The following is a 71,788-nucleotide window of genomic DNA, read 5'->3' as shown; positions in this document are numbered from 1 at the left end:
GCTTGCTGCCAGCACTGGCTGCAGAGGTACGACAGGCTCCTAAGTCAGGTGAGAAAAGAGAAGAAAAAGGGGAATGAAATTCCAAGTATGCTTACATCCAAGACAGCAAGGAGATGACTCCAGACTTGAGCCCAGCAATGTTTCACTGACACGCCTGGGATCCAGGCTGTGAAAAAGGAGAGCGAGAAAGAGGGTTTCTCCCTCATAGCATGACAGCAGAGCTGCAGAGTGACTCTTTGACCTGTAGAAGACGGTCGCGTGCCCAAAGCCTGGTCTCCACGTTCAGCTGCAAGAAGGCAAGGAGACACCAGCCCTAGGCAGATGCTGTCAGCGTGACTACACCAGCAGGCAGGCTGCAGAGCAGAGACCTGAGACAAGACCCAGCTTGGAAATGCAGGCAGGGTGGCTTGGACTTCCCTGCTCTGGTCTGGTTGCTAACCAGCCCCGTTAACCTGGCTCTGCACTCAGCAGGGCTTGCCAGCTTGTGATAAAACAGCCACCTGGTAGGTTCTGCCTGCACCACGTCCCTCCAAGCTCTCGCCACAACTCACGATAGGCATTAGACTTCAGAAAGGCCGTAGCTGCACAAAATCATTAAGTCAGTTCTGAAGTTCAAGCTCACTGCAGCCGGAGGACAAGTTTGATCCTCTGCACGCTCGCCCTGCTTCATCCAACCTCGTCCAAAATTGGGAAGGGGTAACTTTGGCAAGCTTTGCACCGGATCAGGCTGTCTCCTCCCGGCACACATATGCACCTCTCCGCCTCGCTGCACGCTCTGACTGCTTCAGCAGAAACGCAGTCCTCTGTGCATAACCAGTCTGCATTGGCTTGGCATTGCCAGGTGACTGGGCATTGTCTAGTTATTAAAATCCAATAGTAATGAGTGAGAAAATACCGTGCAAGCCCTGGGAACTCTGCTTTTCAGTTGCTGAAGTATCACTGGTTTGGTTGCAGTATTTTATCACTTTCCTGGGGCTTGCAGTCTTCTCAGGAGTCAGTGGAGAAGAGGAGGTTTGCTAAACCCCCCCAGACAACCCAGATGAGGAATGTGCTTTTGCAAAAGAGAGAGACGAATTCAGATCGGATGTGAAGGGCTGTTGTGCTGGACCACATCCACATCTGGCAGGTGTCAGCATGTCGTAACTGGTGGGACAATCCTAATATCTATCCGTCTGTCCATATGGCTCATCATGCTTGAAATACCAGCTAGAAATAAAGCAAAACCAAAATTCTTATGCTCAACAGCTGGAAGCTCTGGTGATTTCGGAAAAGGAAGGGAGGGGTGAAGCAGTCTGTCTTCACATAGTCACTCCACCTGTTTGTGTGGCTGTCTACATCTCCAGCACCTCCCTCTGGCTTTTGAACCCATCAGCTTAAGGCACAAAGGCTGGGGTGTCAAGTTGAACATCACTTGCTTTCCCCATGCTCCTGGTGTGTTGGATCAAGGCTATTGCACATACATGCCTTCAGGCAGTGACACAGAAGGGATTTACATCCCAGACCCTATATATCACTAGCATCAAAGAGGCCCTGACCCTCAGCATCCAACACCCTGTTGAATACAAACTGATTTGTCTCGGGTCAGTTCAGGGGAAAAGTGAAACCCCATCTGCAGTTCGGATCAATCCAGCCAGGGTCAAAGGGGGACTGGGTGCCAGCTGGGAATATAAGGTGTAAAATCACAGATAAATGGGCAAGAAAAGGTGGGGAAGGAAGGGGAAAGTCTCAGCACTGAAAAAGAAGAGACCAGTAAATAATTTCAGTCCTGCTCCTTGTCCTCAAAATATGGGCTGTCTCACAGAAAATAGTGTTTGATTAGCAAAGAAAAGCTGCAGCCTGGAAAATTCAATCTCCTGAGAGGCCCCAAACCTGGCACTTGCTAAATGCACCCTGAGTTTGTGCAGGGTGACCTGCCACTGATCGGCCAGAGGCTGGCTGTCATAAGTCCCAGTGATGGCTACAAGGTAGTAGGTAGACATGCCAGACAGAAAGGACTGAGACACTTCCAGACAGTAAAGCAGCTATTGTGGTGCTTTGGATCTCTATTAATCTGATTAATCAGAGCAAGATTGACTGCTGGCCATTGCTACCTTGTGTGCATAATGCAAATTCCCAACACGCTTCAATTCACTCAGAATCACTCAGGGTTTAGGATTACTATTAAAAAAATCCTTAGGGTCACATCTATATATGCACCTTCCTTGGATGTTCTTATGAGATTTTTAGCTGTTATTTAAAAAAAAAAAAAAAAGTCAATGCAATTGATGAAACTTCAATATCTGAAAAGCAAAACAGAGCATTCCTAGGGCTCACACTATGTTTCCTTGTTCATTATGTATTTATTAGTGGGTTTTAGGTCTTGGGTAACACACAGATGAGGAAGAGGCAGACGTTATTTGCTTTACTTCTCTCTTTGCAGGCTCTGCTTTGCCAAGACCCATGCAAGGAGCATGACAGTTGTTCCTACAGCCCTGCTTCTCATCCACTTGCAGAGCAGCATCACTGCTCCAGGTTGCTCCAGCTGCCAGTGGTCCTGAGAGGGGGGAAAGGCTGTAACTGTCCCAGGGCTTCCTCCAGAACACCTGAAGAAAGAGCAGCAGGAGTTTCCTACGGCACGTGCAGCAATTCCCATGGCACAACAATTTGCCATGGCACAACAATTTGCCACGTGCGCGTGGCATTTCCTTCTCCCAAGCTCTAAGAGAAATATATGGAGGTGAAGGAGCAGTGGTCATCTTTCAGGGTCTGCAGGGAACCTGAAGAGGTGGCTGTGGATGCACAAACATGCACAGAGCTAAAGTGTGCATGAAACTAAAAAGCATCCCATTTCACATAGCTAACTTGTTCTCCTTGACACAATTAACCTTTTGACCTCCTTGGAAGACAGATTACTGACTCCAGAAGGGAGAACAGAACTCAAATAAGGGAGCAGTTGTTCCTACAAAACCAGGGTTACGAGCACCAAAGGAGATGGTCTCCATGCTTCATTTACTCTGGACGTGTGGTTTTTATTGGAAAACAGTCCTCATTCGGGAGTGGACACTTGTGCCCTCTCAGGTAAGTTCTCTTGTCTAAAAAGGACTGAGTACCCACTTGCAGGTACGATTCCCAACAGTGGCATGGATGCTCCCTATGTTATATTAAAAAAAAAGAAAAATTGATCTGTGTGTGGCTCATCTTACTGCAACAGCAAAGAGAGAAATCGTTGCTGCTCCACCGTCATCTCAGGGGCCATCTGGCAGAAGGGTCTCATGGAGCCCACAAATGTAAAAACAATGTAAAAACACCGCCTAGTTACACCTACAGCAGTATCAACCCAGCCTAGCCCATACCTCTCTCCATCGACAGGCTTGAGCTCAGAAATCCACCCAAGTGATATTTATCACTGGTGATAGAGACCATCCCTGCAGGACATCTGCCCAGCCTGATGGAGACCCCAAGGGCTGAGGCCGAAGGGCAGATGAAGCTCGGGGTGGAACAGCTGGGGAGGTTTTGTTCCCTTGCTCAAATACCGTGCTGCAAACCTCCTTGGCTTGACAACCAACATGCCATCGTGGGTGTCCGTGAAGCAGGGGCACACGGAGCTTTTCGAGTCAGAGCAAGACCCTGCCAAGCCCCGTTTCTCTGCTGCCTGCTCCAGTCTCTTTGATTCACTGGCTCAGACCTTTCTCCACTCCTGTCCTCTCATGACAGATATCACTGTGCTTTCATCTTCAGCCACAGACAGGCGAGAGGAGGAACGTGTTTCAGCGACTAGTGTTTGGAAAAATCCTTCCTTACCTCATCCCGTGCTGGACTGGACATTATAATGGCGTATGTTAAGAGCTTTACCGTGGTTCCTGTGGAAGATGTTCACTGTTAGAGAGCTTTTGCTCTCTAGCAAGACAGTACTCATAGACCACAGTAAGCATAAATCATATCTGCATACGTTCCAATTCCTTACTGAGGATCGATTCGCTCTGCAGCGGTGACCTCTGTTCTGCTCATGCCAACTGATCTGTGAAAAATCTGTGCTGGGGGCAGAGCTGGTTATACTGCATTTTCAGCCTCAAAACCCAGAGGGCAAATAAAGAGGAACCTCTGATTTATCATCTTTTACAAGAGAATGAGCTTTGTGCCCATCTTACAAATTTGGGGCATTGTCTCCTGATCCTTGAACTCACAAGCTTGGCAGTGCTATGGTAAAAGAAAGTACATTTTAAAAATTTGATGGTATAAGCTCTTTCCAGCATCTGTCACTCATCCTTTCCCCAGAGAGCCAGGAAACTGAGACGAATGTCTCTGCTGGAGTCATCTCGCCTGGGTTAGTGAAGCAGGACTTTTCCCCTGTGTGCTGATTGACTTCGATTCGCCCTGGCTCTCTTTCAATGAGCCTTGTCCAAAGGCAGCCGCCAGCCATCCTCTGGGAAGAAGGAGGGGTAATTAGCTGGTGCTTTGGGAACAGTCTTCCAATGAAGGCACAAAGAATGAGCCAAGGGCAAGGAGACATGGTGCCTTCATATATTCATATTTGTATGCCTCTGTGTTTTGGCAAGCAAAGTTCAAACAGTGGCTAACGTCAGTGCTTTGCAGAAGAAAGCCAAGAGCAGTAACAACCTCTAGGAAGCAGCTGTCTGACAACCTGTCTTCAGATGATGTTTCTTCCAGACCTGAGTCCAGCCCTGGACTTCCCAAAACCCAGGCTCCCCATCTGCCTAGCCTTGACTCCTAAATATGTCAAAAACACAGTAGGAGCTAAAAAAATACATGGATTCGTTCAGATCCTACAGCAATGAATTGACTGTGCTTTTTAAGGAGAAAAAAAAAAGGGATTAGTTAATTTGCTATCTGCCATCTCCTGCTTTTGCTTTCTGCCCGTTGTTCCCATGCTCTGTGGGACAGGATAGGAGCCAGAGCTGATCCCCCACCTCCACCCTGCTGGAAACTTTCAAAGCCCAAATGGTGTCTGCCTCTGAAATAAAAGCTTCCCATGCTTAGTTTTTTCTTTTGCATTATGGATGTCTCATTTGCAGCCAAAGGCAGATGTTTACCTCTGCACAACAGGTACCAAGATATATGCCTTCAAGCCATGCGTGCACCCAGATTTGAGAAGAGACAAAGAATTTGACCTTCTGAGCATTAGACTGGGCAAACTCGAGATGAAAGTAGTAACTGACAATTCACGTTCCTCTCGTGAAGGTTAAAAATGAATGAGGAACTGGGACAAAGCTCCACTCTGGAAAGGACATCACACACACGGGTGTTTCTTCAGAGCCACAGCACATGGGGGGAAGCGCCAGAGGGCTGAACTCAATTTAATGAGCCACTGGGCAGAGCCCTGCAAAGTGTCCCAGCCAAGACTGCGTGCATTTGTCCACTGCTGGCAGAGGAATGACGACTGATGGAAAAAACAACGGGTGAGATCGGTGCTGTTAGAGCCACAGTGGGGCTTGTAGAGAAGATACAGAACCAAATATCTCAGCGGTCCTGACGCAAACGGGCACGCTCCTCCACATCTTGCAGTCCGGCTCCGTGTCACTTCGGCACCCCAGCGCTCGAAGCAGCACACCGATGCCTCCAGCACCTAACTTACAGAGCAGGGGTGAACATCCCCAACCGAATCCAAAGCACATCCCACTGGCGTTCTACCTTCTCCACCACAACTGCATTTCTAAGCTTCATTTCTAAACCTCTTAACCTACTGCATTTTGCCATTTAATTCTCTCCATCTGAAAAACAACCTCCCAAACCTCCAGTTTATTATGAACGCTAACGCAGAAAGATCCTTGCCTGACTGCAACACTGGTCCATCTTTTATTCCTTGGCGTCCTGACATTCATTTTCTTGTTCTTCTACTCTAGAAGCCCTCCAGCGATCTACGGAACTTTTTTCCCCAGCACTCTCTGTAACAAATCCCAGGAGACAGGTAAATATTCTCTTACATAATTTTGTTTGGCACCAGTTCTGATACTCAAGGTCTCTCTTCAGCATTTACCAGCAGGTTTTTGATATTACCGTTGTTCTTATATACTTCTCTGCTGCATTTCAACTGCAAAAACAAGAAGCACTTTCTTGCCAGAAGGTCTTGGCAATGCAGAATTGAAAGGAATGAAATAAGGCTGGCTGGACAACTTTTATAAGACACAGATGTATTTCCAGAGAGGAGTTTGACATGGAAGCCATCTGTATAATTTGGCATATCTCCCTAATGAGAGGACCATAGATCAGAACAAGGTTTATGGTTTTTCTTAAAGCCAGGGGAAACCTTGGGAGATTTACCCAACTGGTTCCTTTAACAGATGTCGGACCCGGCCATCAGACTGTGGTGCTGTGCTATTCCAGCACCCCAACCCAGGTGCATCTTCCCAGGACTGTGAGGGACTCTCACGAGCTCTGCCAAAATCTAACCGTGCGGATCCAGATTTCTGCAGCTGGTCACAGCATCGACCACAAGCAGGCCAGCGATGCGTCGGTCTGCTCCCGCTGAACCCCCACAAAAAATCTTTTGCAGACTGATCTGTCCTTAGGAGGACTCCAAATCAGACCCCTGATGCCCAGCTCAAAGTCTTATCCCCAGCATTGTCAACGCTTACAGCAGCATTTCAACCCCCAAACTTTTGTGACAAAATGGACTTGTGAAAAAACAGGCTTTTCTGAGTTTAAACTTTTCTGTTGTTTCCCTTGGACTTTTTCAAAGATCCTTTGATTCTCTTCTAGCTTTTATTTCAATGTGTTGTGCTTATGGCACAAAATATTCTTTCTGGTCTGGGTGAAATGTTTTACTTTGCCCAAAATAATTTCATTTGTATGTGGGTACTTTTCAGTTTGCCAAATGCCTTGAGGGAAATCAGGTTCATCTGAAATTCTCTCACCCCACACCCATACTCAGTCCTTTCCAGCAAAATTAATATCAACAAATAATGACCGCACCAGACTTTGCCTTTGAAGGTTGAAGAGACTCTCTTCCAAATTATTTCTTAAGCAGTGCTTAATTTATGCTTGAAAACCTGAAGTCTTGGAATAATACAGTACAAAAAAGTTGAATGCAACCTAGATGTTTGAGCAAACTGTGGAAATGAAGACATTTCCACCGGGATCCAAGATCCCCCACAACTGAGACCCCATGGTGCCTCCAGCAGTTGTCTGGGACACCCCTGTCCTCTCCAGTAGCCAACTCCACCAGTCACCTCACTGCCAGGGACGTGCACACACGCCGGGCTCCGGGACCACTTACCCAACTCACCACCTTCAACATCCAGAGACACCCCACGCTCAGTGATGGACATTTTATACAGGAGGTAGCAAAAGCTATATCCCATGAAGACTTCATGGCCTTCTTGGGTTGTGCTGCCTAAGTTGTTCTGCCCAAATCATCTCGCCATACCAAACGGGCACCCGTTTTGAACACGCGCCGCAATTAACTGCAAGCAAAGGAGAAAGCCATGTAAATCATTACTGTCTCCCTGATACAAGACTTAACAGAAGTTCAGTGTCTTGGCAAAGCATCCTTCAGATGCCTCCACCTGCCAAGACAGCAAAAAGGAGAAAAACACAAACAAAATCTGCAATGTATTTCAATACATTAACTCTTAAGGGCCCAACTCTCTCCCAGAAAGCCAATCTGCAGCCCTAGGTTTCCTAAGCAGTTTTTTCCATTTTAGCCAGGGGCCAGATTCTGTCTCTTCTCCCCATGCTAGCTACTTTTCTTGATGAAAAGCAGTGCTAAAAATAAAATGGGGGATTATTAGATAAGTTTTTAACACCTAAAAATTACTACATCTCAGAGGAACCCATGGCAGCGTTTTGCTCCCTTCATTGGTCCTGACCTCCCTTCACACTTACACGCTTAATTCATGAGTTTACATGGCGTGGGCTGATCAGAAGCCAATGTCATTTTTATGCATCCCACTTATGCTTTATCTAAAGTATTTTCAGGCAAGAGGAAAATGCTTATTCAAATGCAGCCTCTACAACACTGTTCACAAAACCATCTGGACACCAATTAAATTGCATTGTGAGTCCAAGATATATCATCTTCTTTTAGCTGGGGACAATCAGAACAATGCCAGGATAAGGCATTCTGAAAGCACACAGCTTCTGGTTACAACTTGAGGCTTTCATTAGGAAAAGATTTCACTTGGCCTTTCATTAGTGGTATTTTCAGCTTTTGCTGGAAATCCTCAAAACGTTCTTTCTCCTGCCTAATACTGACGGCTCTTTTTAAAACATGATTGATGGCCCATTGTCAATAGCCATCATGCTCCTGCCGGAGAAGTGGGAGACATGAAATAATTTGGTTTTTAATAATTCAAGTGATGTTGCTAAATTTGAAAAACAGGCACTGGGAGGAATGGGGACAAGACAGAACCTTCTGGGGGAAAAAAATGAAGGTTTTGTCACTGAGTTTTAATTTGATCAGGAGTGCAGTGGCATCGATAGACTTGTACTCCAAACATTACTCAACTACTAGTTTGAGTGTGGCAAACATCACACAGAGAACACATAACCTATTTAATCTGATACCTTTTCCACAGGAGTTTTAGGTGTGTTTAGTCCTTTAGTTCACTTCTGCTGTTCTTGAGTCCACCTGGGACTGCCGTGTAGAGCAGACACAGCCATCTTACCCAGAACATCAGCCCGGGAACACATCAGATGAAGCAAGTGACCTGCCTCTGCCCACCCATGTCTATCAGGAGGTGGTAGGTAAGCGTCAAACTCCCCAATCCAGCCCTAGGACCCCTTGGATCAGAGGAACCCCCTTGTACCATGTGCCAGACCACAGCCAAAGAAGGGGAAAGACAGGAGCAGGAGCTGGCTGGCCTCCAGCCCTAGCTCTTACAGCTTGCTGTGGTCAGTAAGATGGGGATGCAAAGTTGGCTGCAATCCTTTCACAAAGTTCACCCCAGGACTGATTCGCTCCCTGCACAGAGCTGTGCTCCTCCACCTGAGGGGCAATGGAAACAGACGTCATGCTGCAATTCTCTTCCCTGTCCATCAGCAATATTTTACTTTCCAGCTGAGTCCTGTGCTGCAGGGCCAGGTCCAGTATTTGAACAGACTACTGATAGGTGTTTTAAAATCAGTGAAGATATGAAATTAACTTTAACAGATGGAGAAAGACCAAAAAAAAAAAAAAAATTTCTTTCTCAGCTGGATTTAATAGTCTCTTAGCAGCTGCCATTGTCTCTCCTGGAGGAGATTACACACTGTAGTCAAGCCACCAGTTGATCTCCCTGTGCACCATTCCCACCAGTCCACAAGTAACGCTGCTACACAGCTCTCCCTTGCTCATCCTTTCCAACACCACAGGCTCTGCCCCCAACGGAGGGCATGACACCATACCTCGAGCAAGCTACAAAGGACCAGAAAGGCAAACTCTCTCTCAAAATCTCCGCTGATTTTGAGCATCTAGAGAACCCCTTTCTCCATCTGAGACACTTTTTATCACTGGTGGAGAGCTACCCAGTATAGTCCCTGCAGTTCAGTGTGTAATCTTTCTGTGGAAATCAGCTGCATTGAAGACCCCATGCTGATTCACCCTGACACAGTCATTCAACTCATGCTTCTGCATTTAGTCACTCAGTGTTGCCACTGGCCCAAGACTTGGTGCACTCTTGTTCCCCTCTGCAGGGCCAATGCTATCTGGTGTCCTTGACTCCAAGCGACTTCTCAGGGACCGACCAATATCACCACTGGTAGCTATGCCTGGAGTGAAACTGCTCTGCATAGGCATTGTTGTCTAGGCACTTCTACAGCACCATTAATTTTACCCATGAGGAGCTAAAATTGGGCAGATCAACCATGCTGCCACATAGCGCATGTCCCTCCATGGATCAAGGAGGCATGCTGGGCTAGATAGATCCAGTGGAGGAAGCTATAAGACAAATGTCAACCTCAAGAGACACCATCACCAGGTGATGAGGTATGAGTAAGGCTTTAGACACCTACCATTACTATTCCTCCCTGTAGAGCCTAAACAGCCTAGCGATGGGGCTTGTCACATCAGTATTGATGGGACGATACTCAAGCGCTGTGCTCTGAAAGGGCAGGAATGACTTGACTGATGACAGCCCTCATGCCACACCAGGTGTGCTGGAGCATTAGGACATAACCAATATTCCTGTAGCCCAAATACCCTCATATGAACAGGGAGGATGCTATGTCCCATCATTTCTGGTCTCACTCCCCTTCTCCCAGGGCAAGACCGATTCAAATTCTCCGACAAAGGCTGATCACTCTTGCTAGCTACTGACAAACAGAAGACAGCCTGGGCACCAGGTGCCTCATCTCCATCAGCTCTGTGTATTGTTTCTACAGGCATCAGAAAGGCTGTGTGGGAGAATCCACCACGGAAGATTAACAGCTTTGGTTTGGAAGCTCCTTCCCACAGATGCTTCTATAACAACTCTCACTTGTGCAATTTCTCTCTTCCCCAGTCACATGTTGCATCTTTTCCTTCAGATAACATCAGCAGGGTTGCACTTCTTTAACACCGTGAAAGTCCCTACTATTTTGTCAAATTCTGCTGAAATGAGGCTCAGAGTTACAGGGCTGAGACACAGCTCTGCTTGTGCAAGTACACACACGCATGACCATCATGAGCTAACCCTCATTTCATAGGAAACTAAGCTAAAAATCTACTCACTGAAACACTAGAGCTGAGTTCTGTCCTTGGCAGACAGATGCATACAAGCCTGATCACAGTTTCATTAAGATTGTATACACCTAGCTGATGTTCAGGTCTCTAAATGGATACCTTAGGAAAGGAACAAGCCATCTCCTGCTGACCTAACTGATGCAGGGTCATCTTAGCAAGGAGCAATCTGAGCAACGACCGTATAATTGGAAGCAAGCTATCCTCATCCACCACTGGGAGCCAAAGCAGGTGCATGATAGCTTCTCCATCACAGGTCGTGCCTATATATAAGACCCCCAAAAAAAGAAAAAAAAAATCAATATAATAAATTTCCTCTTCATGGTTCTCTGATCCCATTCCACTTTGATGATGGACAGGAAAGTGACTGGCATTTTAAGTGGAAACAGCAGAATTTAGCCAGCTCTCTCCTCTTCAGATACTTCTTGTCTCCCACCAATTCCCTTCTACCCCAGTTTTAGAAGTACCCTTCTTAAGAGGGTACTTCTCAGGAGCTTGAAAGACCCTCAGGCTAGTGTGCAGCCTGCTGAGATACCCACAATGGAAGGTCCTCCAGGCACCCCCCCTCGGTGCAGTCACCTCCTTCAAACCGGACTGGCAGCACGAAGAGCTAACAGGACCTTCCAGGTGGGAAGCAGGACAGAGCTTAGCTTCAAGATGCTGAGAAAAGCCTGTCTATACAGCCCCCCAAAGCACAGTGTCGATACCCCTAATCTCTATCCCCAGCACGCTTGTCAGATCAGCGCTGGCAACACACAGAAATACGACATACCGCTTCCAACCCAAGCTGAACAGGGCAGAGAGAGTTTGCGATTTTGTGTGCCACGTGCCCCCTAACCTCTAACATCCAGAGCAAAAGAAGCAACTAAAAATGGAGCTAGCCCACTAACCTTCAGGTGCATACAGAAGATTACAAGATCAGGACAAATGTACTCAGGCTCCCTGCCCCCAAGCCACTCTCCTGACTGCCAGGGATTTTGGCTTCTGGAGAAGAGCATCTCCATGTTTACTAGCCCACAATTAACTTTTCTTCTCTGACATGGTCTGAGCACTTTTTGAACGCAAACACACATCTGTGTGAAGCAGCAAGAGGTCCCACAGCATAACCATGTACAGTGCAGAGAAGCATCAGAATTTCATGTTTGGAGCCCAGCTCCTTCAGGACTTCTGTCCAGCCACATTGTACCTAGGAACATTTAGGCTTTTCCCTCACAGCAGAGGAGAGATGCTGCTCTAAAACAAGATGTTCTCTGAAACAAAACCTGACAACCCCCCAAAAAACATACATACCTGGTGTATTACCCCTCCTGCTGCAAATAAGCAAGTATTAACTTATTTGAACAGATTCCCTTGTTTTTCAGTCTTCCTTCTACCGTAGCTTACTTGCTAAATCTCCCCTCTCCTCTGCTCAGCCTTCTTTCACTGCGCAAACACATACCTGAACTTCCAAACAAGCTCTCCCTCCCTTTGTGTCTCCCATCTCCCACATTAGATTAAGCTCACCCATTCCACCTCTGGAAGAGCTGCTTCTGCCTTGCAGTGGAGGCTGAATTAGAGAGCTTGACTTTTATTCACTATTGCTCCCAAAGAACCAGAGTCCAGGGAAAAAAAGGCGATTTTGAGAGACCTGGGACCACCAGATGGTACCTGGGAGTGACTGGCAAGAACTTCATTAGCACTTCCAGACTCCAACAGCTGTCCATCAGTAAGAAGATTTCTGCTCTTGGGGGCTTGAGCTGGTTTTAATCTGTGCTCACCACTCTGACGACATACTTCATTTAATAACGCAGCAGGGTAGTGGACAACACCCCAGCAATCGTTTTGGCTGCCAAAGGCAAAACAGCCTCACTGAAGGTGAGCAGCTTTGAAGGGTGCTTTGAGATATAAGAATAAGTAGACCATGATGCTTGCAGAGTACAAACATCTTCAACCTGCCCCAAGGGATGCTGTCAATTGGAAACTGGGAGTGCCCTGCCGGGAAGAAAGCCCAAATCTTTAGAAATTTATTTTCATTGCATTTTGGAGTGAAATTATGAACGTCACTTTCACAACACAGAAAATTGCAAATAAATTTCGTGTTTAAGCTAATTGTTAAATGTCATTTGCTTCGGTCTGAGGAGGAAAAACTTCATTTTCATGGTGGTGTATTTTAATCCTGCTCAATCTTCCACACATTATGGAGCTGTTTCATTTTAACATCTGTGGAGAAGTCAAGGCCAGAATGTGCAGAATGTGCACACTGCATTGTTTAAAGAAAAACGGCAAATTCAAAATGACTCACTGCAACTTTTTTTCCCATTAAAAATATAATCAAACCCACAATGTTCTCATAAAAGCATTTGCTTTCAAAAAAAAAAAAAGGCAATTTCTGATGGCAAAATCTGCTCTCTGGAAAGCTTCCTGTTTTCCTGCAGATGGAATTCACTGTGAGATGCTGTAGTCTGGAAGTGCTGACAGAAAATAACTTGGTATCTGCTCCATTCCTCCCGTACACATAGCATGCTGATCTGTGTTTGACCTCTTTCAGGAACCGTGGGATCATTTAGGAAAGAATTGCACAGATTCCTGTGATCATTTTTTTTATTGATTTTGCAAAGTAAGGCAGGGGGCCTTGCCTATTCTTTCAAGAATAGTAGAATAGGTATGTGATAATACAGTCGATACCACTAAGCAGTTTTAGCAGACACAATAACACGTAGGATGCAGAGTCAATATCTTGCAGGAGAGGTTGGTGGAGTACATACTACTTTTCTCTGGGAAATTCTCTGCTCAGACCTAAGGGGCAGAAATATTACCAAAAAATGTGCATGCTCCACTGTTCAGAGCATGTGTCATTTACCCTTGTGCTTGAACAAAAAATTTGCATTTCCTACTTTCTGGTTATAAATTTGCCCCCAGGTGTGAACACTGGAGGTTCACAATGAATAACAGAGGTGTTCGCTGGACCTTAAGGGACAATACTGTGCATTAATGGATGTGTATTGAGATGCTAGACCTGGAGCCCCAAGGCCTATGCTGATAAATATTGCCCCTGAATCATGTTGGTACAAAGTATTACCAAACTGGTGGGATTTGCTGTATGAATTGCCTGTGTGTGTCCAGACACACAATTTTTGTCCTTCATTGATGGGTATTCACCAAATAGGTCTTTTATCTTTTGACGGAAGGAAAAAGGGGGAAATTCAGCACGATTATCTCTGGGTAGGTAAGTTACACAGATTTAATCAGCTCCCATCAACTGAGCAGAACAACTTCTACCGGGGACACAAATGGTGCGGACTGCAGCATTATGCTTATTAAAGAGCCTGGCTTGGCCTTCATTAGGATTAGTGGTAAGATTGTCAAAGATACCTAAATAATTTAGGAGCACAAGTCATTAAGGATAAGAAATGCCCTTCTAGTAAACCTGAGGCACTTCTGAAAATCCCAGTGAAGATTATTAAGTCTAATGTCCCAGCCAAAGGCAGGGTAGCTCTGCTACGTCCCATGAAGAACACCTTTTTTAAAACTGTGTGTTCCTAAAGGCTATTCAGTGGTGTTGTCAAGTCGCTTGTCCTTGCCTGCCTGAATGAAGTATTATTATTTTTTTAACAAAACATCTGCTTTCATAACAGTGCATTGCTCCATAAACATGGTGACGTGCACATAAAGGCTGGGTATGTCCCCACATGCTGTAATAGGTCAGAAGATGTTTTCTAACATATGACCATGCAGTAGCATTGAAATCAGTGCTCCCTAAACCATCCCATCAACCATGGGGAGCCATGGGATGAGGGACATATTTTTCTCAGGCTGCCCGGGGCACAGACAGAAAAACCAGAGCACTGAAGAAGAGATGCTAGATCCAGGATCGCCATCCTCTCCTCTTTCAGAACTCCTAATTTAAAAGCAACAAGGCACCATCCTTTTGTTGTCAGAGTGATGGGGTTTCAGGCAGAGATGTTCTGGCTGTAGGCAACTGAGTGTCTCATATAGCTAATTGACTTTTGCTGTGTTATTGGGTGCTGCTCAGTCCCCCGCTGGTGCCGATACAGGAAAAGCTCCACGAAGAATCTATCAGCTGCTTAGCTGAGCATAAAAAGAAACGTTAGTGTGGCCTCAGGGATGTGGAGGAAAATAACCTGAGAAAATAATTGTTGCAAAGGAAGCAATTCTGCCTGCTGCTAAAACAGCCCTAATAGTAGAGAGGAGTCTTGCTGCATTCAGGGACACATGAATTTCTTCTGGGGGAACCGATATATCCAGGTGTCTGGCAGCAGTGGTAATAGATGGAAGAACTGATCTGTGCCTAGCAGAATTATTTCCTTCCTGCTTGCTTTGCCAAGGCATAAATCTCTTCCCTATTCCCTGGGGTGTGTTCTCCTCATCGAAGCAGGGAGCCCTCCAGTTCATCACCAACATTCATTTACTCTTCATTTCCATCCATCTAACACCTCAGGAAGCAGAGTCAGCCTGCGGGTCCCTGCTCCAGCAGCAGTCCCACATCACGGCGAGCTCTCCGTGTCTGCAGTCCTCTCTTCACATCAGAGATTTGGGGTGCTGCCTGTTCTAAAAGCGACAATTGCCTTTCCCTTGGACCATTCTCTAGAGGTTTGGTTCAGGCCAGCCAAGCCAAAGAGCCAAAAATAAATTCCTGTGCTGGAGTACTGTTTGGGGGAGACATCAGCTGTGATGGGGTAGCTACCTGGGCAAATTTTGCAGTTTGCAAAACAGACTCCCCCACACTAACAGCACCAGAGAGGCCAATGGAACTCTTTATTTTTTGCTGGATCAGCCAGTTGATAAACTCAGTGGCAGCCAAAACTTCCTAAGTAGCAGAGTCCTTTATAAATAAGTAATGCCAAAGAGACAAGGCTGGATTCTCAACTGATAAAGCTGTAATGATCTTCTTTAGTTTTCAGGGAGGTGGTCTGCACAGCCAGTGGCTGCCTGCCACTGCGTGGGGGGGCAAAGCATCCTCACCTTGCAGCCAGAGTTCTGCATCTTCACTTTGGGATTGCTCTTCAGCCAGCTCCTTGTGTCCTTTTCTGCACAAATATCTGCAAAACCCCTGAAAACCTTTGTATCCCTGTTTTTAAAAAGGTAAATAAATGTAAGTTTTATGCAGCTTCCATTACAGAGTGTTTTCTAACAGCAAAGAAGACTTAAGTGCCTTGGAACAGTGCTTAGTACCCATCACTGCCGGATTTAAGAGCAAGTTAGCTGGAATGGATGTAAAAGAGTTGATGCTGCCCAGAGGCAGGGGGACAGCGAGTGACCTCCTGGATCCCTGCCAGCCCGACTTTCCGTGATTTATCTGCTGCTGGCAATCAGCGCCAATATTAACGGCCATCTGCATGACAGTGATCTACCTGGTCATGAAAGGGATAGGCAGGAGGAAAAAAAGGCAAGAAAAGAAAAGCTGTAGTTAAATTGCCACGGGGTCTTTCTTTGACCTCCTCTGCAAATGTGGGCACAGAAGGGTTTGCCGGGAAGAGTCCTGCCAGGTACGTCCTTGGCAGATGGGACTGTGAACATGGGAAGGGATAATCCCCAGCCCAGAGAGGGGACTCAAGTGTTAGGTAGACCCGGTATCCTTCTTGAGATGTTTTTCTATCCCCATTGACTGCCAAGGTAACCCACAGCTACCCTCCTCCAAATGTAGCTCGCTGCCCTGTTTGCAGGGCTCAAGGACGTGCAGCTCTGAAAGGGTTAAAACCACCACACAATGCTGGTTTCTGTTCCAGGGCTGGTTTGGTCCTGCCTGTCCAGGACCACCATCGGTGAGCTGCAGCGATGGAAACTGAGCACCTTCTCTGCCAAGAAACCCTCCTTCCACCTGGAGCAGAGGTAGCAGCTGAATATATTTAAAATTTCCTACAGTAAGTCCCCTGGGAACTGCTCCTGCCTTCCAGCCTCCTGACTTCTCACCTTTAAAGTGGGTTTTCAGGCTGGTGATGAAAGGAAACCAGACCACCTTTGACCACCCCACCACAGCACAAGCCCTCAGGAGCATGTTCATCACCTTTGGACAGACCTTTTTGGTTTTTCAGACCTGGGGAAGAATGGGAAGGTAAATCTGCTGCAGCGATGTTCCCGAGTTATCCCAATTCCCAAATCCCTCAGGTCCCAGAGGCAGGGTCCCCTCCTCCACTTTTCCCATTTCTGAGTACAGGGCAGTTGTCATTTCTGAAGGGTGCAAGAACCACCGGTTGCCTGAATTACAGCCAAGGCACTTCTTTTTTCTTTTGGCACCTGGACCTACTGGTTTCCAGTGAAGGTTAAATTATATTGCTGCCTGGGGAGGGGTTTTCAAATTATCTGAAAGGTGCCAATAGAATACGGAGAAGCAAATCCTCCTCTCCCTCCTACTTTTTTTTATTTAGCATTTCCAAGTTTCAGCGCATGCCTTCCTCATATAGCTGTATTAGGTGCTTCAGTTGCCCCCAGGGTGAAATCAGCTTCTCTTTTTATAAAACCTTCTAGATTGTCTGTGCAATTTCTTCCAAAGACAAAATGCAGTGAGTGAGGGTTTGTTGCTTGTCCTCTTCCCCAGTGATGCACTGATTGATCATCCTTCTCATAAACTTATTTCTTCCTTCAAATGAAGTGAAGTAACGTGGGAAATAAGCTGGGATCTATACACTGTTCATAATTGATTTGATACAAATAATTGATAGTTCTGAAACTCAGCCGTTTGAGCAGATTGCAGAGTATTTCTCAATACTCACCCAGAAACTGCTTTTTTTTTCTTTCCTGCAGAATTGTCCCTCTTGAGAGCCTTTACTTCTAAAGTTTCAGAGAATGGACACAAAACTTTCAGAAAGTAAATTAGCTGCGGGTTTTTTTCATCTAGACTGTCTTTCAAGACTTGAATTTCTTATTAAATGGTTTGGGGCTTTTGCCAAGATCTACTTTCTGAAGAAATGCTGCTCATTTGCTCTGTTTTGTTGAAGGGGTTTGTTGTCAGTTTTTTTGCGGGGGGAGAACTATATTAAACTGAGACTACAAAAGAAATATTTTTGCCAATCGTTTCCCATTAGAAATGATATGACAAGGGAGTCTGACTGATGTGGGAAATGAGAGGTCTTCTCCAAATGACGGCTCCCATTTGGCAGTTTCACCAAATAATTGTATTTCCATATCCTACCACAAAAATAAAATAAAATAAAGTCAATATTTTCATTTTACCAACACTCTCTATTTCTGGACAATTTTCATTATTATGACAGTTTCCATTCAAAAAAAAAAAAATCAACAATTTCTGTGGGCAAAGCAAACAGGAAATTTTTGAGCAGTCCCTGAACAACAAAGCTGACATGGAAGTAAGTCATGTGAAAACCTCCTGTGACAGGCAGGAATTATTGCCAGCTCCATGGACCTCCAGGTGGGAAATCACCACCTTCTTGCTCTTTAAGTCAAACGGAGAAATGATATCTTTCTGGAAGAACACGGTCTGCAGTGATCACATAAATTCGTAAGGTTACAATGCTCTATTAAAAAGAATAAGATATATGTATTGTAAAAGAACAATATGTGTGTATATATATATAACAATCTTGAAACGAACTCTGTTGCTGGGGAATTACTTCAAATGCAGGAAAGCTAACAATTTATAGACACAGTTAGCAATGGTGTGTATTACGGCAGAGCCTGGAGTGGCTAGTAGTTGTTGTGAAGCTATGCGAGATGTTTCCTGCTCTGAAGACCTTACAGGCAAACAGGGCATTGAACTAGGAATATTGTATGAAGTGTCATCATTATTTAGAAATGAGAAACCTCAATACGGGGAGATGAAGCGATGTGACCAGGAGCACACCAAAAGTCAGTGGCAGAATAGTGACCCTGCCCCAGGGATAAACTCCTACTTGCCAAAGACACGGCTTGGGTGTCATCAGGACTCATGATGCGGCAGGGTCGGATTCAATTATCAGAACCAGCCCCTTGGGTCTTTAACAATATTAGAAAACTCAGCAAAGCCTCTGGACAATTTAAAGAGGAAAATATGAACCCTGCCTCATTGGGGTCAGCTTAATTATAGTTGGCCAGAGCAGGAGGGTGAAATTGCTAGTCTGGGGCTATTTCTTGCAATTCACACTTTCTCTTTGAAGAGTATATTCGCTCTTTTCCCTCTCAGTGTGGAGACAGGCAGCTTTTCCCAGCGTACATCTAAGCCTGCCTCTCCGCAGAGCAGCTCTTCAGCCCATCTGGAAACACATCGCAGCAAAAGGCGGGGAGGAATGGGTCCCCAAGCACTGTAAATGACCTGCTCTCCTGCCCCGTAGCACCAGACCAGACAGCCTCCCCACCCAGGGTGATGGATAACACCTTCCAATCTGTAAATCAGAGTTGCAACACCTCTGGCTAGCTCTTGAGCAGCCCTCCTCCCTCCCATCCAGAGGATGATGGATGGGCTGGGGTGCTCTCGCGTACAGAAGCTTCTCATGGGAAGCCATGGGAAAACGCTAGTCGTTGTGGCATGGTGAGAAGCTAAGGCGCTCTTTTTTTCAGCAATGTGGAGGAGAAAAGGGAATCACAGCTGAGTGGGGACAGACTAGAGGTATGCACGCTCGGAGCAGAGAAGGGCAGCGTATTCAGAAATGTCCTGGAAAGGACACGGGCAGCGAGGTGATAAAGTTTGCTGGTAATTCTGCTTTCAAAATATTTTGCATGTTTGGCATTTGTGGCTAAAATTAGACCTCGTTGCTGCTGAGAAACAAACACCAAGCAAGAGTATGGGCTCCTCCTTGGTGTCTACTGGCAGAGGGTGCAAGAAGGATGGGAGCCTGCCAGAGGCTTGTGCCAAATTCGGATCAGCTTGCTTAAACTCATGCAAAGGACTGTCTGTCACTGCCACTTGCACGGCAGGGGACTGGAGAGGCTACCCCATCCCTGTGCCTTGGAAAGGGGTGGCATTTTCAAGGAACTGTGCTGAGGACTGGAAGCGTTTCACCGCCAGCCCAGCTCCAAGGCACTGCATGGTTGTGGCTCTCTTCTTAAAACATGATGCCTTTTTGTTTCTTATGGTCAAGGCAAGTTAGGGGTGTAAGTGAGGAATCCAAGACTCTAGAGGAACAATTCTGAATTACAAACTGTGTGGCGAAACAAAAAGAAAGAGGCAGCTGTCCTAGGAGAGAAAGCTGAAGATGTTCAGGATCAGATCCTTGACCCACCGAGACACTGACTTCCCAAACCCTAGCTCAGCCTGTGCCAGCTGAAGGAGCTGTTATTAGGGTGAAAACCCCACATGGACATTGCTTTTGCTGCTAAAAGACTCCCACCAGCTTTGACCTCAACGCAAAGAGACCAAACACTTGCCACGGGTCTTGTTCCTCCAGCCTTCAAGTAGGAGGAATGTTCTCCGTCCAGCTTTCCTCCAAGCTCCGTTTTCTACGTTATCACCTGGATGAGCTGTAGACAATTCGCAGTCAAGTTTGGCCCCACTTTAAGAGATGTGTTACTAATCCTGTCTCTGGATCTCAGGGGTCTTTTGGGTCTTTCTTGCCCGTTGACCTGTTTGAGCTCCCTTCAGCGGAAGAATAGCAGCCCTCACGATGCTGAACTCCTAAACATTTCACAGAGAGAGGTGGCTGAAGAGAGGAGACGGAAACCTGAATTACGGCTCCCACAGACAGAAAAGCTTCTGCCTGTCATTAAACATTAGGGAGACTGCCAGAGAGAGCGCCAATATGTGTAAAATCCATGGGAAATCTGTCTTCATAAGCCTAGTGGCTCACAGTTTTGCTTGGGTTTTGTTGCTTTTTACAATTTACAAATTCATTTATAAACACATCTGACTTTAAGAATGAAATTCTTGAATTGCACTCAAGCCAACTCATCTGGAGAAAAAAAGGTGTGGCAGAAAGAAAGGTCAACCAAAAGCTACCATATCTGTGATAACTGAATAGATATTTCAGAGCCCACCTTTGCACTTTGAGTGCTGTGCCTGATGATTGCTGAAGGTGCAGAGAGTCCAGAAATTAGTCTGTAAATTACTAACGTGGGTTATAAAGAAAAAGGGTAGGAGAAAAATGTTTGGGAATAGCTGAGATAGGGTACAGGGGCTTTCAACTGTATCAGAACCAAACCCTAGGAAGTCCATCATCCTGCCTCCATCAGTCCCCTGGCTCGGATGCAGGAGAAAGGCAGGAGAGACTCAGCAGATAATTCCAGCGAGCAGAGAGCACAGCTTCCCAGAGCTGGCATTATGCCGATAGCCAGGGTTGTTTGTATCCCTTCTTTATCTGTTGGCTTCGAAGCGAAGCAATTTTTCTGGAGAGTGTAATCAGCGTTCCGGGTGTCAGTGCACAACCACCTGCGGAATTTATCATTCTTGAAAGGAAAACTTTGCCTCCAATACCATGAGGGAAAAAAGCAAAAATTGCCGTTCTCCCTAGGGCAAAGTTTAAAAAGAAATGTAAGACAACCAGCTTCCTTTCCTATTTTCTAGTGCTTCTGAGAAATAATTTGTATTTTTTAAATTTGTATGTTTAAAATCCTCAGTATAAGCTAACACCAGTTCTCTCCTTTCTGTTTATGTATTTAGTGCCAGCTATTGGGAGCAAGAGAAGCAGTACTGGTATGGATATTGGTAGTACCCACACATTGCATGGTCGCAATGCACATACATGCAATGACATGCCATACCGTCCCTTTTCAAAATGCATTTATTGGTAGTTGTCACAAATCAATTATGTTGCGTAATGACTTTTAGCCATTATGTCCACACATGCACAAAGTAAATCATATCGTGCTTTGTTTTTTTCCTCCCCAAATCAACTCTTAAATCTTTCATGAACCACTGGCACACCATTATTATTGACCTACAGAGGTGAGAAAAGTCTGGCTGGACCAAGCAAAAAGGTGCAATTTGCTGCTGTCTGTGCCTTCCTACCAACGCTCGTCCTGTGTCCCCAAAAATCTTGCTGGCATCGTTGAGACAAGAATGACACAGAGACCCCAAACTTATCAGGTATCGGTGACCTAGAGAGGGAAAAGTAGGAAATCTAGTAGAGCAGCAAGAGTGGATGCCAAACCTGTGTCACTAGGAGAGTCAAGGCATTCAATCCCAACCAAGCCTCCAGCAAATTTGTAGCAATGAGTTTTTCTGACTGTATTTTCCTCCAGCCATCAAGACTGTCTGGGGCTGAAGCACTTGCCCTTTGAGGAGACACTGAAGGAGCTGGGTTTGTTCAACCTGGCAAAGAGATGGCTTAAGGGTACCTAACAGCATGTCCCGGTACCTTCAAGGAGGCTGTTGAGAAGACAGAGCCCAACTTCCTGCTGGTTCATGGAGGCAACAGGAATAAGTTGATTTATCCAGATTTAAGGAAAAAAGATTTTATTATAAGCATAGTCAAGCACTGGAATGGGCTGTCCAGAGAGTTGGTCAAATCTCCGTCCATGGAGAATTTCAAGACCCAAAAGGACAAAGCCCAAAGCACCCTGATCTGAATTCACTGTTGACCCATTCTGGACTCCAGACCTCCAGAGATCTCTGAACGATCTTCTGATCTTGTGCGATATGCTAACCTCACTGCTCTCCTGGATAAAAAGGTTTTTTCCTGGTTTTGTTTGTGTCTGTGCTCTCGGGTATACAAACCTGTGAGCTGGTGAGCAAGTTGCTGTCAAATGGGTTTGCACCATCAGGACTCAAATCCTCCAGCTACCTGCTGCAGGGGAGGGGGCACAGCGCTGTTTAAAAGTTACAACACTTTAAAAGACATCACTCCAAAGTCAAGCAGAGAAAATACCAATTTTAAAGTGTTGGGGGACTTTGTGTTGAACTATGGTGTAAATCCAGATAGGAACACTCCTGAAAGTCATAGCAGTAACTGCTTATTTCCCCCTAATAAACTAATTATGGCTGTGATTGATGAGTTGATGAATTCTGCTCATAAAATTGAGACAGCTTTTACTAAGTACATGCATCACAGGCATCTCATCACCCTACGCATCGTCCAGAGCGTTATGAACTGCAGCAAAGGCAAGCTGTATACCACTGCTCGGCCAAAGTGCTTGACTTGCATGAAGCCAGGGAAAAGAGGGAAAATAATGCTCATTCTACTGGGACAAAACGGAAGAGGAGAGGTGGGAAAAGGGGTCCCTTAACGATGGGTCTGCCAGGAGGGGATGGTCGCCGAGAGGTTCAGGGTGAGTTTGGTTGAAGGTGCCACATTAAAGAGATGCCCTTGTATTTTGAGGTGAGGGGGCTTTGCCACTCTTCATGCCAGGCGGTGCGCCCGGTGGGACTGCTCAGCCGAGCTCTGCAAGGACAAGGCTATGCCTAGGAGGTTTCTGTTCTCTAATCAACGACCTGCAATTTCCCAGTGCAGCATACACTGCAAATCTTGCAATCAAACCCATCGCTCGCAACTGGCTTTTTGCAAAATAGTCATGCTGAAGTTGGCTTTCCGTGAGTATTCAGCCCAGCATGCTGGCGGCTTTTGCAAGAAGTGAGCAAACAGCGATGGCTGGTACGTTCAAATGAAATTCAGCTTTTGCACTTAGAACATTTGCAGGAAGAAACCAGAGGAGGCTGAACCGCTCGGGAGCACTCTAGCACGCTTGAATCCAGTCCCTGAGGTCCAGGTTGAAGGGACCTAAAGGTCCCTAAAGGGCATCAGGGGTAGGACTAAGTAGATCAGCGTAACTGCAGCTACGGAAATAACCGTGACGGCACAGATCAGCAATGCTCACCCATCCACACGGGACAAGACTTTTCCCACCACCTGCTGATGGGGAAAATCAACCAAACCCTAACCCTTTGCCATGTGAAGCTGGTGACTGCTGTAAGATTTTAACCTCCACAGATGGGACGTAGCGTATTGTTTACAGCTGTATCTTCTGCTTTCAGTGCTACAAACACACATTGAACAGTGTGAAGGTGGGTAATGCCGTGTGCGTGAAAATAGGAACGTGTCAGGAGCACATTGCACAGTCAGCTATGGGAGGTGGGTTTATGATTCAAAGACCCTGGATAGCTGAGGCTATAAAATACCCAGGGTTCATTGTTTCTAATCTGAAGATCCGTATCTGATCTTAAATGTCTTTTTAGACATGCCCTGTGGGTCCTTTCCAAAATAAGGAAGAAGCCTTTTTTATCTTCACAGAGAGGCTGCACGGCAAAGGAGCTGCTGCAAGACTGAGTTTGGGGCTGAAAGACAGAGATAAGCTGCATCCCCACAGAAGACGACCTGAAATACTCACAGCATTTTTATCTACATCTGTCCTTACCCTCCTCCTCCAGCCTCGGGGCTTTCCTGATGAGCTCTCCAGGAGGAAAAGCTCAGTTTTGAGTGTTATTGTTTCTGCCCTATTTCCCCCTGGGGAGGAGATAGAAATGGACATTTCTGGCTTGGCCTTTGGACTTTTTCTTACGGTAAGCTCAACAGAAGCCACGTCGTACCCTGTTTACCAGTGCCGCAGGAGGGATACAAAAAGGAGGCACCCGTGGAAGCGAGGGGTGCAAAAAGCCGAAGCAGCGCCCAGCAGCAAACATTGCACGGGGAGAGAAACGGCAGCAGGGCTGGAGGGGGGTACACGGGGGGAGAAATATTAGCAAGCAATGGGAGAGCAGCAAGGGAATGTGTAAAGGCACGGTGCAGATATTTGGCCGTGGGAGGAAAGTCGGAGGAAGCTCAGGGCTGTACGGAGAGCTGCAAGAGCAGAACAACTCACGCCTTCATTTAGCTGGGGAACACATCGGTGGCCTGCTAGTGGGAGGCTGGATGATACAATTTGCAGTGAGAATGTAATTCATTAGATGTAGGAAGAAAAAAGGACACATAATAAATTTGCTGGAAATGATGCAGTTTTGAAGCTGCTGGCATGAGTCACAAATTGCATGAAATTTGTTCAATAGAAATGGGTAGCTCAGAGTAGTTGAGATGTTTCATTTCACCTTTTCTTTGTGCATATGCTTCCATTCTTCTTTCTGAAAGCGTCCTTTCAGGAGACTTTTATTTCATTTTCATATTTAAAGGAATAGTAGAAAGAGTTAAATAACGTAAAAGTTACATGAACTATTTTATCAGAAGCCAGGTGCTGCAAAATGAGCGAAGCAGGATTTTCTTTCCTTATAGTTGTTAATTTTATCTGTGAATATGGGCACTTTTTCAAACCCAGATATCAGCTGGCCAAGGATACCCTTAGCTGATTTCTGCAGGACTCTGTGGGCCAAACTGAGTCAAGTCAGCAGCATGCCTACAAATGACAAAAGCTTGTTATTTAGAAGAGAAAAGCAAGGGGTCCAAGGTATAATGAGCACTTGCATAAGAGCACTGCTGAAGGAAATGGGTCTATGGTCTCTTCTATACCATGTGTCATCATGGAACAGCTACCACGGCTGCAAAGCTGATGCAGATTGTGTTTTCCACTAGAAAGGAAGGACCTCAAGCAGTTAAGTCCTCTCGAAACACCAGAGTAGGAACCAAAAACCATCCTTCCAGAGGTCAATGGCAGACTTTTCACAGGAGCACCCAAGAAGCCAAAACTATTGCTCAAAACAGAAAGCACTTGTTTAACCCCAGCACGCCAGGTTCCCCACAGCAACATGGAACATAGCCCTGAAGGACCCTGTCCTGCAAATAAGTCCTGGTTTGTGCCGATAAAATGTAAGCATTGATGCATAAAGTTTGCAGAGACAGAGGAAAAAAAAAACAAACTCAGAAGGATGAACGTTGCACGACTGGCCAGAGGCAGGGCAAAATCTCATTCCCTGTTCATCAGTATGGGACTATTTTCTATGAGCTAATGCTGGTTCAGGTAATAATTAAAGGAAGTGGGAAGAACAGCAAAGCCAAGGCATCGTGGGGAGTGGAGCGCTGTGTTGTATTCAGCCTCATATCCTTCTTGTAGCCCAGCACTCAGGTGTAAAAGTCCAAGACTGGCTTTGGCACAACACTCTCCTATTTTGTGAGTGTAATTTATACACGGAGAGGGCCAAAACTGAGGTGCCTTTGAGTTTGCTCCCAAATATCCTAACCAAAGCCAGTTTTTTGTCCAGGACTGTATTAGCCATATGGTACCTCCACATCCTCTGGATGTGAATTGCGAATTCTCACACACACACACACACATACATCCCCCTCCTGGCCCCAAATCTGTGCACGGCATTAAACTGAGCATCTACTGCACCTCATGCCTGTGCTCCTGAGGGTATTACCTAGTGAGAGCAATCCTGGCCTTCTGTATGGGGCTTTTCTTTTTTTGAATGGAATAACTTTGGGCCTTTCAACAGAGGCACTTCTCCCTCCACTCTACTCCTTAGAAATCTTTTAAAAGGAGTTTTTCCCCTCTACAATACTCAGCACATATAAAGGCTGAAAAGTGACAGCCCAGGCCAATAACAGAAGTGAACAGTTACAGCAGCTATTCTCTGAAAACATTAGCAGCAGAGGTTATCGCTTCCTCCGTCTTAATTAACCAGAACTGGCCAAAAGTGGTTTTACTCCTTCCTGACTCTTCTTTCCCTTCCCAAAGTAAAAAAGTTTATTAATTATGGGATGTCAGTTTGTAACAAAAGTGGCACCTTAGGTCTGTGATCCCCTGAAATCAGTATTTTGAAGGACAACACAATTTTCATTTTAAAATCTAATTAAACAGGAAACATTTATCACTGCAAATCATTCATGTGCAATTAAAATGTTGAAGTTTTTTTTCACTTCGGTGTCTCACTTCAGAACAAAAAGCAATTGCAAACCGTCTGCCTTCCACTCGCAACTCTTGGAAATAACTCCCTGAGGCCTGAAAGGAACACCGCTTTCAGACCCATCTCAGCTGATACCCTGACTGCCCTCTGCATTGGGGACACTTAAGAACACCATAATCCAAAGGCCTGTCACTTCTATTAAGATGAAAATTAAATAACATTAAATCAATTCTGTAACATCAAACTTCTGCCTCCCAGAAGACTTCTGCCAGATCCAACCTACAGCTGGCTGGGGGGTTCACTCCTCAAACACGACTGCGCTCAACCATACTGGGGCATCAGCTACAGAGAAAAACCTTCCCAACGAGAGATACAAGGAAATACATACGAGCAGTGAACTTTCCTGTCGCTGCGCTGCCGATGCTCCTGGGCTCGGACCAATCTGCCCTTTGCCACAGCTCCCTCCTCTGGGATGCGGGTGACTCGGAGTCAATTCTGCACCTGGGTATGGATGGCATTACCGAATTTCCTTCCTGAACAACCCGACAGGAACAGTTAGTTTTTCCCCAAGCCAGTGATCCATGATGGACATCTCTCCTGCCGGAGCTGCTCTGCTGTACGGGAGTGATGTGGAGACAACCAAGGAGCAGAGAGGGAGAAGCAAGAGTTGGGCAGGCTGCGAGTTCCCGCTCCATCCACCACCCTGCGAGGGTGAAGGAGCATGGATGGGTTGTATTTTCCAGGAGTCCTGATGGAAAGGTCATTTCTTCCCATAAGCACGGCTGTTGTGCCGAGAAGGATGCGTTCGGGGAGCGGGGAAAGTCAATGTTAGAGAGCGGTGAAGCACGCTGCCATTTTTCAACAATTTCTTCATTCGATAGTCTCTGCTATCAACCAGAAAAAAACATTCCAACTACAGCTCTCCTCTGCACAAGCATCTTTAAGATTTCTGCCAACTGTCAGCATGTCTGGCTCGTCAAGGAGAAGCAGCAAAACTTCTAAGGAAAGAGATCAAGCGATCCAATCCCCTAAACATTTAACTTCTCTGATTAAACACTCGAGGCTGAGGTTCTGAAGGTTTATTTATCCTGGGGTGAAGCAGCCAATTAAACACCCGAACTTCTGCGGGCTGTCGGGGAGGTGTCACTGCCAGCCTGCCTTTGCTGCCAACATTTGGTGGCAACAAAAGGAATGAATAATGCGCTCTTTGAAAAGCAAGGCGGAAAATGATAGTCAGCTGGAGGGGAAATGACAGGCTGGCAGCAGCCTGTCCTCTCTACCTACCTGCGTGGGGCTGCGAAAAAATGGGGGTAGAGCGATACCGGCTTTGCTGTAAGGGGACAGCCAGCCCCATCGAGCAAGAGGAGGCGTAGCAGGAGATCACAGCTCTTGGCTTTCCCTGATTTTCACTCCTGCTCGTTCATCCCTGACGCGGCCAGGCTGGTGGCCTTTGCCGCCACTGTCTCCTGGTTCCTTTGCCAGGCTGCAGCCTTAAATCCCGAATTCCCAGCTCCCAGCCCCTGGCCGAGCCTCAGCCGGGCAGCAGAAAGCAGACCTGCACCCCAGGTCATGGTCTTGCAACGCCCAAGCGATATCCATCCCGCTGTCACCCCATGCGGTCGTGCATTGCTCTGCCTCGAAATGTTTGCATTGTGTGCATTTTGCATACATTTTCTATATGTCTGCCCTTCTCCGACATGCATGTGCCGTGGCAGCTCTGGCCCATCTATCAGAGATCTGGGTGTACCCAGCACCCCTTGACGGTGCTGCCAAGCATACATGATCCAAAACATCTGCACGCACAGAAAAGCCAGCATGGCCAAGCCTTGCTTTGCTGTCCTTATAACCCCTCCAACAGCATCTCTTGGCTGGAGGGACGTTCCCAAAATTGTACTAGCATCCAAACCAGATCAGGTGGAAGGTGAATCCTCACTAGCTCTTATTGCTGCCTCACTATTCAAACCTCTTTAGAGCAGGTTTTCAGAAGCACAGACTTACTTGGGGTAATGACATGCACGGTTTCATGTGCACAGCAGATGTTGGTAACTTGTTCAGTGGAAAACTTTGAAAAAAACAAAACTGCAATACAAAAAACAATTCTACATTCTTGCACCAGTTTATGGAAAATGAAGATCCTGCTCTGCCTGAAAGGATTCTTTTCCTTTAAGGGGAATGAATAAAGCCTATCTACTAATCATTTTTTAATTTACTGAGAACTGAGAAAGCTTAAACAGGAAAATAAGGCAAGCATCTCAGCAATTTATAGTCAAATATTCATTGAAAATTGTCCAAGCATCAGCAGCACTACCTAACAAAAATAATCCTAAAATTTCAACTCTACAGGTGGGTTTGCTTCATGGGAAACTTAATATCATCATGTTCCAATGCTTCTTTCCACAACTTCATACATAATCATAGCATTTTGTACATTAGCATGAAAGTGTGTAAGCAGAAAGATGCTGATGCTGTACAGCACAATTAATTTCTCCAAGTAGTAAATTGACCCATGTGTCATGAGGGTCAGATTGAGAGAGTTAGAAAATGTTCCTCTGCAAAAATTGAAAATTGCTTGTATTATGATGAGGCTGTTTATTCTGCGGGTGCCAAAACAAATTAAAAATTACATATTGAGAAAATTACCCCAACAAAAAAGAGCTCAGCTCCTGTGTAACCACAGCCGTGAATGTTTATATCTACCAGTAGGTCTCAAATGTGTTTGGAAATCTATTTTTTTTGCAGGGGGGGAGTGCCTCATTATTATCACCATTTTACAGACTAGGGAAACTGAGGCACAAAAAGAGGAAGCGACTTGCCCAAGATCACCCAAAAGGCCAGCAGCAGAACCAGAAAGTGAAACTGAGTCTCAACATCCAGTCCTGGTTTCTGGAACACTCTGTCCCTTAGGAAGCACTCTGTCCCTTGACTCCCTGTTGCCTCCACTAAGGCTCTCTGCCAAGCTGAGAAGACCCACAGGCCAACGTGGCCAATGTCCAAACCTCAGCACCAACAAATGACCTCCTAAAACCTGCAGTGGACCTGCCCGTTCCCTGCAGCGCATGGAGATACACGGACCTGTATGCCTGCCTTTTGGGTGAATGCGGAGAAGTTGGACGTTAGTGACCAGAATATCATCCTGAAGGTCACAAACTCTGAACGGGGCTTCCCCCACCTACTAAGACTCTGAGGGAGCAGAAGAGCATGGCAGTCACACGACAGCCCGAAGCTACACAACAGAAAAACCATGAGACTGAAGATCACATCCTTGGAAACATGGCATTCACAGCTGGAGTCACAGATTTGTCGTACTGGGAATCTGCTTTAGGTCTCTTTGTACCATCCCTTTTCCAGCCCGAACCTCACAGGGCAAGTGCTCCAGCCCAACCACCCCTCCGGTATGTGTGGCCTGGGGTCATATCACAGCACCACAGAAATGTGCAAAAGACAAAATTCTTCCCCTGTGCAAAAGGGATGAGCCAGGATTTGTCCTGCTCCGTGAATATCACTGTGCATGCAATCCATTTTCTCCTGATTCATCCACCACCCCACCGCCCCAGTTACTCTGCAGCAGCTAGATTAATGTGGAACGAGTTTCCCTTTAGGATCAGCAATTCATCTTTCCTTGGCAGTACCCCAGCTCCAGCCAAAACACTTTGTTCAGGACTGCAGGGCTGGAAGATTTTACTCCAGCTCCAGCGCAGCCCAGTAAATGTGATTTGCGCCATTGCCAGTAAAAGGCCATGAGCTTTCTACTGCCCTGACAGTGCAAGATCTCAGGGCATGCCTCAGTCCAGGCTAATTTTGCTTTCTTTTAGTTGTGAGTCTAGATGCGAGGCCAAGTGCATGCAAGGGTGATACCTGAGGGCTCAGTCCACAAACACAACCCACAGTGGACAAAGAGCGGTCACTACTGGAGTGAGCACGTAAGCGCATGTAAGCAGCCAATGTTAAGAAAATATACAAAAAATAAACCCACCACTACTCTCAGACTCCTCCGTGCCAAGATCTCAGGATAACTCACTATGAACACCCAGTTTCTCGATGTGACTCAGACTGAAGTCCCAGTCGAAGGACCCAGAGGTGGAAGGGTGAGTGTGACACCCATGAAAAGGGACAGATACTGGGAAGCTCTTGCATACAGTGTTAACTGTTTCATTGACAAGGCTTTTCTGATTGAATTAGGGCAAAGCCCACTAATACAAGTGGAAGAGCAATAATAATAATAATAATGTTCTGTGATACATGAATTAGTAGGGGTTTACGAAGGACTACAAATAAATAAAGTTCAGGCAACACTTTGTGCATCCTTGCAAAAGTGGTGGCAGTCAGGCAGGCAGAAAAAGTGGCACGGCCACCCCTGCTCTAACCTCTGCCAAATTTGTGTAAAAGTCCCTAGAAGCCCGCTGCCTCCTTTTCCATCCCTCACAGCACAATGGCAGGGTCTGAGCTTTAGTCACCCGTGGTGGCTGGGAGCATCCCAGTTTGCAAGAACAAATCCTCACGTAAAGTACCATCTGAAGTGTCCCTCCAGATAAGGTGTTACTTTAATACACAGAGGGCTTCTGCCTTGGAAGCCACTGGTACCTGTGTTGGGTTCTACCTTGCAAGGGAAAGCCAAGAGCTTAGGAGAACCAAGTAACCATCCTTCATTCTCAAAACTGTTTGGGTTTGGTGCAGTCTGAAGGTCCTACCCACTTTTTTATGGTACTTTATAATAATAAATATAGAACATATCAGTAAAACTGACTATGATAACATTAAACACATTAAGAGGAAAACAGATGATTAAAGTCAAGTCACTTCTGAGACGAACTCAAATTAAGTGTTGTCTCAGATCTCCAAATCCTCCAAAAATGGCAGCTGGTAATCAAAGCTAAAAGGGGACAAAAACCTCCGTTTGCTGCTCCAGTCTTAGTCTCCAGATGGGTGTGAAAAGATGCTTTCCCTCTGCTCCGGCGATGGCCTCAGAGTACAGCGTTAGCTTCGACCAAGTGCCGAGCCATTCTGGTCTTAAGCAAGAGAAGTCGCCCATGTCAGGCACAAAACAAACCAGAAGGTTTCCTTCAATCTCACCGTATTGTTTTCTCCGTAAATCAAAGAGTAGCTAAAATAATCATCGGTCTGCCTGCTCTTATGGAAGTTTTCTTTCCAAACCCAGTAACTTAGGGTTGAGATGCAGCTGATGATAAGGCAACCCTCAGTATAAACTTTCAGTAGCTGTTTAGTAGCTATTTTGCTTCCAGGGAAGTAAGCGATTTAGCCTTCCACCTCCCCAAGCAGGTGCCGAAGAGAGCAGAACCTTGCAGTAGAGCTCTCCAGGGACTCCAAAAATGCAAATACTTTTCCCAAATGACTGTGGGAGGGCTCAGAGGGGACGTCCTGGCTTCCCCCGACACTGCCTTCACAGCACCGTATCGTGCTACGAGAAGCCCCATGTCCCTTACCCAACATCAGCCTCATTAAACTCCGGCTGGCTGTTAGCAGAAAACCGTGCCTGACCTGGGCACAGCCAAGACCATCCCCAGGACTCTGAACCAAGCACTCCCAATTAATATTTGTACCTTTGCAACCTTTTCCATTTGATACAAGACAATTTGCAGTTTTCCCAGTCTTGCCTCAAAGAGGGGTCTGTCACCCTCGCAGGGAAGAAATAAGCTCTTAATTGATGGCACAATATCCCGGGAGCAGGGAAGCAAGCAGCAAGAAAAAAAAAATGATCCTGATTTGAATTTCTTCCGCGCAATGATCCCAATTATACCATATATCACATCATTTGCATTGCCACAACACAGCCTTTTATATCTGCTTGAGTTGCAAGCCATTTAATCTCAGCCTACCTTTAAAAAAAAGGCTTGTAGAGAACAAGACGCTTGCTTTATGCTGATGCAGTTAAGGGAGCTAATTTCAATTCCGAAGCAAACAAGATTTATGCAAGTTAATAGCCTGAGGGGTCCAGGATCCAACTAGGGCAAGGCTCTCATCGTTCTGTTTTAATAATCCATGGGACAATCCCAGGTATTTACATAAATTGAATCTTCCAGTTCTCATCTAATTTCCAGGCAATAATTTCCTGGAGGGGAGGATATTTACCGCTAATTTCAGAAGTGTGCATATGACTTTTGCTGGCTTTGCACGCGGCCCTGAAACATATTTGGGGCAGCAAAAAGACAGTTTCCCACTTGGCACTTATTTGCCAGGATGAAATTCCACCGGTATCAAAAAAAAGGTGGTTTCAGTGTCTGCAGAATCAACGGTTACTCCCTGGCATTGCAGGGTCTGCCGGTACAAGAAGCTGGTATTCAGCAGCTCCAATATTTACAAGCAATGCAGTGGTATGTGTCAGCGGCTGTTCTTGGGAAAGTGATGCAAAGTTCTACGAGAGCATAATAGACCGCATTTCGATTAGGCCACAGATCTGAAGAATCACTAAATTAATTTAATCTGTCATTAATATATTATAACTCCTGCAGTTTATTGAACATGCTGGAGAAACATCCAGTTTCTGCCTCTTTTCTTCCGTCAGCATATTGAAAAACAGCCAATTGTTTCACCAACAGAAGGGAATATTTTCTTATGCAGAACCTGGTTTTCCTGAGGAGCTAATCACAACAAAATATCTCCAGAGTAACACTTTTAGCAGACCTCAGGAAAGTTCATAGCCCTTCCCCACAAACATTTATGTTGGTATCTGCATAAAATTTGTAACAGCCACAAATGCAATTTGTCAGTCTTTGTGTTTGATTGCTTCTCCACACACCTGCCAGGTATGAGGATAGCGGAGGATCTGTGGTCAAGGATGCACGTATTTTAATATCCCAGTTCTCATGCTTGCTTACACAGCCTCAGGACCTGTGCTCGCAGAGGCATGATTGAAGCTCTGCCACTAGTTTCATCACATCTGGGCTATCTAGCAAAACACATTTTCCACTGCAAAATGAACGGAAATCACAAAGAAAAAAAAAAAATCCACGTACAATCACTCATCAATGCAGCACCAAAAAATGAGTGTACCAATCCTTCTGCCACTGAGCAATGGGGAGGTGGAGGACAAGGCATTTCCCTGCTCCATTTTCCATCCCTCTGCCCGATTCAGCTACAGCATCAGTGTAAAACTGGTGGTTCACGGCACACAGCCCTTTGCCCAGTGCTGGCTCTGGCCACTGTCACAGCCAAAGGTGCCGCTGCGGCAATCGGACGGGTTTTGGCAGAACAAGGAAGCCCTGTGTTTGCTCCTGGGCTGCTTCTGGAGTCTTAATGCATGCCAGGGAAGGAGTTTGCTGGCTGCATTGGCATTTGGTGTCCCTCAGATAAACCATGGCTCTGAACCAGCAAGCGTGGCTGATTGTGCATGCCTGGAATGGAAGTGGGGAGATGTTTTCTCCTTGCTCCAGTCTGAGCGGATGAACAAGAACGTGCTCACAACACACCAAGGGTTTTTGAGGGCTGCTGCATGCTAAGCCCAAGATCACAAGTGCAGAACATGTTTCGGGGCATACAGAGCAGCAGCTGTGGAAGACAAGCATGTTCATATCAGTGTTCCTCAAAAGGAGGGCAGAAAACTCAGAAGCACTGAAGAATCAAGAAATATCTTATCTTGATCTCAAGGAATGTGATAAATGCTCTTCCCCACCTAGGGGCAGATACATGTGGTTTTGCCCTTCACGCTTGCACAAACAGCTTAATTATCCTCAGAAGTAGGACAAGATAATGGGGTGAAATTAAAAAAAAATTTCTTCAGTCTAAGGACCACCTGGAACCAGATGCTGAGAGGCATCTGTTTGCAATAGAAAGATCCAGGCATCGAGCTGCAAAAATGGGTGCTGACGGTGCAGGAGAACATCTGTTTGGGACATCCAGGATTTTGAGGGCCTGCCTGAGACAGCGTCAGTCCCTCTTGTGCCCTTGTGCCTGGACGATCAAAGCAAAATGTCTGATACAGGCTGTATCAGACCTTCCTCCAGGAGCACCTGGAAGGAGGTGACCATGTACCTGCTGGGATAAGGGACAGGGTTGTGGCAGATGCCTGGCTCTGCCTTGCTTGTCCTAAGGATAAGAAACCAGCCTTCCTGGTGTCCCCAGCCCAGTCCTGCATCCCCTGTGAGATGGTGACCCCCTGTGGAAAGCTTTTAGGTTACACATACGAGGCTGCAAGAGGTGAGAGCACTAGCTCAGCACTGGGGAAAGGAAGGCTTTACTTAGCCCCAGGTATCTGGGACCACTTTTCCCTGCTGGAAATTCATCCATTACTTTCACTTGCCTGCTCCTACCTGCTAACCATGGCAGGTCACCTTTCTGAAGATCAGTAGGGACACAAGAGTGGGTAAAGGACCACAGCATCACCTTCCACTCATGACCCATCCCATACGGAGGCAAAAGCCACCAAACAAGTCCCATCCCAAGCTCCATGTCTCCCTGAAGCTGACCTCTTCAGGGTAGACAACTCTGCAAGCGAGATCTTGCCGTGCTGTCCCTGCACAGGGGTCTGCTCGCAGGCAGCATCCCACCCCCAGGAGGAGCCACAGATGGCCCTGGTGCAGAGCAGAGCCCAGGCTGGACCACAAAAAAAAAAAGGAATGAGTGGGGTTTCCTCCAGTCTTTGGGCAGCAGCGGTGCCTTTTTCTCTCTTCCAGTCCTGGGAGACACAAGTGCGATGGTCAGACATCATCTGTCTTTCAGGAGGGCTTGTGAGATGGCATCTTCCACGAGACAACACGGATACCCCAGGAAAATGCAGATGGTGATGATCAAGCCCAGGAAAGAGCAGCCCAAATGTCAGCAGAGGGACGTTCTGGTCACATCTGCACCTTATGGGCTGGTTTCAGACCCCATCACACAGCACCTTCCGCAAGAGTAGCTATTCCCTCAACAATCCCTATAAAATAAAAATAAAATTTTAAAAAGTAAAAACAAAAATATAAACCTTGCTTGCCTGTGTCAGTATTTCGGACCAAGGTCCAGCCTATCCCTCTCTGTTGGCTAAAGCAGGGTTTGGCTAAAGCAGCACCTTCCCTCGCAGCAGGTACTTTGGCACCACGTGAAAGGTTCAGAGGTGCTTGAACAACCAAAATGCTTAGAGACAGCCCATCAGATGATGTACAGCCCCTTGTATGGGGCATCGCCTGGCCCAGTGGTGGATACCAAACACAAGATTCAGCGAAGGGCCGAGAAACACTCTGTGACTTCGGGGGGATTTGGGAGCCCATCTCAGTGCGAGACCCTTTGCGATCTGCACTGCCAGCCCCCAGAGACAGCAAAGGCTGAAGACAAAAAGGCTAATTTCAGCGCCCTCAGTATAAAATGTAGTCAGTATCTGAAATGTGACCAAAACACGTCAGTCTGGGGCCAATGTTTAATTTCTCACTCGCTACTTCCCGATCAAATTGGCTGTGTTGATAGCCAGAGGATGCTGGGCTTTTTCTAATTACCAGCACCGCAAACTCGGCGGAGGGTCCGAAAACCTGTCAGGCATTTTCCCTCCCGCCTTCCCCCCCTGCTATCAGCCGAGAAGCTGTGCGGTTAGTACTGAGCTGACAATCTTTGTGGAAAAAATTGGTTTATGGCAGCCGCGGCTCTCCCCTGGCGAACCTTACCCCACCAGACCCAAGCACAGACCAGCCCTTTTTCCTACAAATCCTGCCTGCACGTCACAGTGTCCCACAAACCCCACTGGATCCCCCCGTGCAGCTCCAGGCACAGTGACCCCAATGACATCTGCTCAGCGGATTAAAAATCTAGCTCTACCCTCTCGTGCTGCAAACTGGGTTTCTCTACAGCAGCTGCTTCCCCCAGTGAGTGCAGGCTTTGGCTTTTCTTTATTCCCATTAGAGACGGGAATCAAGGGGTCAAACCGAGATTTTTCTGAGAGCTCTTGATTTGTGCCGGATTGCTGAAAGCATGGCTGTGCTCCTTTTCCTCTAATGTCTGAACTCCGCTGCTTCTTGCCGTCCCAGTGCAAGCATCTGCAAGAAGTATTTGCTATATTTGGGAGAGAGCAGTTTAAAACGGCACAGAGCAAAAAAGCCTCTTGCCAGTTCTCCAACTTCCTATCAAACTGAGATCCCAGAGCCAGTTTTATTTGAAAGCCTCTGAGCAAGCCAGCTGGGCAAAAAGCATGTCAGAGCTGTGGAAACATTATGTTTCATTATTCTCTCAACATTTCACAGAAGAAATAATTGTCACTGGGCCACCCGGGGTGTGCAGGAGACGGACAAAGTGTCAGATTGAATAGGAAAAACATTTCCAACTATGTTATCTGGCTAACACAGAAAGAAGTGAAAAGAGCTACTATTCAGGAAGGAAGAATAGATAATTAAAAATCCGTAGCCATCTTAACAAGTCCCATGAGTTTTAACAAGGGAAGGTCAGTGTAATTAGCCAACCTGCCCAGCCAAGCCATGCTCAGAGGTCCAAAGCTAATTTCATTTTATAAGCTACTGCTCTTCCTGAGGGGAGCCGGTTCCCGAGGAGTTCTCAGATATCCCTTCTGGGACCAGACCTGCGACCCCCAAGTTCACCAAATCACACTTCTGCACAACCGGTGCTTGGTCCCGCCAGCTTCATTGGGACAAGCTGCAACATGGTACGTGAAGAGCATCTTTTTGAATGGCTCTGGTGCCCCCTCTCCTCCAGAGAAGATGTGCTCAGAACTAGCACGGCTGCATTTGCAAACCAAAGACACCCAAAAAGCTCAGCCAAACTTTTATCTGGCCTCTTCCTCATCAGCACGGTTGGCTTCATCCAGCTTGGTTGACCAGCAACAAGCTAACGCCAGGCTTGCTAACCACAGATGTCTCCTGATGCTCCTGTGTGGGGAAAAATCACTGTGCTTTCCTCCTCGGCCCCATAAGGAGGGAAGAAAACCACTGCTCACCTGTACAGAGGGACTTAACCTAGGACAAGGGAGAGGGGTATGCTTAGCGTGAACATCGCTACTTCACCTGAAACCACTATTTTCTTGCTAACTTTTATATTCAAGCTATAAAATCAATTCCCTGGCCAGGCCTGAGTCCCAGTTTCTTCTGCAGCTGGGGGTAGTGCCCTCTGTGGTACCCGAACTCCACGGGACGAGAGAGGATCCTGCTGGGTTTGGCTTATCTATGGGATCATCTCACAGCTGAATACACGCACACACTTCAGAAGAGTCCCTTAGGGAGAAAGTTTCACTTTTTAGCACTCATATCTGTTCCTATCTGCTTACGTGATTATTTTTTGAATTAACATGTACACACCTAGATTTTATTTTAAGCTTCTTTTGGATTTTTCCCCCATCATTCTCCAGGTTAAGGGGAGAGGATGAAGTGATGTTGCCACACAGTGTCCCCTGTGGACTGCGGCAGCAAACGGCCAGGATGCCTGTTTGCAAGGTGGGTGGCAAAAGCCACCTCCAGCCCTACCCGCCTGCGGAGATGGGCCAGGAGGTCAGTACGGGGAGGAGATGACTTTTGCCTCACCCCAGCTACAGCCAGATCACCCCTGGGTGCTTAAAAGAAAAGGGGTGGAGATGGCATGACAAAAAGTATTGACGTTTCTCAGCTGGTGGGGAAGAGGGGACAGTGGCTCCCAGCAAGGCACTGTACAAGAAGGACATAGTGATTCACTGGTGGTTTTCTCCAGCTGGAAGCAGAGAAAGGTTTCCCCATCATCAGTCCTACGCAAACATCTACCCACACCCACCTCCGGCAAGGTCAGAAATAGCACCCAGCACACCCCAACACTCACGCACCGGCTTATCATGCAGACGAGCAGCTGAGCTTCTCCTTTTCTTCCCTGTTGCAAAATCCTACAGTAGGAGCCTACCATCTCACAGAGGTTGAGCAATGCCATGTGAGAGAGTGATGACACAGAAGAGAAGCTTTAGCAAGTGTGGCCTCGAGCCCCCGGTCCTGGCCCAGGGTCCACCGCCACACTGAGCTGTGCCCCATGTCAGAGAGGGCCGGCAGGGACACGCTCGTGAGAGATTTGCACTGCAGAGCCTGCAGGTTGGCTCCTCTTCTCACTCAAGCCAGGTGGGGACCAAGAGTCCTCTTCACCCCTCCTTGCCAAGCCTGGGACCATGGAGAGAAGAACCAGGCATCTGCCTTCCCACCTTCTCACCAGCGGGCCACCACCAAATCTGGGTGACAAGAGTCATGGTGGGGCCCAGCATCGTCAGCAGTGACCTAACTTAGGACACCTTCCCGCTGCACTCTGCAGAAATTATTTCCAGATCACTGTTGCATCCCACAAGGAAAGGAATCTGAAGTCTTGCCTCTCCGGTGTCGTCATCAAGAGATAAAGCACCAAGATTCAAAATGGGATGTGGGCTGGATCAGTAAATTTGATGTCCTGAAGGATCCACACTACAGTGATTCTAAGGCACTGCATGTTAACGATGAATACAAACAACAAAGCATCTTCAAACACTCACTAAGAGGTCTCCATGCCTTAGGCTAAGCAATATTGTACATCCCGAGCCCACGCACGCTGGCAACAGCACCGGGCAGCCCAGCCCTAGGGCTGCAGGGTGACCTGCATCCTCACATGGTCATTTGCTTTCATAATTACAGGAAATTGCAATTTAGGCTGTGTGCAGAGGGAAGCATCCGTACCTGGCAAGAGTGCTGGTACAGCTTCAAGGATCTCAGAAAGACCCTGCAGGGCCACATCCCAGGGAGCAGCATGAAGAGGGGATGAGCCAGGAGCCCCAGCGCTGGCCATGCCCTCCCCAACGGGGCACAGACCCGTGGGGTCTCAGCACGGCTGGTAGAGCCAAGGGGGGGACAGGGTCCATCGACAGCCCCAGACACAGCGAGGGGATGAACCAGGACCAGGGTCCCTCCGGAGAGCCCGGTCCGGAGCAGGAGAAGGGGCTGGAGACAAAGCTACAAGGCAGGTCCATGGTCCGTGCAGCAGCCAGGGCTGGAGATAGGGACACATCTAACCCAGCTCGGACAGGCATGGGACACCCATGCCTGAGCTTAAACGGCGACCCATACCACGTTTCTCAACACTGTCTGGGCTCTTCAGTTCTTACGGCAAAAGCTGCTTTTTATCACAAAATCTCACACATATAAGGTGTCCTTCAAAAAAGCCAGATAGGCTGAATGCTGCCAGCCTGGTCAGGTGGGATCAATACTTCTGCTTGTTGACGCTAAGGAGGATAACATAGCCCCGTTGTCTTCAACTGAGCATGTCATAGTTGTGGCACACCAGGAATGCCCACTGGCTCCAAAAACATCATGACTTTCACAGCTCTGTGTCTCAGCTGTGCTTTGCAGAGCTGGGAACTACAGGTCCAGGTGAGTCCGGGTCTGCAGGTGCAGGCACTGCTAAGGAGAGCTACGCTTCTCAGCCGGTCAGCCCTAAATCTCTCCCTGAGTCCCAGAGCCAGGAAAAAGCTTTGGGTTCATGAACTGTAGCAGCAGCATCGCTCTGACCCCCCTAAGTTTGAGGAAGCGTGACCCCAGAATTGATCCATCAGATGCAAGCAAACCATAACGAGAGATAAAATGAAATAAACACTTCCCTGGTCACTTGTTAACATCTGTCACTGACATTTGAAAAAGCCAGGCAGCGAATGCAGCTAAAAACAGGGGCTCAGTTTTCAGCTGACCAAGCTACAATGAGCCAGCCAAGGAGAAAGACCTGCCAAGCAAAATGCCCTTGGCAGGGGAACTTCCACTAATGCTCTTAGCCTGTTGCAAATGCAAAGTAACACAGGCCACAGTGGAAGGTGCTTAAATTAGGTCAGGCTTTTTTGGCATTTTCTCTGAGCGGAGAGCACGTAGGGACAATCACCAAGGCTGACACTCAGCAGCTTGTGAGGATGGGGTGATCTGTGCCATTCATTCGTGCCCTTAGTCATTGGCATTTCAACATGAAAATGTAATACCTTTGAATTTGGGAGCTCGTAACACTCAAACTGTCATTTTCTCTGGCACGGCCACTATTTTTCCTGCATGATGTTCAGAGCTGCTGGCTAGTAAGTACAGCTAAAGTGGTGGAAATGCCTGGCTACGTCCATCTGCATCCTCATTTCTTGCCTAGTCTCCTTACTAAGGAGACCAGCGCAATTACCCATCCAGGCCTCAAGCCAAGATGATAAAAGGAAAACACAGGCCAAACCCACCAAAAGCACGATGGAGCCCCTTCACCACTGCCTAGTGCTTGTATGGATAGACTGGAAAACCAGGAACAAGCATGTACAAAGGGAGTAGTTAGAAAAATGACCAGTGAAGGCACTTGAGCGGCTTGACACCAGGATTTTCTCGGTCAGCAGGGTTACTGACCCGACGACACAGCAGACGGACACCTGGACAGTCACTGACCTGGCTGGCAAGAGAAATGGGCCATCTTCGTGTATGGCACTCAGGGAATGGGGCAACGATGGTGGGGAAGCAGGGGGAGTAATTCCTATCACATCTGAGCACATCCTGGATGGAGATCCTTGGTGTCGGGCAACCAACTCATCCCCCTGACAATGTGAATTAAGGTTTGGCCTTGTGCTCACTGCAAGCTCATCAAACCCCAGCAATGATGGGAAGAGGCATTTCCCTTGGGAGAAAGAGCAACCCACAGAAGATGCACTCCTAGGGAGCTGTACTTCCCACTAGAAGCTTGTTTTCTGGTTACTCTCTGGTTTTGCTCTCCTTCATCAGATCCGAGCCATCCCCCTCCCATGCCCAAAGATGTGGTTGCATTGGCTTTCGTCAAGATAACATTTTTTAGGCAAAGAAGAACAGCATCCTTACACTTCTCACCTCAAGCAGCTTTCTCCAGCCATCTGCTCATTTCTGCAGCTCTTCTCTGCACCTCTCCCACCTTCCTTTCAAAACAGGACCACCAGACCTGGACACAGGACTCCTGGGCTTGAGGATTAACACAGGGTACAACAGAACACCGGACTCGCTTTATCCCTGGGTGAGATTTACACCAAAAGGAGTATGTTCATTCAAAACACAGAAAAGCAAAGACACGAGATAAAGTATGAACTGCACTATTATGTGCAGTTCTATGCAAAACAAGAAGCATCCCCATTGTTCACCTCAGCACCCTCACCCACTCCCAAGACTCATTCTCTTGGCCTGGCACCTTCCCCTATTACCTGAAGATAAAATTTCTTTCAAGGGGATCCTGCTCCTTCCTTCCAGCCTTCCCCCAAGAGTAAAAACCAAAAGACCCCTCCTATGCACGATCCCAAGCTCCAGTCTCTTGCCTTCTGCCCAGGGAAGCTTCCTTGCCTCTTTTGCTTGGGTTCTGGGACATCACATCACAAGACATTTAAAAGCTATGGGTTTTTTTCCTGGATCTGGTTTTTCCTAGATCTGGAGCTGTCTTTCCTGTGATGCTCACACCAACCCCAAACATGGTGGCATATTTCCTGAAACTAGCAGCAATGTGCCTGACTGAGTGAAAGACCCCACCAGGCTTGTACATGCACTTGGATTTAGAGGGTTGCTTCTGGGGAACACTCACACTCACAGAACAAAGCCAGGTTTTGTAGACAATACCCATTTGCTATAAAACTACACTGGCTGATAACAGTTCCTTTCTTATCAGTTATCCACTTAACACCAATTACTAACTTTCCCATTCTTTTTGCACTAGGCTGCCCTCAGGCTAAATACATTAGGGGTGTAAGGGTCATCTGCCCTTTCCCATGCAGGCAGAGTATCCCCAATTTCCCTGCAATACAAATTCAGCACGGTTTAACAGGAAACACCTCAGCCAGTTCTCTTAAGAGGTCCTGCGTGCTGATCCTCTCTGCCTGCTGATTTAAAGGCATTTGCCCAGATCAGGCATCATTCAAATTCCCCGCAGTTAATACACAGCCATAGTACAGTTCAGTCTCCCCCACAAGAAAGGCTTGTCACCGATCCGCTCCAGACCTCTGTGCACCCATCTCTGCTTGTAAGCAGAAGCTGTCACAGTTCAGGCACACATGCCAAAGCTGTTCCTCCAACAGTCATAGTTTAGGTTATAAATGATATAAGCCGTGCTACTGCTTGGACTGGAAGGAAAGCCCTGGGGCTTTCCGCTCAGAGCAAGCTGGGGATACAACCTGCGAAGACCAGATGCCGTAGGAAGCAAGAGCTCCTAAAACACCTCAAAGGCAGCGCAGGAAGATACTAGAGCAGTTAATCCTTACACAACACAACTGCACAGACCCATGTAGCCTTGCAACAGAAGAGCACAGCAGCCAGGACCTGAAACAATCCCAGCCTTAATACAAGCTTTGGCTGATCTTGCCCCAGTCGGGTGTCGCATACTGCAGTGTTTTCAAAAGCAGAGTGTTTCTTCAGTGAAGACCGCTAAGGGCTTCCACCTCTTACTCAACACCAGAGGCCAGGTTAAGGGACAAGGAGGCAGGGTTTACCTCCCATGAGATCAGGGTCCCCCATTCCTTGGGCATGACAGACAAGGTCACAAATAAAAGCAGACCCTCCCTCTAAAACAGAAGCAGCTCAAAAAGAAAGCCACACACCACAGCAATTATGAATTAGGATTTTATGGTTACAGTAGTCACTTAACAGGGATACTGAGGGGGTTTTTTTTTAATCAGAATTCTGATGTTGGAGTTGCTTTATTGGGAAAGCTGTAGGAAGACCAAAACGGCTGCTCTAAAATGGAATTACAAAGAGGAAAAAGTTGAGATCATACTGTGGTTTAAAGGAAAGTTACATAGTTTAACTTGCATAGCACAAGCATACATAAGTAGTTAAAAGGCATTGATAAAGCCCATCACAATTTGTGTTATTGCTTGATTTTTTCTTTTCAATCTGAGCAACTGGTTGCTGGTCTCTTCTGGAACCAAGGTAGGCTTATTTGCAGTTACTGGTCAGTAGTTTAATTACATTTTGCCAAGGAATGGTGTACACTACAAAGTCACAGGTGGTGTGCTAAGGAAAGAAAAAAAAAGCAGTTATCAGATTAAGAGCATAAAACAGTGTCATTGACTACTGCTCTACACTGAATTACCACCCCACATGATCCAGAAACTATGCCAATTCCATGGCTGTCTAGATTTACCCTCTCCTGACAAGTATTCTGGAACACCACTCTTGTTAGTACCTGCTCAGGATGAATAATTTTTTTTTTTTTTCCAATAAACACTAACAGAGAAGCTGAGCAGTCAGCACTTCTGAAGATCAGGTTACCTCCTTTACCCATTCACACAGAGGAAAGCTTTCAGCATGGGTAATACTCCAACATAAGCTCTCAGGCACAGGTAAGCACACCTGCACAGCTAATCTGTATGTGCACGTGTCAAATCACAGCAGCTTTCATAATGGTACACACAAGCTTCTAGCTAGGTGCTTAATGGATCACTTGCGTGCAGTTACACTTCTTGTACATGCAGGCAGAAAGGGCATGTACACAGAGAAGCTAAGCCTATCACTGTGATTAAGAGAAGTAATGAAGTACTATGAAAGACCTAGACTCAGACCAGATCAAGGCAGACATATTTGGTGCTCCTATCTGAAAAGTTAAAGTACTCCTTAAAGAGCATTGTCATTAGACAAAACTCACGTGTAACAGCTTGGTAGACACAGAGAACAGGGGTAATCTGCCTCTTGTGATCAGCGCTTAGCCCAAAGTGCTATTCACAGTAATAAGTCCCCCAGGGAAGTGTGTCAAGTCAAGCATGTTTACATCAAAGGAGCAGAAAATGGTATGGGGACTCAGGACCCTGGACCAAGAGCCAGGAGACCTGTAGGCTTGGCAGAGTTTCCTCCATATATCCTTGTGATCCAGACCACGAGCACTTTTTAGGAATACTGAGGCACGCACAGTCCTCCATGCACTACAGCCTCGGATCCCCATTTACAAAACAGGTGAAAAGGCCCTGCCTTCTCCGTCACCATCACCTGGCAAGACAAGTTCTGCATGGGCAGTGTCTCATTAAGTGTAAAGGCATGAGGTCTCTGATTCTGGCTGGGGCAGACAAGGGACACTGCCCATACCTCTCTGTACTAAGCCAGCCGGAGGGACTGGGTTGGAAACGCATGCCGTGCTCTGGAGCCTACCTTAGCCATCTGCGGCGCATCATGGAAAGCACAGCTCTGGAGATCAGTTGCCGGCTTTGGGCAAGTTGTCCGGCCAATCTCAACTGTCATTATGTACTTGATTCCAGACACAATCTGCAACAAGACAAGCGGGCAGAAGCAGCTTTATTTGCAGCCCATACAGAAGGGCTCTCTGATGAGAGAAGCCTAGCAGAAAGGCAGTTTTCTGGTTACACGATGGCCCAGAAGTACAGAGGCGATTGCGCGTGGCAACCTCCAAGGAAGAGGCACTTGGCACCCTTTCAAAAACAGGAAACAAAATCCAAGTAAACAAGCCTCACAGGGCAGCTTCCTTGGTCAGTAAACAGAGACATGTGTTAACTCAGCACCGTAAGGAAGTTACAGCTTCTTCAGTAACACACAGTGCTCAAGGGCATTCAGACTGACAAGACCCAAGCCTCGGAGAAAACAAGCAAACAAACAAACAAAAAAACAACAACAAAGAGAGGCTTTTATTCACCTTCTGAGGAAGAAAACAGCTTCAACAACCCCCTCAAGCTTGAGGCCTGCTCTTTCTCCACAGAAATCCCACAGGCCTCCTTTTCAGCTGCTCCCCGGAGGGTGCCGGGACCGACCCCGACACCCCCACCCCGGCCGCCGCCGCCGTCCCCGAGCCCGTCCCGTCACCCACCTGCCTCTTGGCGCTGATGATCCGCACCACCCGGCTGGAGTACATATCGTTGCTGGCCTTGTTGTACTCCGTCACGGCGAACTGCAGGGCCCGCTGCAGCCCCTCATCGTTGTCGGTGTTATCGATGTCCACCGGGGCTCCCAAAAGCCGCGGGCGGTCTTCACGGGCCAGCACGGCGCCGGCGAACATCAGCGCCGCGACGAGCAGCGTCAGGCAAACCCTCGCCCCCGCCATGACTCCGCGCTCTGCCGCCCTCCTTCCAGCCGCCGCCATTTTAAGGCCGGCGGGGCGGGTCGCCTCCCCAAACACACCGCCCCGGCCCGCCTTCTCCCTCCGGCACGGAGCCGTCCCGCAGCGGTAGAGCTGCCCGGTGACCCCCCTCCTCGCCCCGGCAGGCGTCTGCCATAGGGATGGGCAGTGTCAGACACCCCGACGCGGGGCTTCTCTGTGAGGGAACTCGCGGTGCCCTGGGACAGAAGCTTCCCCCTCCGAAACCCCTCTTGGTGCTGCTCCTTTTTCTCTTCAGAAAGGCCAGCGCTGTGAGGGGGAAAGGGTTTCGGTAACCCCGGAAATCAATCTGCGCTGGGGAAAGGCTTGTGCCCTAAAGCCATCTTGCTTGTGGGAAGGCACCTGTGTGCCCTTGTCCCTCGGGGAGGGGACAGGAGGAAGGTGAGGGGGTGGCACTGCCATTTTGCTGCCCGCGACCCTCCACGGGGGGTACGGGTGGAGGAGGATGTTTTCCCACACGGGTCCTGGAAGTCGGAGACTTTTTCCAGGCTCTGCCTCCTCACGGGTTATTCTAGCACTTCTTTCCCTCTGCTGCGGAGGGAAAATAAAAACCACAGAGCGTTTTAAGCTACAAGTGTGGCTCCCAGCACAAAACACCATGTATCATTTCCTACAGCTGCCTCCGCAGTGTCGGTGTTACCTCATCCACACTAATTGCTCTGCTGAAGGCCAGAGGGGCATCTGCGGCCGGGGCGGCTTCCCAGACAGATCGCTTCACTTCCAGTCTCCTCTCGTAACCACAAGCCTATCTCCCCCATCCCAGCAGGAATCCTAAGTTTGGAAAGACGGGACCCAATATAGCATGAGGGAGCTAGCTCCAGTGGGATTTAAGGCCTCGTGGAGTTGTTAGGCTAAGGGAGGGCAAAGTTTTCCGCCTGAATATCCGCAGCACGCCTTATAATGAAAAGGAAAGAGCATGTGCGCTGACTGGAAAGGCCGCCTGCATGCCAGCAATACCCAGCATGAGAGTTATCGCTGGAAAAATCCCCGCAGTTGGCAACAAGCTGTGCAACTAATTCAACAACGACAGGGCGTTGGGGTAGTTTTTACAGCTAGAGAAAGGCACGAGCACCACCGAAAGCACCAGAGAGGGGACCGGGGTGTGCGTATTGGGACGTGAGCCAAAGCTGCTAGCAGCCACAGGAGTCTGTCTCCATTTATCTTTTCCCTAACTGGCCTTGGATCCAGACTGGATCAGTTTAAAACTCAAGGTTAGAGCTCGCCTTCGTGTCTTCAGAGGCGAAGGCTCTCTTTTGCACTGTCAGTGACTGCTGCCAGCGGGAACAGCCGGCTCTAGCCTCAATCAGTCACTGCACCTCCAACATACCTGCCAGGTCTCTCCCCACCACCCTGTGCAGACCCTGCCAGCTCAGTCCTCCATTGAGCAGTGCCCCGGCTCCCAGCCGCTGGAGATGCTCACCAGCCCCACGCAGCACACGCAGGGATCTGTGCCTCACGCTATCACACAAGGGAAGCACCATGAGAGGGAAAACCAGTGCCTTTGGGATTCAGGGAGCTTTCACCTTGCAGGCAAACAAGCAAGCAAAGTCTTAGCTCTGCTTGGGTCACCTCATTGGAGTGAAGGTATTCAGTGTGGCTTAAATTCACACTGGCAGGCAGTAAGTCAGCTCTCGGTACAGTCCTGGTGATCTCATGGTTATTTCTGCAAGCGGACGTCGTGCGTGGTACAGCATGACACAGCTGCATTCCCTCTTCACCTCTGCTTCGGCACCACAGCATGCCCATTCAGCCGGCCTTGTTCTGCCTCAGAAACCCAGGGTTTCAGTGTCTTCTCACATACCAGTCTGTCACTGGCCCAATGAATAATTGATGCCACAAAGCCGCTCAAGCAGAAAAGGCTGAGGAAGCAAAGGAGACTTGCTTCAGTAATGTGAGGGGTGGTGACACTTTTTTGGAGGAAAAGGTTCACCCTCCTCCTCAGGCAGATAATCATTCACACAGTATGGAAGAGGCTCAATACAAAGCAGAACCATCCTCTCCAAGACAGAGACCATCTTGCCCCCAGAGAGGCAACAGCCTGGGCACAGATGTGGAAAAGTTTCTGCCTTGAGTTTTATGAAGCAGAGCCTTCAGGCTGGGTTTCCTCTCTCCCTGGGAATTACCCTATGTACTGGCTTCTCCCAGGTGGAGAAGTGTCTCTATGAAGTTTCAACCAAAAGTTTCCTCCTCATCAAACCACTGCCTACAGCTTCCCCAAGCTGCAATTGAGGCAAAAGAATGTTTTCCAAGGAGTAATTCCTACCCCCTTCCCGCACACTGCAGACAGGCTTTCCAGAAACACTCTCTGCCCTCCTGCTCACACCACCAACTTTCAAACCTAGAGGCAAAGTTTACATTTGGTTTGAGAAAGGGGGAGAGGTCTCAAAGACCACAGCTTGCCTGCCACAAGCACTGCATGGTAGGGGAGAGCAATCCCATTGCCAGCAGCAGCAGTGCCCAGTCTGCCACATCCAGCTTTTTCCCCAAAAAAAGTGCACAGGGCACTTCAACATTCTATCACAGTGATAATTAAGGTTTCCTCTCCACGTACGCAAGCAGAGGAGTCTGCTGGATTTGCAGCTCAGAAGTCAGCTTGGCCCCTTTCTGCCAAGTGACTTAAGCCAGGTGCTAGAGGTCCCCAGCACTGATGGTCCTCGAGCATCAAATATCAAAATTTCCTGTTCTCTTCCCTGGTCCTTCAGCATTCCTGCTCCCTCCCACAGAAAACAGAGACATATCTGGAGACCTGTTGGATGCCTGACAGCTTTTCTAAATGTCTGAAAGGAGTTGCACATTGGTCAATGTCATGTTGTCCTCTTCCTTGGTCAGCAACACTTCAATCAGTTGAACACATATAACTGCAGAAAGCAGAGCGAGCCTATGCTCAGCAGTGTCAGTCCCTGGAGTTTCTTTGGTGCCAGGATTTCACTTTGTCTTTCCTAATTGATGCACCAACATTTATTCTGCAAAAGGGTAGCTGACAGAGTCCCTCTTTGACACAGTTCATGCCTTGCTTCGCTGTGCAGAATGGCTAAAAAGGTAAACTTGCCCTTCAGAGTTCCTGGTTCTCCAGCTTGGGCAGTGCCAGACGGACCCTGCAGACCCACAATGAAAACAGAAGCAAGCTGCATTTGACTATTGCCCGTTCAAACCTCACAAAATCAGGACTTGAACCAAAGCAATTTTGGGAAAAAAAGGCTTAGCAAAAAAAATTATGCTCTACAATCAATGAATAAAGGGGACCTTGTTCATGAAATAAAACTGCATTTTGTGCTTTTGTTTCTGAAAGGCACAACCATTTTTCTCTATCAGAGGTGCTTTTTTTAACATAAATAAAACATAAATTCTCAAATAACCAGATGACCAAAGGAGCCAGTAATTTAAGGAACGTACCAAGCAGCAGGAAACTCATGATAACATTGCAAAAGTTTGTAATGCTGTGTGCTATGACTGGAAGAAATAAGAGTTTTAGGGTCTTCTTACATGGTTGGTTCAACAGCATTTGTGCAATATCCAGTATATTTTCATCTACCTTTTTGCTTATGTTTCCATTTCACTCAGGACTGGTGAGCTTTTTATGTTACCAGGCATACTTGTTTCTCCAGATAACTGCTGCATTCTTTGTCCTTGCTGTTGACATCCCTCATCTCTCTTTTAACATCCAAAGGAACAATTATAGATGTCTCTACTCGGTAGCTAACTGAAAAGCTCTGGAATACTGTGACATGTCTTTCAAAGTACAATTAGACAAGGATGTTTGAAAAAGCAGCTAGTCCTTTAATCAAGAACAACAGTTTCTCCACAGAGCTGAACTCTGAACGACCCTCAAGAGAGAGTAATTACTGTGATAGAGGCAGGAACAATGGGAAAAGCATGATATAACACTAAACATCTGGTTTCAATTTCTCTTAACCGAGGGACAGCAGGCCAAATCTATGCTGGGGTCAGGGCTTTGCATCCTGCTAAGTGAATCTAGAGCAGCAAAGGGTGGGGTGCTGGCATGGCTCCCCGTTTTCCTCCCACCGCGCTGCGTAACTAACACAAGGTGATGGAAGGGAGGCGTTTCATAAAAGGATTGCTTTCAAAAAGCTGAAAGCCTCTTGAGCAAGATAGTCAGCAGTTTATGAGACGGGGCTGAAAGTAAGTGATTCAATACCAAAGGCAAAGCCGTTTCACTGCTGTTGAAGAGTGCCCTCTGCTTACGGAAATGAACCCATCCCATACCAGCTCACATTCAGTGATGGTGGGAGAAGTAGGGATCCTCTGCCTTCCTTTGAGACTCATGACCACCTCTGTCCACTCCCTGCTCTGGCATACAGAGGCATTTATTTTTTCAGGAGAGGAACGGAGGCAATGCCATGACTTGTCCACACAAGGAAAATCAGGGCCCTATCTTCGCTCTCAGCTTCAAAAGGGGGGTCTCTGAAATCTAGGCAGCTGATTTCAAAGTGCCCAGGCTACATCTCTTCTGCATGTAAATACGCCTTCACATGCTGGCAAGCTCTTGCCACAAGCAGCCAGGGGTGGCTTTTCTGGATAGACTGCAAGGCGATTCTTCTGCTGAAAAACACTATGTGCCAGGACAGGCTTCAAAAGCACTGAAGGGCTGCTCTGAACATACTTCAGTCCTGGCAGTACAACCAGATTAGTACAGACCCTCCCTCCAGTCCCTCTGAGACACAACTACGCTTCCTTTGCTCTTCACAGTAGCCTGGAAGGAGCTAATGACTGTCTACGTTAAATAAGCTTAGTACTCAGGACTGAGCGCACCTTGCAGGCAATTCAGTGGTAACAGAGCTATTACGAAACATAGGGCCCCAATCTAGGTGCTGAGCTCTCTTGAAAGCACAGCTCTAGATTTCTTGGGAACAGGAAAAAAAAAAAAAACCAACAGGAAGCAAGTGCAAGTAGCACTGAGTCCTGTTCAGTCACTGGCAGTCACTTTTAGGAATCAAATGCCAACAACTCCCAGGACTGATCTCAATAAGGTCAACAATTATCACCCCGCAGAGAGCAATTCCTGCGAGATGGACGCGAGGTGGGGGGAGCTACCCAGCTCTCTCTGCTGAGTCCCATGCTGCTCCCATCACTTGTGGGATGACAGCATCGCCCGATTTGAATCCCCTTATGCCAGTGCAGAAGACAATCTGCCTCTAAGAAATGGGTATTTGCATACAAACATCTGCTTTAGTAATTACTGATGTTAATCTGCCTTTGTGCCCACAAGGGAAGGCATTATTGTTTTACAGGCAAGCAGTAAATAAAGTAATTGCCAGCAGAAAAGCTGCATTTCAAATAACTGCAAGCAATCAGTTATGGTCAGATTGTGCAACTGAAGCAATGAAGCCACAGTATTGGTAGTGAATGCTGATTTAAGTGAAGTACTGGTGCACTTGGGATGTTAGCAAAAAAACCCCCTACACCAGCATCCTTTTTTACTCTGAGAAACATAAATGCTGGCATAGCGATAGCATATATTCAAAATTATCGCCAGAGATTTTATGCAATCTGGTGCCATTGACAGCTGCATTAGCTTGTATTTACTAAGAATAATTTGGCCATTCCCTTTGCTTCTGTATTCTTCTTCTTATGTGTTTGTTCACCTCAGCCTGCAGGAGAAATAGCTTTACTGCTTAAGATTTATCCTTACTAGATGTTTTTTTTTTATTTCCCCAGGAATTGTTTGGTTCAGAGCTGGCAAGAAAATGAGTTCTGTCCTCAGTCTCTAATCCAATCAGAAGCACAAAGCGCATGTTTAAGCTTAGCATGTTTATACCAGTGACTTCGCATGGCTAAAAATAAGCCTAAAATTAAGTGTGTGTTCACGTGCTGTGCTGAAACTCGCCCTCCAGCAGCCTGCCAAGGTACTGTCCACTCCTGTCCCTTGCAGCAGCAAGCTCTAAAGTTGAAGTGAAGTGGTCAGATGTTTCAGCAGAAGTTTGCTTAGTGGAGAAGAAAAGCCAGGCGATAAAGAAGGAGTATTTCTTCAAGTTTGGGCCACAGTCTGCACACAGCAGAGAAACAAAGTGTAGTGGAGAAGCCTGCAAAGACTAGAGCTCATGCTCTGAGGCTTCACAGGTCCCAGAAAGCCCAGAGGGGAAAGAGTTTCCCCTGTGGTAGCATGGTGTCTGTGCAGAGTTCCTCCAAGCTCCCCAGGAGAAGGTGGTTCGCTAGCCACACCACTTTTGTCTTCTCTATAAATCAAATCACTCCTGTCCTCCCCTGACAACAGCTCATAGCCATAACTTCACTACTGCTAAGTCCAAGGGGTTTAGGACATAGCACAAATTTGGGTGTTCACTAAGCATGATATCACCCCTTAACTATACATACACATGTTTATGATGAAGGCCCTCTGTGGGGAGCAAGACTACAAATCCCTAATGCTTGCAAGAACCCACAATTAAAGGGCCATCCAGAACCTCAATTTTTTGTCCGTTTAAGTGAGCCCCTCTGCTATGTTCCCAGGAGAGCCAAGCCAGCTGGCAGCCAGATGCCAGACTGCTTTGGGTTGCATGGCACTGCGCAGACACAACAGTCACAACTGGTTTTTGGGGTTTGGGTTGGGGTTTTTTTGAAGAGACAACTGTTGTGCTGTCAAGTAATTGCATTGATTTCTTGTTGAAAGAGAAACCAATGGTGCACAGCCTGGATGTGTTCACAGTCCCCATATATGTACAACCTCTGTGCTAGGTTTTGAAGTGGTTACGGCCTCTGTCTGCTCAGCATTTCAGAGCTACAAATTCTGCCTGGTTAAGGCTTTTTTTGGTATGGGGAAGCAAAACTCAGGTCCATAAAACATCTGAGTGCAGAGAACAGCCTGTTCTCAAGGGGTTGATTTGCCAGCATGACTCCCGGCTGCTTCTCATTAGAAAGGATTTAAGCTCTTTTCTACATTGTGCTTGTTGGATTTGAAGCACTGGGAAGGGACAGGGACATTTGTTATGTTTAACAACTGCAAAAGCGAAATCCTTAGGTAGCCAAGGTAGCTTGCCAACAAAACCAGACAGTCACCCATACCAGACAAACTGGTATACTTGGCCACTGAGATTTTCCCCTCAAGAGGGAAGTGAAATTGTGAGCAACCCCAAAATTCACCCAGCTAGCTGTTCACACGCTGCTCTAAGCACATACATTCAGCAAAAAGACCAGCCCACTCCAAAACATGAAAGTGTCCTTCAGAAGAGCACATATTGTTATACATAGAGTACCACATCTATTATCATTAATTAAACTAATACATAGAAAGTCCCCACAGTTAATCCTTAGGCCATGCTGCATCCCACATTTATAGCTAGCCATCCTTCACGTTTCACTAAGCTCAAGCGCACAAGTAAAGACTCACTTTCAGAGCAGTACTTTTACACAAACAAGAATATGGTTATTTGTGAGTGAGCAAGACTGCTTCATATCCAGTGGCTGGCAGTCAGTTCACTCCAGTTCAAAAGTTTCAGTCATCCAAGCCAGTAGACAGAAAGCCAGATCACAGCACGCAATGCAGCTGATGACACAGAGCTGTAAAATGCCACAGCACGAACCTTGAAGAGGAACCTTAGAAGGGTCCAGGGAACAGCAAAGAATGGGTCTCAGCACCGAGGAGGCCAACACCTACCTATGAAGTTGTTCACAACAAAAACTTGCACAACCTTTTCCCAGCAATCTGTGTAACACGTACTTCTGTAAAAATGGGACCAAACACACTTGACTGCTTAGCTTCCAAGGATTCATTTGAGCAGGAAGAATTAAACTGTGTGAACATATCCCTTCTCAGATTGCCAGCTGGATAATAATTAGGCTTTTATGAACATGACAGCAGGGCAGGGACAAGGATGCTTTAGTTTCATTGCAATTTATTGGGGGGGTCAAGTGGTTCCTGTAGGAAGAGCTGCATGGATCAGGCCTTTCACTTAAGATTTTAAGAGCTCAGCCACAATGCTACGCTGTTGGTGGACCCCAGTTCCACCCTGGCTGGATATTTTGGCCTCCTCACAAACTCCAGTGCACAGATTTGACACAGTCGCAGTTCTTTGTTCAGCAAATGCCTTCCACTAAAATAAGTAAGATCAGGATTAAGGAGCTTTGGCATAGCTTTGCAAGGATACGTGCAGAGACCCGCTGCAGGATCCTCTCCATTGTCTCTGGCATGCTGCTGGTTTTATGAGTATTAAGTCTTTCACAAGCATTCAGTAATAAATTAGGTAACATTTTCTTCATTCCCTACCACTCAAAAAATGTATTTCTCAAACATGAAAGCTTTGCTTTCACAAGTCCAGCTATTAGAATATGTTCATATTTGCAAAAAATCCTTCAAATAAATGTCCTTTAGCCTCTAGCCAAAGTCTCTTGCCATCTGTACAGGCACAGAGAATCCTGTGAAATACAGTCAGCCAGACCATTTTCCAGCTAGATAGTTATATGGGCAGCTCTGTCTCAGTTGGACTGAAAGATAAAATCCCCAGTTTAATTCAACAGTAAGATTCGTAGGATCAAGCTCATAAAGACATGGACACTACAAATGGCAGGTGAAAGTATGATGGCACACGTCAATAGGTAGTGCTGCTATGGGCCACGTTCCTTAGTTTGCTTTCACAGTATGAAAATAAACAGAGGCATGTGTTCTTTTGGGAAGGAATATATTTAAGTGTGGGAGATTTTGTCATCTGCTCTCAGCTTTGGCAATTCCTAATGTGTACGCAGAGCTATTCTCTGGGCACAGAGTTTTAGAGTTTGGCTGCACTTCCCAGAAAAATCACCATTATTGCAGTCCCTTGCACGTTATCTAAGTACCTCCACTCCAGACCTGCTATCTGCATTTGTCTAAAGATAATTACATTTAGCACAGCCCCACGCTGGTTCCTGCAGGGTTGGAACGCCACCCGGCAAATCTCTAATCTCTGCACAGCACTCAGGACAGAAACCAGGGCCTGCAAGAGGGACAACGGGTTTTGCCGTCACTAAGCAACGAGATAGCAAACCTCAGATGTTGAAAAATGAGTAATCGTGCTCCCTAAAGCTAGGAGATTACCTCTGAAAGATCTCAAAACCAATACAATCTAAATGCCTTTTTTTTTTAATCTGCTTTTTGATTGCTTTTTTAAATATATCAGTCATAAATCAGGGTTAGATTTCCCTGTTTTCCTCTGCCAACCTGGCAGCCAGAACCAAATGCAATGTAATGAATAACAAGGTTTGCATATGTTCACGTGAGTCCAGGGGCTGGAACTTGTAAAAAAAATCTGCAAATTACTGTGAGATCTCTGAAAGGAAACCAAAACCATAAGGGTTAGCAAGGCTGTGATGATACATCATTGCACCAACCCAGCAGCAACATGTAGTACTCAGAGATATTTATTAGGGAAAAGATGTTTCTTACTAGACTAAGAATAAACTAATAAAACCACGCACATATGAACACACACACACAGAGACACCTACCCAATAAACAAATAACTACCTGAATAACTGAGAGCAGCACAGGGAATAAAAATGATGCATGAGCCTATATTCTTGAGAAATCACTGTTTTTAAAAGCTAAATTGCCACTCAGATGTTTGAACAATTACTTCCCAATCAGGCAGGCAGTCTCATTTGGAGAATGCACTGCCATTATACGTTCAACCCTTCCTCTTTTTAAATGCCAGGGACCTCTAAAATCAGCGGAAACAGAATAAAGAGAAGTTAGGCAGCTGGATGTGGAATTAATTAACCACACTGACACTTGATATTTTCTTTCCAGTTATTCTGAATCATTTTGTGTCAGGTCAAAGTATTCCACCAGGCACTTAGATACTGGCCATTAAACTTCAGGACTCCAGCTGAACAGATTTTTACCTAGTAGGAAATCACTCGACAACAAAAAGTCCTTATTTACCACGGCTGCACTTCACTACGAAAATAGAGAGCAACTGAGCATGCCTTGAGGCAGTCATCACAAATAAGCCACGGCCACTTCAGCATCAAGCAGCATTATCTACCTGGAAGTCCCACCGTGCTGAGCAAAGCAAGGACAGTCCCACTGTGCCGAGTCTGCACGAAGCAAGAAGCCTGGAGGGTTTACAGTCCGGCACTCCAATTCTGGGCTTCAGAACACACCGGCAACCAAATAAGAATGTCACTCTGCCCGGTGGGGTGATGCTTTCTTGATGCAAACAGCAGAAGCAGGACTAACGCCTTAGCTATCCCTAACTTTTAAAGATGAGGACATGTCTCCTGAACCCTTTGTTGGCTTCCCAAGGAAAAATGCAATTCTCCTCCAAAAGTATTCATCTAAACTACTCCCAAATTCCTTCAAATTCCAGAATAAAACTTTGCTTTGATGGGGGGGGGGGGGACACGACAAAAAACCAGCGGACAAGAAGGTAGTGCATTAAAGTCTTGTCATTCTGCTGCTTGCCACTGGGTCCCTCTGCCTAGATCTCGCTGTTCATGTTACACAGTAGTTCAAAGCTCTGAGGGGTAGGAGCTGCTTTCCTTCTCCTGTACTACTGGTACAGCATCTCCAGACACAAGCATGGAGTTCAGTGCTTAAGCGCCACAATACCACAAATCATTTGGAGTTCACTGGACTGAAGTCAGCTTGCACAGGGTAAAGACCTGTCCTGTATGACCTTTCTGCATCTTTCTTGAAGGTCAGATCTTTCCTGGAGAAGTAAACTGTGAATTTTGGGAGCTGTCAATATGGCTATTAATTGAACTTCTAGTACAACTGATGGCTTGCAAAACCAGCACAAGCAAGGTTATTGCTTAAGAACACACAACATAGCTGAATACATTGAATGAGATTTAAATCAAGGCCCAAAATCAGGAGTGGGAGATCGAAAACATGCCTTAATACCTCTCATTTAATTGCATTATTATTTATTTCTTTCTTCCCTCAGCATATTTCCTTTCAACCATAGAGGGAAAGTCCCTCCAGGAGGTCATTATTAATAAAGAAAAAGGCATATTCCTTGTACTTCTGATTGATTAACATTAATGACTCGTTGCATGGCACGCAGTAATCCACCCTCAAACATAATTAACAATGTCCACTTTAATAATGTCAAGAATGCAGGCTCTCTTCCCCCCACCCCAAAGGATTTTGGCTGTAAAAGGGTCCAATATTTCAAGGTCACCCCAGCAGTCTTAGTTTTGGACGTAATTCACCCCTTTGCTTATATAGACTTGCACAAGGAAAAGAGGTGGTTCTAACCTAGGCCAAAACCAGGACATCCTCTCCCCACTGCCAGATGAAGGCACCTGCTAGGGGCTTAGTTTCCAGAATCACAAGAGAAACTAAAACAGTCTCACCTTTCCTATTATGAATGCTAGTTCGCAGGATGCTTTAGGAGAGAAAAAGAAGGTTGCAGACCTCTTACATGATACAGATTATAGCAGAAAAGATGCAGAGAACATCTACATAGTACCTCAGCTGTCTGAAACCCACGGGCTCTAAAATCTGCTTCTAAAAGTCCACTAAGAGACAATTTAGGCTTCTTAGAAACCCCATCTGCTTCACCATGAGCAACACTGGGGGCCTTCTAAGGGGGTTTCCATAGCCAACATGGGTGAGGGAACATCATGTCAAGGGCAGGTGGAAAAATGTGGATGATCAGTGAATTAAGCCAAGAGGCTGTCCTTAAGACACCGTGTCTGTGTAATTGGCCATCCCCTCGCAGAGGGTACGGGGAAGAAAGAGCACAGAGGGTTCTCACTATGAGAGCAGCAGTACCGGTGGAAGCCCAGCCCTTTGCACGAGGCAGAAGCTGGGGTTTGCAGGGAATCCACAGAACAGACGAGGCTGAGAGAGTGGTCATGGGAAAAAGGAAACGCGAGGGACCTCTAAGCTGCCCCTGTTCTGCTTCCCTCCTGACTCCAGCCTGGGGATCAGGCAGGGTCTGGAGATGCCTCCAGCTCTGATCCCTTGCTGTTCTCCCTTCCCTGCCTGTGCCTAACCAGCTCAGTCACAAGGTGTGACTCACTGCTGGGGTGAGACAAGTTGAAGCCTGTGGCAAGCGGGGCTGATCCCACCGAAGACAGAGTAATTGCTTCTGCAGTCCTCTCTGACCCTGACCCCACATGAAAGCCACTTTCCCAAAACCCTCTCACCCATGCGCAAGAGAACAACAGCCCAACCAGTCCCCACAAGAAGCCATCCTCTGCTGTGAAGCCCACGCTGTTGGATTTAAGTGGTGAAACTGTCCTGCCACTCTAAGAGTCATTCAGTCGCCAAACAGTTGAGATTAGAGATTCCGGAAAGAAAAAAACAAGCAGAAGTAAACCAAGGGTTGGTCTCAGGATCAGAGAGGAGTTCCAGGCCATGTGGGCATTTGGGGACATGGCCCATAAGATGAGGGTGGTTAGCTAGCTCTCAACTTCATGAGACAATCCTTGGCTCAGGGAGCTCCCAGTAAAAGCAGATGGAGAGAACAAGAAGAAAGAAGTGAGGTGATTTACCTAGGGCTCTCAGTCAACCGTTAGCAGGGCTGAGACCTGGAACCCAACTGCTGAATCCCAGCCTCGTGCATTTTCTTCGTCTTGGGTGTACCACAGTCTTGATAAACAAGTAACACTTGTTTCTGCAGCTGCTGCTTCTGGGCTGGCAGCAGTTCTCATCTATCTCTCCCCATGTGTCTATTCCCATTAATATCAATTTAAAAAGAACCTCACTGCTTTTTCATTGACATCCTCGCTGCCAGCCATACTCAATTAAACAGAAGAAATAAGAGGCTTTAGCTGTAATTATGGTTTTGCCTATTTTGTAGAGAAGTCATCCTGTGAAGACTGACACAGCTGAATACCTGCCCTGGTCACCAACCACACCAATTCTCAGTGGGAGTTTTAAGAGGGAAAAATTAAATTGGAGCTGTATAATACATAAAGCACTCAGCAGGCAATGCCAGTGATTATCCAGCAAAATGACATCAAAAAGCAGAGGCACCAACAGTGATAACTTCCAAGGGGGCATAAAGTATTCTGAAGACTTATCCTGCAAAGGACAACAAGGCCCTTCAAGAACATTGTCCAAATCTAACCACTGTCCTTATGCCAGTCAGCAAAATCTGCCAAGCCACTGAAACAAAGCAGTACCTACCACAAGCTCTGTGCTTCATATGCAGGAGTACTGCACTTCCAGTAGACAGAGAAGTGGCGAGGGCGTGTATAGAACCACACATACATTTCATTCCCTTTACTCTTTGGCTTCTCTGTGAGACCTATAGGACCTATAAAACTTTGCAGACACATTTGCTTGCAGGTACACATACTCAACACAAGCTGGCAAGTCCCTCCTTTTCCTCTGTTTCCCAAGCCATGAAAACACACTGGCCAACCTCACAGTTCAGTCCCTGCCTTAATTCTGTTCACTCCAGTGCACAGGCACCAATCCTACCCTTCCTCTGGCTGCATAACGAGGGAGCAGTCCTTGGAACTCCACTGCCCAAGCATCTCACTGAATGGAAGCTTGTCACCTCCCCTTCCCAAAGACCCACATATGTATCTTTTCTCTAAAATTTACAGCGTGGCCAGGAAATTGCCTTCTTCCCTTCCTGCCCACCCTAGCAATCAGGCAACCCTCCTCACTGTTGCAAGCAGCCAGGTATGAGATGATATGTAAGCCATGTGGCTCAGCTAAACTCAGTGCACCTCCTCAGCTGGGATCAGGCTGAGCAACATCCCAGGGAGGCTTGTTATTTATGTGGAGCTGCAAACCCACGGCAAAGAGTGTGATGTGAAGCAATGCTAGAAGGCAGCAATGGATCTACAGCAACAAACGCAAACCAGGAAACATGAAGCTGGTCTGGTAACCAGCCGCACCTTGACTTGGGGCATGGCTGTGAGGAAGTGCAGAAATGTTCTCCAGTGAGATATCTTTGCAATACAACATCCCCAATGCCAAGTACTGAGGAGTCAAGATGAACCAGGCACAGAAGGGGAGGTAGTGCAGGGAGATGCCAGATTCTGTAAAGGCATCTGGGGTCATGGGTGCGATCACATTGCTTGCAACCCCCCACAACCACAGTCCTGTCCACAGTTGTGCCAAGGTCAACGTTTTCTCAGTCTCCCCTTGGCACCTGTGGGAAAACGAGGGAACATAAGACCCATATGATTATCCTATGGCAGAAGTCCAGGCATGAGGATGCTTCAAAAGCATGTCCCGCAGCAAGTAAACGATCCAGCCAGTGCAGACGCCAGAGCACTATGCAACTAATCTCCATTGCAAGAACCCACTGCCTGTTTAATCAAAGGCCCTGGCTTATAAAAGAAGGGTCTTCACCACCACCAGCCCCCACTCTTAAATAGTAAGCTTTTATCATCCACTTGCCATATACACTTTGCCAAAGGCAGAGGCCTAGCCTGGAAGTTCCCCAGATGCTGACAGGTCACATCCAGCCAGTGTCCGAGACACAGTTGAGGAAGGAAGCAGAGCCAATTCTCCTTCATCTGGGGAGTATCTTCTTGACTCTCCTGGATGCTTCAGGGATATACCTCCAAAAATACATGTGCACTGGAGGGGCTACCAGGAGATATAAAAGCTAGGGAGCCATCTGCTCTTTCCAAGCTTCCTTCCCATCTGGCCTGACATATCTCCTGGCCCAAAGTTCAGCACTGTTCCTGTGTTCCTACTTGGCTCCATCCATTTCAGCTGTCGAGTTCACAGACTTCCCAGGATGCATATTACCCCAAAGACTTTTATGGGAGGTGAGAGGTGGAAATAGATTTCTAACAGTTATGTCTTCCCCACTTTTTCCTTTCCTGGTACAAATCAAACCATCTGCCTGTTTTTCGCAGGCTCCTTAGACTTCAGAAGATTCAGAACAATCTTCATATCCACTGATGCATACCGAAGGACAACAGAAACACCCTGGAATGCAAAAATCATTGCTTTACATCTCATTTAGCAGAGGACAGAAAGCCCTGGCTTCACCTCCCTCAACTACTTTCTGCCTCTGCCCAGGGTCACGGGCCCTTCGCACCAACTCTCCGCACCAGGTGACACACAGTCTCCAGGTCTATAGCAACCCAAAACTGCGGTCTTCCAGCTCATCGGCCTCCTGATGTTTCAGTGTCAAAAGTTACTCCCCACCTGCTGTCCTTAGGACAAAGTCAGCACCCAGCTCCAAAAGCACATCAGTAACTAAGCCTACCAGTTAGGACTCATTTCTTAGGCCCAGGGCACACTGCAAATGAAGTACATGGGCTACCTCTAAGCTTAATGAACTGGAGAGGGGCTTATAAAGATAGCAGATGGGGGTGCGGGGGACAGGTGGAAGGATGGTGGAGACATCATGAAGAACAAGGCAATGCCTTAGCTATGCGTGTATTTTGTAGGACAGGAAGCCTTCTCCTAGCCTTAGGAAGGAGAGGGCTAACCTTCCCTCCTTTGGCACAGCACAAAACTTGCAAAAACTAGGGCTTACAAAAACAATCCAGACAAGGAATGGGGACATAAATTTAAATTTTCCCAGTATTATACTGGGAAAATAAATCATGAGTTTTCACCTGAGCATCTTTGCAGTAAAAAACCCCTGCCAAACCATTCAGTAACGCTCCAAAAGTGTTCTGCAGCTCTTATTGCATTCCCAGGTCAGACAAACTTTCCCTCAGCTCATTAGGACAGAGATGTATTGCCCCAAAGAACAACTGCTCACAAACCCAAAAATTCGGGGAATGCAGAGAAAGGAGGGCAGCACCACGAAGCAATCACTCAAGCAAGGCTTTGGAAGCACAAACATGCACACAAATAAACCAGATGCATGCTCAGTTTATTCTGGAATGAATTCATGCCTTTCAGCATGCAATGAAACAACAGATCCAGATTCCCTACAAACACAGCAGGAATAGGCACATCTAATTTATCCTGTTCAGATGTGTAGCCGTTTGCCAGGAGAGGGGACAGACTCCATGCCACTGGACAGACAAATGGCTATTATGAAATTTTACTCAAGTTAACTGTGCATGTAGACAGGGATATGGACAAAATGGACACTCAGGGTCTCTTCTACCTCTGATATCTAGGAGCTGTATTTTATCTGTTCTGTCCCACCCATATTCTAACAAGAAACTAGACATTTTCGTAGATCCTACCCCAATGCTGAAAAATTTTCTTACTATACCACACGACAGAGCTTCGCTCTCTCTGTTGATACTCTCAAGTTTATTGGCAAGAGTATTTACAGGATCAGACAATTTCAAGCAAATTACAGAACATGGCCAAAATACAAATCTTCTGCATGCTCTTACACAGCAAGCCTGTTTTTAAAAGAAAAGGAAAATCCAAACTCCTCTCAGAGAACAAATATCTGACAGAAAATGTTTCTCAGATAAGAGTATTCCAGCTAGCCACTCCCAAACACATCCAGCAACCAGGCACAGGCATTACTGGCAAATATCAGAAACACTGCTGAGAAACATCACAGACACCTTGCAACAACACCCGGGCTGGGCAAGGAGAAAGAAGGAGAAATAAGTACTGAAGGCATTAGATCTCTCAGAAATCACTTTTCTTAGATCTACCACAGCTCATGGATTTGGGCTCTGATGGTCAAAATCCAACACACTTTGGAGTTTGAGGAGGAGCTTAGAAAGCCTGTAAAGAAAAATAAAAATTGGGATTTTTTTCACTTGTTCTGCTACTGCATCTTGTTCCAGCAAGCATGCTGATTCCCACCAGCCCCATTCTAAGGTCATGCTTTCTGCAAAGTCCTCACTTAGGAATTTTAAGTAGCAGTTCAGGAATGAGTGTTTTGAGAAGTGGGTAACCAGTTGCTCTGCAGACCAGCAGTGCCACCATATCTTCATAGACCTGACCATGCCACTTCTAATTCTCTCTACCTCTCTCTGCCTGCTCAAGTGCTTCTAATCACTATATGCTATCCAACAGCTTCCTCTGAAATGTGTGTACACACCACTTACTAAAGGCTGGCAAACACAGATAAGTCAGTCCATGCTATGAGGCATGACCTGATGTGTGGCTCAAAGGAATGCCTCTCCCCACTTCACTCTCCTCCCAGCTATGCCACTCTTGCTTTTATTGATTTGAGCTGGGATACCCTAGGGCCTGCCACAGCCTCACTCAGTGGCAGGATGCAGGGTCTGTTACCAGATGCACTGGTTCTGTTACAGATTTCCTACATGGTCTCTAGCAAGTCCCCTGCAATGTAACACTGCTGAATTTATCAGAGTAATATAGGTTGGAAGAGATTTCTGCAGGTCATCAAGTCCAGCTCCCTGCTCAAAGCAGATCTGGCTTGATCAAGTTACTCAGGGTCTTGTCCAGTCCACGGCAGCTAAACCTTACAGGCACCTCTCTTTGTTGGTTTAAAATGGGAGTAAAGCTACCCCTACCTTCTGGCAGCCTGTTGTATACATTGCTTAATGTATGGATTGGCCCTTGCCTTGCACCCAGCACATACAGGGCCATCTGAGGTTAATAATACTGGGAAAGGCCTGAATTAGATGGCATATAAGAGCTTGACTGCTAATTACCCATATGGCCTTGAAGCCCTGGACAGCCATGGGTCTACTACAGGATAAACTGCAGGATGATAGATACAAATGCTTAAGCTCTGAGGACAAGGACTCTGACAAATAAGCTCTAGCAAGCCTGTCTATGGTTAAGACATTTCTATCTCATCTCATATATATGATGCTCAGAGCTGCAGATCTTATTCTGTGGATTTCTAACCTTAACAAAATAACGAAAGACATCTGGAAAAGAAAAATGACACCAGGGATAGCACTTCGTCTCATCCTAAACACTGGATGGTCCAGGTCTAAAAACATCATTTCACCTAGGTGAAATTTCCCCAGAGGGGAAATGGTTCCAAAAGCTGGGAGCCTGACTGCAGGAGAAGCTGAGATCACAGTCTGCAAGGGTTGTTGCAGAGTTCAACACTGTGTGGAAGCACTAATGCCCACCCTAAATAGGTTTCTTCCCTAAATGCAGACACATGGGAAGTAATCTGCCTCCCACAATCTAGGAGAGAAACCATACCCTTTCCAAAACAGTCCAGGACAGGTTTAGAGCTGGATGATTGCCTCTGGAAAAGAGCCGCTAGCTGCACTGGCTCCAAAGAAACTATTTCATTTGCAGCTGGGTCACGCAGAGATATACTAAGTTCACACCATCATGCCTTTCTTTCATTCATGCACCCACACCTGTCACACGTACCTCAGGACCCTCTTCAGATGGGCTGTCAGCCTTGGACAGTGCTATATGATGGTTCCTCACCTTCCCTGGACCAGGACTTCCCCAATATACACTCCTGCCATGAGCTTCCCATGTAGGTCATACTCATCCTGCTGCTGTTCCTTGGGACTCCAATAACCAGGGCTTTGCAGACCCTTTATTTTCATTCTGCAAACAGGGAATAGAGTTCACAACATAAAACCTGGAGTCAGTCAGTCAGGTCAGAAAAGGGAACTCTTCCGCAAGACAAAGGGCAGGGTTAAGCCCTGGGATACAACAGGGTTTCTGTTCTCATTGATGGCTGCTAGCTTGAGCTCTCATTATTCATGCTGGAAGGACTAAGCTCAGGCTAGCTGCTGTGGATGAGGCGATGCCCAATCCAGCCAGCTCCTAAGAACAAGATCTTAGGCCCACAGCAATTGTGTTTAGACCTCCATCTTCCAACTTTCAGAAAGTACCACAGTTTGGGCAAAGGCAGCACCTGAGCTGGAATTTGCCTGTTAGCTCCAGGAAGTGGAGTGCAAGAACAACCTGATCTGAAGGCAGCAGCATGGATGAAGATACACTATCATCACTCCCATGTCACACAAGTGGGGGATAGAAGAGAGAAGGACCTCTTTGTTCTTCATCCTCCAACTTCCTTCACACCACCCAACAGCTTCACCAGCAGTACGGACACAAAGTTTGCACTGCAGACCCTCAGGGCCAGTTCTGCTTGGAGAACTGAAATTCCCTCTCCATGAATTCCTGCATTGTGCATGTTTTTCACCAAAAATTCAGTCACCTCCTCTGGAAAAACAAAACGAGCCAACATCTTCCCCAGTCACGAGAAGATGAGCTCAAATGTGACTTTGAGTGGCTGCATTGACCCACTCAGAAACATCAAGCGCTCAGCCGATAAAAGGCAATATCTAGGTGCAGCCTTACCCACCACCCAAGGTGGAATTTTCCAGCAACAGCTCAAAACAAAGCTGGATAGCAAAGAACAAGATGAAGAAGCCAAAATGAGGAAAGGAAGAAAACACCAAATCCAAGGTCAACATCAAAACCTAAGCAAATGGAAACCTCCAGATAGAAGCATTAAAGTCAAGAGGGAAAGAAGCATGAACCAAAAGAGATTCAGGGTGAAATTCTCAACTCAGAACAAAACAAAATTAGTTGAGAAACAAAACAAGAGCCAAAAGGAGACTCAGGCAATGCTAAAGAAAGTTTTGAAAAAGAAGTGTTCTCACCAGAGGAATATTTAAAAAATATTTTATTTTACAGAAAGATTTACTTTTTATAAAAATCAGTATTGCCTAACCAAAAAGAGACTAAATTCTGATTCCAAAATCACATGTGCCCTCACGCCAGCAGTCAGGTCCCAAATGTCAAATATTGATCCATTTCCACACTGCAGAATTTCTAAGCCAACCTAAGGCTGTTTATTTGCCGTCTAGATTTTAAAGCTATGAATGATGTTTTCCATTGTGTTTGGTTTTGATTTCAACATCCTATCTGGAACATTCAGCTCATGTTTTCATGTTTTTCTAAGCAACCACGAGGGTTAGAAACCTCCTTTTTTAAAATGAGAAAACGGAGATTCTTATGCAATATATTCCTTCCAGCATCTGGGATTTTAAGAAAAAGAAATATATACAACATCCTGAGACTGCTGACAAAACCATAAGGCTTGGTAACCACTGCAATATGCCATGAAAAAATGCTGTCCATTTCCCCTCCACACATAACTCTCTTATTTGTATAATTCAGTCTCTCTTCCAAAGAGTTTACTGCAGTGTTTGCTGAACCAGTGTACTAAAATGAACTATTTGTAACTTCTTTAAAGAATTTCCATTGAAGCATGACTTGGATGGCTCAACGAGCAAATATTGATAGTACACCTGTCACAGACAAACAAACCACATCTGTGCTTAGATGTGATCAAGACATTGTTTTATGGAGAAGCAGTGCTCCCAAGACCATCACAAATCCACATGGCGCCTGTGAGTGCCAGATTTTATGTTCACGTCTCCAAGTAAACTCAAAGAAGTGCAAAATCACTAGTAGACATGGAGCTCCTTAATGATTTAATCAACAGCTTAGAAGAGTCCTGTGCTGTGTTTGTTCTGGCAAATACAAGAAATATCTAAGCCTCATAAAAATGCAAGTGTTGGAGCATGTAAATAAATGATGAAATGAGTTCTCCAACTCTGGAGGAGCCCTGGCTCTTTTTTGCCTGTGGATATTCACACACAGATGCACGCTAGCATATGCTGATCTTCCAATATGTATGCCCCCAAACTCACCCTAAGTTTTGAAACATTTCTCCTGACCTGCACCGGGTTTACAACTGCAGGAGTCTTGCTGCGTTGAAGCACCCTTACAGGTCAGACAACCTTCCAGGATGCGTATGTACATCCAGGGTTTTGGTGATGTGACACAGTTGTGCTGCAGCTCTGTTACAAAAGCAGGATTCCTCCAGGCTAAGAAGCTGTTCTCATGATCACTGAAGATATACATTTTTTACATATAAATTTTAAGTTAAAATCTGGATAGCAAAAATGCTTCAGTCAAAATGCAACCTTATTTCAGCTAAAAGTGGAACTCACTTCGCAGCTGCTGCGACATTGGAGCCAATTCTCATTCATACTAAAAATCCTTTATGCTGCTCAGGAGAAAGACAGGACACTTCACATGGCACCTGCATTAATTCACACCCCATTTAAAATCCCTGCATGCTGGAGTGAGAATCAGGCTCTGCACCCAGAGCAGGGAGCTCAGCAGGAGGGAGAGGGTGTTTTGCGGATGAGATCTCTGTCTCTGAGCTGGCTGTTCAGTTCTGCTGGTTTGCTTCTCGGCAAGACAGAGCTCACTGCATACGTCAGAGAGCACAAGCAGAGCTTCTGGCTGGCCTTGGCAATTCTGTCTAACCCAGCACTCCCAGGAATGAAACCAATGCCCTGGGGGCCTCCTGCAAACTACCTAGAGCTGCTGCAGTCTTTTGTTGCAAACAGGGACAGATCTGTACTTAGGACTGCTACAAACTTCTATTTCTAGCTTGGGGCAATCTTGTTTGATCTAACCCTACTGCCCAGTGCAGCCAGAGCTGGTCCTGACCAGAGAAGGGATAATGTTGCAGAACAGGCTTGTCTCCCCAGGCTAGGATAATATTTCTGGACCGCTAACTCCAGCCAGGGTAAGAAGGAAGCCACATTGGACTGAAAAGTGCCAGAGATGTGTCCTGAGTTTCCTGGGGTAAAATTATTATCCTGGTAATAAGTTTGGGTTTTGAAGGACTTCCTTCTCCTCTTCCCTGGCACTATGTGACTCAGTTTCCAACAAACACTGCACACAACCTTTCTGGATCCACTACGGGAAAGATCCTAGGCCTAAGAAGAGGGGACCTGCCAGGCATGCCTCTGGTGGTGTGCTTACACTCTCCTCTCTCTATGCTGCAGAAACTTTTACTGAGGAGGTCCTTTGCTCTGACAGACCAGCTGAGGACATGGACAGAACTTATGCTGTTCTTGATGCTGCTTTTTAAGAACCTCCAAGAAAGGACATTCTTTTCTCTCCCAAGTAACCTAGTCCACAGGTTTGCTATCCTTACCCTTGGAAAGATTTTTCTGATCCCAAATGCTGATGTCCCTTGCTATGATCTAAGACTAATCAGCTTGTCTTCAGCTAGCAGGAACACAAAGAACACATTACCCTTCCGCAGCTGACCTCACGTATGTTTGGAGATTGCTATAAGGTCTTAAGTCCACTCTTCCTTAAACTAAGCAGCCTTCCAATTCCCTCCATCTTCCCTTGAAGATCATGCTTTCTGTACTAACACGAGCTTTTACCTTTACCTATGGCCCCATTTCCCCTATCCTGTGACTGCACGTCAGTGCTCAGCATAACGAAACCTGCAGGTAACCTACCTCCCAAGACAACCTGCAGGACTCCAAGCAAGAAGAAAAGACGAGCAGTGAAAAACAAGCCTACGTCTCCACCAGACCCTTTTCAGAGCACAATAAACTGCAATAAAAACTCCCACAACACTCAGCTGTGGCACGATATGCTGCTCCAGGAAGCAGGGAGCCTGGTGATTCTGCACTGTCTTCCTCAAGAGAACACCCTGGCTTTCAACAGGATTGCCTCTCGGCCACAGCTACAGCCAAGCGTGGCCCTCACTCACCATCTCCAGCCAACAAGGTGAGGAGGGGAAGGAGCCAATCTTTGAGGCATCGTCGCACAGCTAACACCCACTGGTCTGAAGCTTTAGGGGTAAGGGCTTTTTAAATATCAGGCTGCTGCTGCTTTTTTGAGGTATGGACTTTAGGTACTGCTGGAAGAGAGGTCCTTTGTTGAAGTGGCTCTAAAGCAGGACAAGATGTGATTGTTTTGACCTCTAGTGCCTTATGCTCCCCAACCCTCAATTCCTTTAGAATTTCTGTCAGGTATAGGGCACCACAGAAAAGGAGTGTCTAAACAAAAATGGAGGAGATTGAGCAAATTGAGAGCAGTTGCAAGGATGGGCCCTTCAATCTCTGCTGGAGCCAGGAGCTGAGACTATTAGTTTGCAGATTCATCTCTGCCAAGATGCCACAGGAGTGGAGACAAAGGGAAGAACTGCTCCTTGGCTGATGTCTCACAGGCTCCAGGTGAGCCAGGGCTTCCTCAGGCTCTCAGCACAGGTAAGGGGCAGGGAGGAGAGGCACAGAAGGAAGACAAGACATCACTTTGGCCCCCAAAAAAGGGAGCACAGTCATTTTTCCAAACTCACTGTAGCGTTCAGACTGCTCATCCAGGACTAATTTTTCAGTTATCAGTTTCACATACTCAATGAACTAAACCAATTACCCATCTTTTCCTCCAAGTGTGGAAGACTTGTCTCCTCAGCAAAGCAGAAATGTGGGAGGATGGAATATGTGTTTGTGAAAGTGCCAGGTAAGAGCAGGGAAAGGAGCCAGGCATTGGAAGGGAGGAGAGTGGATGGAAAAGGCCAGAATTACATTGTTCTGGGGAGTTAATGCTTCAACCCTGTAATTAAACAGGAAAAGTGATATCACTAGTGATTACAAACTCAGACTAGTACAAAAATAAACCTACTGCATGTGCCAACACTGTTTCTAGAACCGTAAGTCACAGATGCAAGCAGAAGTGCCGCGTTCTGCAGGACTACTAGCAGCAAGGTTAGTGCTTCAGGCAGACCCTCTCAAGCCCTGCTATTCCATCAACAACACTGTCCAAACCACCAGAGACAGGAAAACTGTACTGCTGCCACGAGATTTCCACCTGCTCACTGTGTTTTCTCTGATTAGCCAGCCTCAATATTCCCAGCCTCAATACTCCCCCTTTCATAAGAAACCTGCAACGAAGGGGCAAAACTCATCCAAGCACTAAAAGAATAATAATTTTTTTTGAAACGCAGAGCAAGCACCACAGAGTCCGGCTCTTACAATGAAAGCTGGGATGCAGTGGAGACTGAGGGACTTTTTTGCCATGCTGACCATTACTTCCTCGCCCTTGAACTGGTGTGAAGGATGGGAGCTCTCTGGTGGCAAAATGTGAATTTGCAAAGATGGACTTTCAGTGGCCTCACTGCTTTTCCCTGCTTATGTGGAAGGCACAAGAGCATAACAGAAAACCAGTCCTGTGCTGCCCTCTCCTAGAGCACCGAGAGCAGTCAGATCTAAACACTGGACAAGATGCTTTTTTAGTGCAGGGGTGCCTATTTCAGAGCCTGGCACAACTCCTAGCTCACAGCCTGCTCCTCACGACCCTGCAGTCCTTTCTCCAGCCCAGGCAGGCAAGCTGTGCTGGGACACACATTCACAGGCCAGGAGGTACGTGCATTTGGTTACATGCCAAAAGCAACAGCAACCAGCCAGATGAGTGTTTTCTAGGGGCTGCTGTGGCTCCAGTCCAAAGAAAACAGGGGACAGCACTGCTCCAGGAATCCGAGACACTACTGAGAGAACAGGAAAGCTGAGGGGATGTCTCATGGGATGTCTCTCAGGGGAGACCTGAAAGGAGGTCGTAGCAAGGTGGGTTACTTCTCCCAAGTAACAAGCAATAGGACAAGAGGAGATAGCCTCAAGTTGCGCGAGAGGAGGCTTAGATTGGGTATTTGGAAAAATTTCTTCACTCAAAGGATTATCAAGCATTGGAACAGGCTGCCCAGGGAAGTGGTTGAGTCACTGTCACTGGAGGTATTTAAAAGACATGTAGATGTGGTGCTTAGGGACATGGTTTAGTGGTGGACTTGGCAGTGTTAGGTTTACAGTTGGACTCAGTGATCGTAAGGGTCTTTTCCGACCTAAACGATTCTATGGGAAGCAAACAGCAAAATGAAAGGGAAGTGCCTGAAATTGGTCTGCTTGGAGAAACACCAGCAGCTGGCTAACCTGCCAGCCAAGGGGAGAAACACCTCAATCCTCACCATCAAGGTTTCAGGAGACCCCAAAGCAGAAGCATAACCCAGCCAAAAACCAGGAGAATTTGAGTCAGAAAGAGCTTGGACTGCCATGATTTTCACAAAACAACAGGCCTCCACTCTTCTCTAACTGATTTTTGGCACTGCCTTCTTAGGGAACACTCAAGCTCAAGTGTCCAGTACCCCTCAAACAGTTGGGGTCTTAGGGGATCTGGAGGAGCCAAACCACCCCATCTCATACAGAAAACTTATGTACAAGGCTTGCTCCTTAGGGCCCACCTTGACATCTGGTTCTCAGCTGTGTGCCACTGCTCCTCTCTGCTTGAAGATCAGCAGACCCACAATCTGGACGCATCTGGCATATCTGGAAAAGAGAGACAGCAGGGACATACCACCAATCCTTTCTGGTATGTGCTCTGAGCCACAAGCCCCCGCATGCAGATGAACAATGCCCATGCAACCTCAAGACAGCTGTTCCCACCTCCTGGCCCAGGGCAGAAGCCTCCTGCCCAGCTGCCCCTCCACAAGGTGTAGCGAACACTAGGAGGTTCAAACAGTGATGAGTGAAAATCAGGAAGGATGAAAGCCACAGAAGGTTATTCAAAATAGAGGCACAATGTCAAACTCAAGACATTCCTGCCTACACACTGGAGGCTAGCAGACCATCTAGCTGATCTCCTGCTGCCAGCTCACTGCCTTCATCTGTCCTTCCCCAGGCATCTGCTGTCAGGAAGAGGACAGTAGGTTAGACAGACCCCTGATCCAACCTAGGACAGCTCTAGTGGGAATGGAGCTCTCACATCTCAGGCCCTAGCACAGCCTGTCCTCGGGCCGTTCCCTCTGCAGCTGTGTAACGCTCCTTCCCAGAGTGAGAAACTGTGGGAACTCCAGGAACAACCCAGAGCTGGCCAAGTTTGTCAGCTTAAGCGTCTCTTCAAGAGGTGGTCGCAGCAGCTGGGGAGAAACAAGAGCATCAGGCAGGTAGGGAAAGCCACAGAGGGGCTTAAGGCCACAGAAGAGAAAAAAAAAGGGGAGGAGGGGGGAAGTTGGAAACTACTAGTTTGTGTATGGCTGACAAAGTCAGGACTGCTCTCCTACAGACGTGCGGACAAATTCCTTTCATGCCACCAGATGGTGCCCTGCCTTCAGTCACCAGCAGGCAGCTGGCCTGGCAGGGGACAATAACCCTCGGCTCTCCAGCTCCACCTGCGTTTGATGGGCACTGTCCTCAAAACTGCAGGGAGAGGGAAACACCAGCCTTGCTTTGCCCCAGGGCCATCTCATGGCTGCAGGGCCACCTCCACCCTGAACTGGGGTGAAGCTGACTTTGAATCCAGGACCGAGAGACTTGGGAACAAGGAGAGGAGGGTAAATCAACCGCCTGCCTGGAGGTGAGGCTCCTGGAGCTGGAGCGAAGGTCAGAAGTACCTTTTTGAGCACTGCAAGAACAAAGTATTCTATGTTGGCAGAAAGACTTCCGTGACAGGGGATCTGACAGGGGAAGCACTGCCCAGGAGTTGTGTTTTGGCTACATTCAAGTCTTTTTGAACCAGCAGAAGCATCAGAGCCCTGGGGAAGGATTGCAGGGCAGCCTGCACAAGGAAGAAGTTGCTCTGGCAGGGCACATTCAGCCCATACACCAATGACTGGCAACCCATGCTTCCTGGTCTCCTTCAGAAATGCAGCTGCAGTCACGCTCCTTGCCAGCACCCACGTACGTCTTGTTGGGTGATTTCCCATCAAGAGATCTGAGCTGCGCTACTCTGGCATCGCAATGGCTCAGAAAGATACCATTGGCTGCTGAAGACTGGAAACACATGGGCTCACCAAGCTGGTTTGTCCCACTAGACCAGCTAGCCTTCCTCCAGGCAGTGTGCCCGAGGAGAGCCAGCACACCGAGCACAGGCCACCGTCACAGATCCAAGCGCAGAACAGATCTAAAGAGAGGGGTGGGAAAGGGCTGCTTTTCCTGTTTGTCAGTGCAGTCTT

At 46.9% G+C, this 71,788-nt stretch overlaps 1 protein-coding gene across 1 annotated transcript; it reads right to left on the bottom strand.

The window, feature by feature from the left end:
• Positions 1-42,746: 42,746 nt before the first annotated feature.
• Positions 42,747-45,222, bottom strand: LOC104838187 (cystatin-like). The gene is made up of 3 exons (XM_010577801.1): positions 44,937-45,222; positions 44,267-44,380; positions 42,747-43,138 (listed from the first exon to the last, which is right to left on the bottom strand). Exons 1-3 carry the CDS (start codon positions 45,207-45,209, stop codon positions 43,061-43,063), a joined length of 465 nt encoding a protein of 154 aa, XP_010576103.1. The 5' UTR covers positions 45,210-45,222; the 3' UTR covers positions 42,747-43,060.
• Between the last annotated feature and the right edge of the window lie 26,566 nt (positions 45,223-71,788).

This window comes from Haliaeetus leucocephalus, unplaced genomic scaffold (assembly GCF_000737465.1).
Source record: "Haliaeetus leucocephalus isolate CR32 unplaced genomic scaffold, Haliaeetus_leucocephalus-4.0 Scaffold577, whole genome shotgun sequence".
Taxonomy (NCBI): Eukaryota; Metazoa; Chordata; class Aves; order Accipitriformes; family Accipitridae; genus Haliaeetus; species Haliaeetus leucocephalus.
This window is presented reverse-complemented; position numbering and strand designations above follow the sequence as displayed.

What these genes read in the sequence shown, in the direction of transcription:
- LOC104838187 (XM_010577801.1), bottom strand. Translation starts at nt 45,209, where the DNA reads ATGGCGGCGGCTGGAAGGAGGGCGGCAGAGCGCGGAGTCATGGCGGGG. An exon ending in TCATCAGCGCCAAGAGGCAG is followed by an intron (nt 44,381 to 44,936) that starts GTGGGTGACGGG and finishes GTCTTGTTGCAG; the next exon opens with ATTGTGTCTGGAATCAAGTA. An exon ending in ATGCGCCGCAGATGGCTAAG is followed by an intron (nt 43,139 to 44,266) that starts GTAGGCTCCAGA and finishes TTCTTTCCTTAG; the next exon opens with CACACCACCTGTGACTTTGT.